At 43.7% G+C, this 72,089-nt stretch overlaps 1 protein-coding gene across 1 annotated transcript; it reads left to right on the top strand.

Annotated features, from left to right (window-relative positions):
• Window positions 1–37,728: 37,728 nt before the first annotated feature.
• wnt4 (wingless-type MMTV integration site family, member 4) lies at window positions 37,729–61,695 on the top strand. The gene is made up of 6 exons (XM_076097000.1): window positions 37,729–38,366; window positions 58,533–58,614; window positions 58,835–58,988; window positions 59,608–59,739; window positions 60,027–60,169; window positions 61,225–61,695. The coding sequence occupies exons 1-6, from the start codon at window positions 38,134–38,136 to the stop codon at window positions 61,693–61,695; spliced, it is 1,215 nt and encodes a 404-aa protein (XP_075953115.1). The 5' UTR covers window positions 37,729–38,133.
• Window positions 61,696–72,089: the final 10,394 nt, after the last annotated feature.

Raw genomic sequence — 72,089 nt, 5'->3', positions numbered from 1 at the left:
GACACACTTCCAACCCACTAAGATTTTTTAGTTCAAGAAAATTAGTATTAGGGCTACCGGTGGTTCAAACACGCGCACACACACACTTTCTCGGAATAGAAATGTTTTTTAATCACGGTTTTGGAGCATCGTCAGGTCTGTTATTAAAGTAAATTACCTCCTGGATTGGTTGGAAAGGAAGCACTCACACACTCAGATGCACACACTTTCACACAGATACTGTAGCCTACTACTTACCGGCACTTGCACACACACTTTTCACACACACACACAAGTAAATCTGCTGGATCAGTGCGGGGACATGGCCACCTGTGAGTGGGTTCTCTGCAGCCTGTTTACTCTGTAATGGAAGCCGAACAGCCACAGATGATGGATTACAAGCGTGTGTTCATACTCTCCCCTTTGTCTTACTTTCTCTTTCTCCTACTGTATGTCTTATGCAATTTAATGATGACTCAAGAATCACAATTATGGATGCTGATGATAGTCCCAAAAATATGTCAAACTGCTGCGTATCGTAATGGAAGATTACGGTTCGAGATGTAGCATTTAAGTGCTGTAATTTGAATATGTGCCAAAAAAGTATTTGTTATATACAGTTTGTTATGTTATAAGACTGCCATAATAGAACAACCCCATAGCTTCTTAATACACGCAGCTTATTAAGACCCATATTTACATTCATTGTATATTAAAAAAACAACTAGTGGCCGTAGTTATTATTACGGTATCAAAGGAGGAGGTTGGTTGACGCATAAAGGGTGTCCGCGTAGTGAGGAGGTTGGAGAGGATGGAACCAAAAGTCATGGTTGGGTTATTGAACTTTAAGTATGTTATGTACGCTAACATAAGTTACTTTACAAATGTTACAATTTTGTAACCCATACCTTGATATCGAGCCGTTTTCTTAAACTTAACCAAACCGTGGTGAACGTTTCACTACGTAAACCACATGTAGAAAACTGCGACTGCTACGTTGAGGTATGAGGATGCCTTGATCTCCTGCCAGTGGTATTGGCGGTAATTTAGGAAATGTCCAGTGGGTTGTATTAAGAGGATTGGACCAAACAACCTGCAGTTTGTGGTAGTATAGATTGGAGGACTTGTTGTATATTATCGGATTGGAGTTTTATCCATTCAACTTAATCCAACTTTAAAATGGATTTCATGGAGATTTTACTCAGCATGCCTAAAGACTGCTTTGACTTTTAACAGAAGCGGGTGAGCATTTCTACCTACTAGACGATTCCCATGCAGATTAACCCCACGTTTCTGCTCCGGGCAGCGCCATCAACAAGCCGCCGGAGGTCCATTCATAGCAGAGCTGAAAGTCAGACAGCCAGGCCAGTCAACAAGCCTGTCGGATGAGGAAGGTTTTCCCTAATCAACAGCCGACAAAGACCAATTGGATTTCTGCGCGGTCCTGATTTCCTACAGATGTGATTTTGTTTACTGAACGGCGACACAAGAAGTTGATTACAGCCTCCCAAAGCCTCCCTGTTCTCTGTGACTTCCATATGAAACACCACAGAAACAAATGCCTCAAGAACAATTGATGGTTGCAGAGCAGCCGCTCTTGATTGTTGAGCTCTCAAGGGTTACAAGTCGCTTGTGTTTATTGTTGATTAATGCTACCTAGTTAGCGCGTCCTAGCAGATTGACTAATTAGCAATATGTCATGTTAAAAATAGAGATTCAAAGACAAACATTGCAGACCGACCTACAAAAGAAAAGATCATGATCAAGTCCAGATTGAGTCATATTAATGTAAAAGCAAGAGGGAGATTAATGTGTGCATGTAATCAAAACGGAGCCACAATCCCATTACAGACACAGCAAAGTGCATTAATCCACATAATTGCTCCTGAAGGAAATAGCCCAATCTGAAAGCAACAGTATCACACGCCAAGCCTATTTTAATCTTGACTAAACAAAGCAGAGGCTGACCCTTACTCAGTCGGCCACAACATCCTTCACCAGGACAGACGGTTTGCAGCTCTAAATCATTTCCGTAATGAGTTCCTTGAAAAGAGAGCAGACACAAGGGCATATTTTCCTACTTCAGCTCTGACAGGAAACAATCCTTTCCATTACGGTTTGAGGAGAGATAAGCCAGAAATACCGTAATTGAATCAACCGTTAACTTTACGAGTTGACAGGTCAGGAAAGTAATCACTACCCTCCCCTTAAAAACAGGTGTATCAATGGCAACTCAAACATCCTAAAAGGTACACTTAACTGGTTTCTAGGCTGGTCTTTTTTTAACACATTAGTTAATTTTAAGAACCTCAAGAAGAGGTCTAGCCAACACAATCTCACTCCCAATTCATCATATACCGATGCTTGATCAGTGGCTCTACGCTTCAAACTATAGCGTCAGTTTTGGACGTGTCAGGGCTGGCGGGTCTTCTCAAAAAAAATGATTTCCAACTAATTTAATTTAGTTCAAAAAAATACAGTTTAATTTCAATTTGACTTTAACAGATACAACTATACAAATGCTAAAATAAATGATTCGATAAAAAACAAAAGGCATAGCGAGTCAGTTTCAGTGCATTACATGCATGCACTCTTTTAGAGGTTTACCTGGTTAGGTTGAGGCAACTTAGTTAGGCTAAGGAAAAGATTGTGGTTTGGTTTAAAATAAGTGTGTTTTGTTACATTTTCATTGAAATACACGGCAGTAGTTTAGTACGTAAGTTACATAACAAAAGTAAGGTAAAATAAGTCAATGTTGACTCGTATGACGAGGGACACCAACAGCGCTCTCCTCTGTAAAAGCTCTGTGTTTGTTTGATGCAATCTTCCCGACCTCCACCGTAAGCAGACTTTCTCGCTTTTCATACTTCAGCAGTTGCTTTTGCTGTCTCATAATGATGTCGAAGTGCTTACATTGGAGTTAGTTGAGAGCCCTGTGCATCTCATACAGACTAAAGCGTGAGGTTTCCCCTTCGTCTGGTCTCTTTTCAGACAGAAAAAATGGAAGCGAACCAAATTGGTCACACGGTAACTATACTCCCACCTTGCAACTTTGCTCCCACGAGTGAGTCCAATGATTGTGAGCTCCGTTGAAATGAATTGATTTAATTCTAAAAGCAATACATGTTGTGTGACCAAGCCCTAACCATCACTGATATTCATCCATCAAATGTCATGACAAAGTGCACGCACACCGGACAAAGCTCTTATATAAATAGTCAATGTCCCAAAAAAAAAGCAAAGTGCTTGGTAATGTTTGAACCAAGGCTGCTTGAGCTCCGTCACTCTCTGTCAACCTAGAAACACTCCCATCATTGAACAAGCTCCACTAATCCCTAACCACTGCATGAGGGTGAGAGACACTCAATCTGTGTGTGTGTGTGTGTGTGTGTGTGTGTGTGTGTGTGTGTGTGAGACAGAAAGAGAGAGTGTGTGTCTCTGCCTGAGGACCATTGGGATTTCCCTTTTTTAATTAATTCAGGATTTGTTTGGGGCACGGGGTCAGAAATGGAGAGAGAGACCTTTTCTCATGTAAAACCACGAAGCTGATGAGTGTGTGTCTGTTAGCACGGGGAGAGGAAAGCTAGAGTGAAGAAAAGTAAGGTAAAAAAAAGAGGCAAAGAACACAGAGAAAGAGAGAAAAAATAAATATGTTTGTACGGGTGGGATTATAAAATGCTTTTCAACGGGACGATTGAGCATTCGCTAAACTCCTTAGTTACCGTTGCCACGCCTGCCCTTGATAAGTAGACTTTTTGGTAACAATTTTGACATTTCATCTGCTGTAGCTGGCAGCTACAGGCTAACATTATAATTAAAATGAGAATCTTGTGAATCTTGTCATTTTCTCATTGACTTCCATACAATCGTACTTCTTAGAGGTAGAGCGGGTCATCCTTCAATCAGAAAATTGACAGTTCGATCCACCGGCTCCTCAAGTCCATGTCGATGTGTCTTTGGGAAAGACACTTAACCCCAACCCCATATTTTACGAATGGGTGTGAATGGTTAGTTAGAGTCCTGATGGACAGGTGTCACCTTGCATGGTAGTCCCTGCCCTCTGGGGTGTGAATGGGTGAATGACATGTAGTGTTAAAGCGCTTTGAGTGGTTCGAAGAAAGTCATTTACCATTTTTTGTTCCCAAAGGAGTGGCAGAGGAGTCGCCCCATGATGGCCATTTGAGAGAATGAAGGTTTAAGGCACTTAAGCATTGGCTTCACTTTTCAGAACTGGAGGATTGCCGCCTGGTTGGGGGTCAGTTTGTAGATTCATGTCACCAGCTTTCATTGAAAATGACTTGTAGACTGTTGCTTTCTCACTTCTAGCAAGAGCACGAGGCTAAAGCTACATGCTCCTTGCAAAAAGTCAGCATCCTCACCATTTGATGACTCAAAGACATGATTTGATAAACAGCCTTGTTAATGTGAGCTAGTTAGTCCCAGCATTTTAAATATGATAAGTGTAAGAAGCTTGTATTTGTTAACGTTAAATAATTTTAAAGTTATAAGAGAAAAGGCTCTTATTATGTGGATTAACGGTTGTGTTTGGCAAACTGTGCATGTGTGTCTCTTACACAAGCAAAGACTGTGTGTACAAAGTGTTCATTTCTGTCACGATATATATGTGTACCGACTGTATATGTTTTTTTATGCATTACTGTGAGAGTGTGTGGGCTCCCTGTCCAGTTATATTCCCTGTGTTTGTGTGTGTGTGTGTGTGTGTGTGTGTGTGTGTGTGTGTGTGTGTGTGTGTGTGTGCGCTCACAGATGTGAGGGGATCACCTATTAAGGGATACTCAGGCCGGGAGGAAGTGCAATAAAATACAGCAATGCAAATATAGATGGCAAGAAGGGAGCAGGACATGTGCTGATATTTCTCCTGTTCTGAAACAACAGCTGAGGATCTGAGCTTGCATCCTTCAATGGGGATGAGCAGGTATTAATCCCATCAGTGTTTATTACATGCTTCACTATATCAGAGGAATTAGCCTTTGCTTTTTCTTCTTCGTGTCTTCACCTGTAACTAATTAAAGCATTTTAAAGCAAATAAAAGACTTCACACACAACTTATATCTTACACTCGTAACTGTAAGAAGTTTTCAGAACAGTACATGTGCGAACAAATTTTGTTATTTGGGAAAAATAGAAATTTGTTTTCATAATATGTGTGTTCCTCTGTCCATACTGCGGCCAGTATGGATAGTGGGACACACACACACACACACAAACACACTGCAACTCATCAACCAGCTCTGATCATGTCAGATCAGTTTCATGTCTGTGAATCTGTCTTCTTATTGATATCTGTTCGTTCGTTTTCCGTCAGCAAAAGGTGTCCACCCTGCTTTTGCAATTCCCACAAAATCCTTGTCAGCTCCTGTTATGATTGATACACACTGTGTGGCATGCTCAGGCCTCACGGCACACACTGCAGGCACGCAAACACACACGTACACACACTGTCTGTTTCTGGATACTCTTAATGATTCATAGGGAGTAGCTGAGTGTTATTACAGTTTGGAGGGCTCTCACTCGTCAAAATGGCCCCTGGGTGCGCACATGTGTTTTCGAGTTCTGTGTGTGTGTGTGTTTCTGTGTGTGTGTGTGTGTGTGTGTGTGTGTGGACCTCATGCTCTGTGACATTTCATAGACCAACATGAGTCAGCCAGTAAGAATTTCAAAACTCTTTTATGAGTGCTCGAGATTCATTTGTTACTTGAGAGCTCGGCGAATGAGCGCGCAGCGATTTTTCGGCGAGTGTGAGAAACAAGTGTGTGAATGTGACGTGGTGTGTGTGTCGTATGAAATATGGAACACGGCAAAACGCCTATTCCTCATCATCTGACAAAGCTCTTCAGGCCGCAAAGTGTTTCGGCACTGTGATTTTCGTAAGTAAAATAAAAATGTTATTTATGTTATTTCAGCATGAAAAATGTGACCCATTAAGTCGTGAGTTATGGAAGAGCGGTTCTGAGACCCGGCTCGCAGCCCTTCGTATTGAGATGTTTTGCATTTGAAACGCGCAGGTGCGTGTGTGCATGCATGCATGCATGTGTGTGGTTCACAGGAATGTGCTGGGTGCAGCGATTGAGAGATAAGATCGCAGCAGAAGGCTCGGGTGCTGACAGACGCACGGGGAGGTGATGAGACCGAGAGAGACAATCCTCATATTCCTCCGTTTCCAGTAGCTGCATCTGTCAGGTGTGCTCCCACATACTCACTTCCAGTTCCCTGACAGCTTTCGGAGTTGTTCAATTTCCGTACCGTTTCCCGCTGTGGCTTTACTTCGTCGTGAAATCGGACGTATACAACTTCATGTAACTCAAAGGATAAGGATATAGGTAATATTCTATATCCATCACCAGCCATAGTCCGTTTGGTTAGTCCAAGTCGGAGTGAAATTAATACTTTTGGTGAATTTTATATCAAGTTTGGTTCACAGTATACAAATGAAATCAGACCAAATAAAATGAGCTGCATTTACTCTGCATGGAATCACAGACTTTGAAATATTGAAGTTGAAATTTAAATCTCTTGATCTCCAGTTTATCTCGAATTGCTTTATAAATGTCACAATTTTTGTGGACTTTATTCAGCACGTTCTCTATAGTCTCTTTGACCCAGATGTCAATCAAACATAGGATTTGCTAGTCCAAGTCAGTTCTCTCACACTCATGTTACGACCATAAACTATATATAAGAAGTAGTCATCATGACGTCACCCATTGGTTTGTGGACTGCCGTTTTGAAGCCTCAAATTCGGAGATTTCTCCGTCGCCTTCGTGGATTACGGCCGTCGCCATGTTGGTTTTTTTGCAACCGATAAACAGAAGTTACCATATCTGGAGTGGATGGAGAGATGCCGTATACGGCTCTGGTAGCGGCAGCGACCTGTCAATCACAGTAAGCCCGCCCTTAACTATACTCTACTCTATAGTCTATTTGACTCTAAATGGACCATAATTTACTAAATGAACATCATGCTGTATTGAAGAAGACTTGAAACTTGAGATTGAGACCATAAACTCATGTTTACAATGTTTACTGAGGTAATAAATCAAGTGAGAAGTAGTCATTTTCTCATAGACTTCTATACAATCTGACTTCTTTTTGCAACCAGAGGAGTCGCCCCCTGCTGGTCAGTAGAGTGAATGCACTTCCGCACTGGCTTCACTCGGCAGAACCGGAGGTTGCCGTCTGGTTACGACCCTCCGACTGTCTTGAAGTCTGCTCCTGTACAACCTCAGCAGGCACTTGGCTGACAAGAGAGGGTCGTCAGTTTGATTAAGCTCACCTGGGCCTTCCAGGCTATAAAAGCTGGTCCACATGCTCGTTGTCTCTCTCTCCCTTCCTGCTGCTGACATCCACCCTGCATTACCTCCTTTTGGTTTTGCACGTTCAACACCTCCACAGCATACATGCCACCCGTACGTGCACTGCTTCCATCACTGACACACTCCATCGTTTGTTTATTTTAACCTGAGTTTAATAATTTAGGTTTGGTTTGGTATAACCTTGCGTGGTCTCCCTCCTTATCACATTTCGTGAGCCATTTTGTGTCATCCAGCTCAACAAATGCCTATGCAGGCAATCCTGCTATGGCGAAGCCATGACCCGTCCTACTCTGCCTCTGATTGGCTAGTACTGGTTGCCTTTCTTTGGTTGGATTGGTTAGGTTAAGGCACGAGGAGTGATATTGGAAAGGGCAAGAATATCAGGGCAGCCAAATCCTTTTGTGTGTTGGTTCACTTCCTGCAATTTGGTCGGATTATGTTTGTACTGCAATCGCGCTCAGGTGAAAGTGGTCTCGGACCGGTTGTTTTGATTCGCGCCAATGCCAAATTTCTTAATGTTAAGGCTTCATTTTTTTCTGCTGTGTGCTGAAATGAAAGTAGACGAGAAGCTGAGGGAAGAATTATATTTTTGTTCACACACTCGTTTCACTCAAACAATCCCAGCCAAGACTTTTGTGTGCAGATGGGAAAAGCAGATATGTGAATTGGTGTAATGATTTTCCGAACGGCCAGAGATATACCTTGTTATATGACACACAGGGGGAGGCTTAAGGTGGGTTTGCTGTTGAGCTGCATCCAAGCACACTTCCCTCTCTTATTGGACCCGCAAGAGTGTAAGTGCATGCTTGCATGTGTGTGTGTGTGTGCGTGTGTTCAAAATGTCCAGCGGGGCTGTTGCAGTTAATAGGACCAGGGTCAGGGATATGGTGGGTTATGAAACTTAACTCTCCTCGTAAACCGACTCATTTCCATCATAACATGTAGAGCACACAAGGAGAATGGTGGGAGCGAGTGAATAGCGAAGGAGGGAAACAAGGTAAGGGAATAAGGTAGGAAAGGAGGGAGGGAGGTTGCAGGAAATAAAGCTAGCAGAATATTTTGAAAAGGAAGGGAAGAAGATAGGGGAGTAAGGGTTAAGAAAGGAGGTGATGGAGGAAAGGGGGGGTTAGGAATGAAAGGGAGGGGAAGAGAGGAAGTGAATATGGAAGGAAAAGGAAGTAAACAACTGATCAAGGAAAGAAAGGGCAGAATAAAGTGAAAGATGAAGGGATAAACTGTTTATTTTTAAATGATCCCATATTACCATCCTGGAGGAGCAACTGTGTATTCATCCACAGCTGAAAATAGTCCCCAACAAATGAACTCTTTCCTCCAGTTTGGTTAACATTTGCAAAACATTACAGTCTGCCCAGATGTTTTAACGTAACCTTTTTGGGGGGAAATATGAAATTATGAATTATGTAACAATGGGCCAGGGGCAGAGTGCCACAGACAGGGTAAGGGAGTTGGGAAGTAGAGGGAAACTAAGAAAGCGGTAGGAAAAGAGAGCAGGACTAGTATTGATATTTCATCATTTATGTCAATTTTTATTTAATTATAACAATTTTATTTAAAAATACACTTAGTATGTTCTTTCTTGTTGAGCTAGCCAGCCCAAAAACTGCTACTGTATGAATTTAGCCGGTTAGCTCATGTTAGCAAGAGCAACAACAATGCCAAGGTTATTCTCAATGGACCAACTGCAGGCTGCTGCTGTAAACAAACAGCACACTGACAGTAACTAACCCTCTTTAGCTTTTAAGCCGTAGCTTAACAAGGCTGCAAATGCTATCTAACTAGCCGGCTAGCTAACTTAGAAAAACATGATATAGGCCCATCATTATTCCTTGAAGTTAACATTCACACGTTGCTTGTTTTGCTGACCAGCGGTCGATTTTGGGTTTACCATCGTAAAAAACTGGAAAAACTAGCAAAAAATAAACATTCGAGCCAGTACACGCATTTTTGCTTAAAACAAATGACGTACAGGTTAATAGTAGAGCCATGGGGGAAAAAAACAAGGAATTGAGGAAGCGAATAATGTGAAGTACAAGAAGTAGGGAAACAGAAAAAGAGAGGACGAAAGAAGGACATTTGGCAAGAAAGAGGAAGGTAGAAAAGGTGGGAAACAAGGTGAAGGAGGAGGGAGGAATCGTATGTGAAGGGATGGATGGAGGAATGCCAGTGTTAATCCGTGTGTGAGAGCAGCGGCTCAGTGTCAGATGTCTGCCTGTGAATGGGCCTGTGTCACCACGGTATCGCCGCAGGACCGGGCCGGGGACACGGGGGAACCGGGAAAGAAAGAACCACGTCCAAAACCCACGGCAGCAGGAACATGATTATGAATGTGACGAATGCCAGCAAGAAACAGGTAAAAAAAACGAGGAGAAGAGCCAGGTGTGGAGAAAGCAGCATTAAAAAGATGTCGGCCTCTCTACCTGTTGGCCCCCCGAGAGGCTGAAACGTCTGTCATCAGCGGGCTTCTGTGTCCTGAACGGGAGCCAATTTGTAGAGAATTTGTAACCCTCCATCCTCCTGTTTTCCCCGCTCTGATTCCGTCTGTCTTGACATTTTTATGCCTGGGGACTGTTGTCGCAATACCACAGTGCAACATACCCCCCCCCACACACACACACACACACACACACACACACACACACACACACACACACACACTGCACACAAACTGTCAGGAGTAAACGGTGGTGGACGGAGTATTCAGACGCATTACTTAAAGTTGTAATACTTTAAACTTTACAAATCAAGTTCTTTGGAATACAATTGTTCTAATGATTACGTAGTGAAAAGGAGGTACTTGTGCTGATGAGCCACACAGACAATTGTCAGCGACTTATATGTCAATTTGGGTTCACCGCCTTTATATTAATCCAGGTTTTACTTTTTTTTAGGGGATGGCTACTTTGGTCTAGACAGAAACATCCACGCAACTACTGGATGTATTCCCATGTCATTTTGTGCAAGACGATCATGGTCCCCGGTGGATGAATTGTAGTAACCTTGGTGATCTGTCTGACTTTTCATTTAGCACCAACCATCAAGTCACAAAAAAAGTTTGTCCACTATAGATTGTCACAACCCCAAGGCTGTAACAAAAGGGAGACAAGACGAGTGGAAAAAGTAATAAATATATGTTTATTTAAGAACAAATAGCTAAACAAACAGACAAATAAGCAGCCGTGTCATCCAAACAAGAGTCAGAGAGGAGAGGGGCCGATCCTTGTTCAGCTGTGAATTTATATAGCCATCACCACATCAGGCTCAAGTGTGGCTCATTGGCTGCTGATCAACATCCTGAAAGACAGAGAAGACAGCAACCAAGACACAGACCCCTAGTGGGAGGGAGGGGTCCTCGCAAGATCATCTAAATACCAGCAAACCTCTAATGCCATTCCCGTCAGCCTCAGCTCTACTTTATGTTTTGTGCTAATTAGGGAATGTTCGCGTGCTAACATATTTAATGTTGGCATTTGTAATTGCAAGCATGTTAGCATGTCGATGTTAGCGGTCAGCTCAAAGCAGGTGCAGCTTCACAGCTAGCATGGCTGTAGGCTTGACGCATCCATGAGGCATAACCTGAGGATTTAGTCTTGTTATTTTATCATTACTGATACTCAACTACAAATACCTCAAACTTGAACAAGATGCAAAAACGTCATCTTAATTGATTGGCAAGTTGGTGTGTTCCTGCGTTTGAGTGCTAAGCATGCACAGCCCTCTCGGAAGGTGTGTGTGTGTGTGTGTGTGTGTGTGGTACTAATTACATTCGCTCTGTCTACAAAACAGCTTCCTCATTTTTCACCTGCCCAACACACACATTCCGACTTGACACACTCATCCAACCCTCTCAACCCAACAATTACTGTGCACCGATAGACATTTTTTAGCTCCCTGACGCAAACCCCAAAACTGTTTCCATTTTGTTCAAATAATTTATCTCGAGATTATGGCTTGGCAAAATACATGCCATCTATTTCAGGGATATCCAGGTCTCTCTCTCTCTCTCTCGCTCTCTCTCTCTCTCTCTCTCGCTCACTGCCTCGTCTCATCTCATTGCTTCCTGTGCTTCTCCCTGATAGGTGTGTGTGTGTGTGTGAGACTCACTGACACTTCACTGATGGAGTGATGTCCATCCGATCCGCCTGCTGTCTCAGGTGTCCCTCAGCACTGCGCACAACCCATCAGTCATTCTAAAGCTGCCCCGCAGCCTCAAAACACACACACACACATACACACACATACACACCAACCATCAGTCATACACAACTGCACAGATAAAATCGCACATCTTAACACCGTAGAAACATCACAACACTGACCTACCCACACACACACACACACACACACACTTCCACCAGTGCAACTCCACATCTGTATAGTGGGGGATGAGGGGGCGGTTAACAAAGAGAGATAGGATGCTGGGACCAGGACCCTAAACATACACACACACACAGTTGGCCTGAGGCAGATTCTTTAGACTAAAGTCTCCATCCTGGGTGGCAAGATTCACACACACACATACACACACACACAGTGCTGGGCAGGTGATGGAAGTGCAGTGTCAGTGATAGATCAATAACACTGAATAACACTGAACTGAAACCAGTCAAAAAAGATCACGTCCATTGTTGTATATGTATGTTCATATATGTGTGTGTGTGGGGGGGTGTGTGTGTGTGTATGTGTGTGTGTGTGTGTGTGCGTGTGTGTGTGTGTGTGTGTGTGTGTTGCAGAGGGGTAGTAATTCCATCCGAGACCCTCAGACTGACCCCAAAACACATACTACCCCCCCCCCCCCCCCCCCCCGCCGGCCTTAGGCCACACACAAGCCAAAACACACACTCAGCCAAGCCACACACAGTCATAGACATGCTCACCTGCCCAACACACACACATACACAAACCGACATAACTCGAAGAAGGTGCGCTTCATGATGGGAGTCGCTGATTGGAGAGAACCTGGCCCGTTAGCATTAGCATCCAAAGCTAATTTACCCAGGGTTGAAAATCCAGGAAAGTAGTGGAGACTTATAATCATATTTTCCTGCAGTTGTATTGATTGTTAAGCTCTCATACACACCTGTAGATGTGTCTGATATGTGTTGTTTGTTGTGCCAACCATTAAGCTGTGCAGAGGCGTGCGTCTGCTTCCCTCAGCTCCGTTTGGTGATGATCGTGCACATTTCAACAAAAAAAATACTGACTGGTTTTCCACACTAAATATACACAACGCTATTAAAGATGAACTATTGCTGTCTTTATTGTTTATTTTTTTTATTTATCAATATTCAGTGAAAAAAGACGAGACATGTAGGACAAAAAGACACGACAAAACATAGCACATTGGGTAACATGACAGGATTAAGACCAAAGGGCAAAACATGTATTGGGTACAGTGTAAAAGTAAAAGCAGAGGTTCGATCCTAGAGTGTGTGTGCTTCTTCATGTAAGTGTACGGGGGCAAATAATTAAAATAAATATATTTTAAAAAATTGGGGAAAGAATAAGTAGATCAGTTTTTAATATAGAAATATATATATATATATATATAGAAATAATATAGTCCAATGGCTCCTAATTAGGGGTGTAACAATACACGTATTCGTATTGAACCGTTCGGTACAAGGATCACGGTTCAGTACGCATTACGAACCGAACAATACGTTTCAATAATACTATTGCATTTGGAAAGTGCAGAAGCTTAAATTGTGGGAAATATAATGCGCTCAACAAGGCAAACCACCCGACATAACAGACAACGTGCTGTCTGACACTCCACCACGGAAGAACAACATTCTACTCACGTTGGTTCTTGGAGAGGCACGCTAGGCTAAACTAGCTTAGCAGGAAAACCAACAGCAGCACATATGCTACAAACTCTCCCCGCAGCGTTTGGGTAGCTATTCCCTACCGATTCAAACAGGGCTAAAGCAATTGCCACGGCGATTGTTATATTTATAGCCGCTGATATGAGACCCTACTCTGGAGTGATAAACGCAGGCTGTACGAACATGCTTAATGCTATTGAGCCCCGTGACACTACTTCTTCACGAGCCCATTTCTCCAGAGCATAATTCCTGCTTTGTAAAAGAATACAAAAGCCCAAACAGAGAATCAAATGTCCGAAGCACACGCTGTTGCTCTGACAACAGACGGCCGGATGCCACGGGCTACACAAAGCTAGCTGACTGTACGACACAAATAGGCCGATGTCATTAATCCAGCGTCTCAGAAAGCAACGGCAGTGCAGCGGATCTCTCACCTCCTCCAGAGATCAGAGAGAGTGACCTTCTTTCACAGAAGCACAACAGCAGCCCACGTGTTAAAGACAAAACAGGAGTTGCTGCAGCTTCCTGTACACAAATTAATCCACCATTGTTCAAAGTAACAAAATAACATACTTTATGATGATGTTTCTGCTGTTTTGCTGTATTACCACCGAACTGTGGCACCACTGTATCGTATTGAACCAAACCGAGAATTTTGTGAACCGTTACACCCCTACTCCTAATAATTAGTAACCATTTGAATGATTTATTTAGGCCTCAATTTAATCCATTTAAATATTGTATTTATTTAATTATGAATTTATAGCATTAAAATATTTGACTTTAAAATCTTCCATGTTGTTTGAATTTCCCTCTTTGAAATTTCCTTTTTTAAAACCTTGATTTTGAGCATTTTCTTTTCAGAAATCCCAGATTCATGTGGATAATAATAATATAATATAATAATAATTTAAGTTGCTCGAACACAATTGCTTAAATTCTAATCTTGAAATACAATTAAAAGAAAAATCAGTGAAAAGCAAAGAAAGGCTCCAATCTGTTGAATTTGACAAGCAACTGAATACCTCACCTTGTGTGATGCAGCGGCTTGGAGCCCAAGACAAAGTATATATTATCTTATGTTATGTACATAAACCATAGAGTGTCTATGGTACAAACAGTAACGTCACTGCCGCATTTATGCCTAAATGAAGTTATTTTGAGTATCAATGGAGCAGCCACAATGTTAGCATAGCCTAGCACTGATCGATCCGAACTCTTTTTAGAAAAAAAGCATTCTAAAAGTTGTTTGCTTGTTGTCTCACGCACAGGCTTTACAGAGTCGTCATTAGGAAGTTATTCAAAATCCCTTTTATCCGTTTATTGCAATTAAATCCCAGCAAAATCGATTTATTTTGAAATTCACAGAGCGCATCATTGTTATGAACACAGACACGACGGCGTTTGTTTTCCCGGCGTATCTGGAACTTCCACAACATGCACAAAGCAGCAGTAGGGGTTATTTCGGCCGTGGTTGATGAAACGTTGTTGGTATCTAAGTGGAGGTAAGCTCCGCCCTCCTCTCCGTCGCATCTAGTGAGGCAAAAATGAACACCGCGTAAGAGTTTGTTGAACCTGCTTTCTGAAACAGGCTACTGGCAAGCATACATCTGCAACAACATGATTTATTTTTTGACCTTATGGGACCGCCACTGTATTTTTGCAAAAGTCATAGACTTTTCAGTCATAGACTGCAGCTGTTCTACTGTTAGGAAAAGGCCGCTTAATAATAAAGACAGTAAGTAGCCTCTTATTAGAGATAGGGTTAGGGTTAGGGTTAGACAGACCTCGGTGGTGAGCTCACCTCGGGGAGTGTCTGTGGTTACCGTGTTAAACCTCTACGCAGGGCTGCCTCTCTCACGGCGAGATATTTATCGCTCCTTGTTGATTCAAGCTATTGTATTTTTAATCCCTGACACTCAGGATGATACCTTCGGTAAACTGTGAGTGCATGCGTCTGTGTGAACTGTTGTTCTTGGCAACGTGGCCGACTTAGTGAAGGAGAGACGAAACAAACGAGTCGAGATGTTAACGCCATCTGGACTCCTGTACATGTAACAAAAAAAAAGACATGATATAATTAATGACTCAATAATGGAAAAAAATTGTTTATTTTATTGTTAATATAATTTTATAATTTAATAAAGAGAGTTACAGCACTTTGATGGTGGGAATAATAACATAAGAAATGATACACTATATGAAAATGTACCAAAAAAAAATGTAATCAGGGAACAAAAGAAAGATCCTTTGAAGTGGGTGACACCATTGTTTTATTCTGCAGAAGTAAACGTTTTACATTTCGGAGCAGCTATCAGACTAGATGTATATCTCCAATCTCTCTGATGCATTATCCACAACATGCTGCTCATTACAGCACATGTTTCCCACATGTGTGTGTGTGTGCGCAGAATGTTTAAAAAACAGCAGTTGCGAAACGAATTGGACAGATTCATTGCAAATGGAAACAAAGGCTCGGAGTCAGCTGCGATCAGATCTGATCTGATTCTGCGGCGTATCATCTGATAGAGCACACGGAGCCACCCAGAGATTCCACACAAGCCACATCTGCTCAGCACATGACCCTGCAGCCGTTTCCGAAGAAAAGATGAGCCAGGATGAGGGCGATGCACAAGACATGAGGGATGAGACCGAAGCGCTGGCCGTGTGGAGAAGAAGACGAGAACCGACGGCACTGAAGCGGCTATCGGTTATTGATTTCCGGCGAATTTGTCTTGTGAGTGGGTTTTTCTTTTCTTTCTTTTTTTCAAGCTTGAACATGTGCTTCGGTGATCTTTCCAGATGATTCTTTACATGACTGCCTGCCGATCATGTGACAACCAGAACTACGCAGCATACCCACCCTGCATCCTCCGTGCGAATCGTTCTTATGTCCTGGCCACGTCCGATCTCTAACACGACCTCCAGGAACCCATCACTCTGACAGCGGAGCACATGTGTGGGGTTCGCCCGCACGTGTGCACTAATGAATTCATGCATTAACAACTCAGTGTGTGCATGTGCTTGTACGTATTTTTCTGTATCTGTGTCAGAGCGGAAACAGGTCCCCCTCACTGCCAGCCAGTAAAGTCCCATTAATCACCCCTGCAGCCACGAGGCACGCCAGGCCGGCGGATGGGACCGTATGTCTGTAACCATACACCACAATGCCTTGCCGCTTGTGAACATCGTCCGTCCTCCCATCGATCAGGCATCTGGATCCCATTGTCGTATGACAGTCATCTGGAGCGCATGGAAGAGGGAGAGAACGGAGGGGGGAAGAAGGGCACTCCGATTACTGGTAGAGTGATTAATCATAACCATACTGGAAGCAGGATGAAGCAACGGCAGAGTTGGACCACAGGGCAGTATGGTAATGGCCGCCCCTCTGGGGGCGGGGTGTCGATGATACTGTAGGATCGAGGGGCCGAGGCCAAGAGGCGAATGCGAAGCCTGTATAAAATGTTAAAGGGTTGGACCTGAACTGTAACCCAAGAAGTTAAGGCAAATTAGCGCTTTGCATTAGCAGTCACAGCTCTGTTTTACATTAGCATAAGAAAGTTGCTGCCGTGTTAGAGTGATGCAGATCACCTGAGCCCCGAAGGTCCCATTCCTGATTGTGGGTCTGTTTCTGGATGATATGATATTTATCGGCAAAAAAAAATGTATCGGCTGACTAAGCCTACAACAATTCAAAGCTCTCATCTTTTCGTTGACAGACTACATTCATCTTAAAAATGATCACTCGGAGCATATGATCGGGTTCCCTGATACGCTTTGTTGTAATTTTGATATTTTGTATGTCTGGTTTTTAAAGAACTTTATCTAATTATAATTTTTCTAGCTAACTAGTGGTCCCATCAAATCAGGTGAACAACATGTTGATTAGGTTAATTAACCACAGTAGAGATGAAAGTTGTCTGTGTGAATGCGAAATTATGATGCTTTATTATTTAAATAATCATCAAAACAATGATGTCTTGCATTCAGATGCAATACAACAAACACTACTGTGAAGTGGGAGTTTGACCAAGAAACCTAGCACCGAGCTAGCATTAGCTATGTGGGGAAACAACGTTCCATTAAAAAGTGAAATCTTTTACGTTCATTACAAACCTTATATGCCGCTTCACAAGGGAGGGGCCAGTACAGGCGACTTCTCTACATCCACCTACACACTGGATTCTTCTATACCAAGCAGTCAGAAATTACATGATGTAAATAGACTATGTAATAATGTGTTTTTCTGGTTCTCTTTTCCAATAAATATGGAACTGCCACCCTGATATTATTGCACTTAGGTACCCACTTATACCATCAATGTACCTTTGTAAGTTTTAGGATTTTGGAGTGTTTAAAGACATATTCGGGGGGATTATCGGGGACGGTATTCAGGCACCTTTGATCAATAAGTAAATCAATCTAATTGACAGTTTGACATAATAATGTCAAACAAGCTGCAGCCTGGATCCTACTGGAATCCCCACTGGGAGCGAGAGGTAAGCGAGACATGCACAGAGCGCACTGACACAATCAAGGAATCAACAGTAACGTGAAGTGTTCTGACTCACTTATTTTATTACCCTGCCCACCATAGTCGGTGAGGGGAATCTGCCTGCTGTCAGAGAGGCAAGCTCACAGACAGACTGGGAGCCAGCTTGGTTAGGTTTGGGCTACAAAATGTATTAGTTAGGGTGCCAAGCCATTGTTCCAACAGACAATTATTCCAAAACCCCAATATCCTGAAAAATCTCCCATTGGACCAAAAGCCCATTTTGGTCCAATGACGGGCCGTCGTACAAATGGGTTTTCGGTCAAAAAGAATATTTTGGGACTTTTGGGGGTTCCTTTGCTTATGGGCAGTCGGAACAATGGGCAGTCCCCCGTTAGGTAACGTAGCACAGTACGTACGTGCACAACTTAAAATAAGTCAATGTAAACTTTTGATTTTAACACCGGACACATACACCCGTCTTCTTTGGGAAAGTCTTTTTGTTTTTGGCCCTTCCACCCACACTTACTTTCTCACCATAGTTGGAAGCGTAGGGCCACTGACCAAGCTGCCGTATTTGACGACTTGGGTGTCAGAATGGGCTGATAAGACGTATAAAATAATTGCAGGTGAATGATGCAAGGGCTTGAGAGAGAATGTTCTCTTTACATTAAGCCAAGAAGAAGAAGATATGGGGAACAGGCATGTTGGTGTGACAGAACGTGAAGATAAGAGAGAAGGGGAACTATTCAAAAGAGACGGGGTGGTTAAGTATTTCTTAATGGGATACGTTTGTAGTTTTTGACAGAAGATGTAAAGGGAGGTGAGACCATACGGATGGTTGACCAAACTGAAGGAGTAGTATTCCCTGTACACTCTATTGTGGAGCCATATTCTCTTGTCCCTATGCCAAAGACTACATGGAGTACTTTAAACTCCTCTTCAAAATCCTGAATTTGCTGACGCAAGACGGAGACACAAGAATGACAACTTGATTTTTCACCCAAGGGCGCATCAGGAAACACCTGTACCTGCATTGTGCTCTCTATTCCCTGACTGATTCCATCACAATGAGCTAAAAGTGCAGCTCCATCCGGGTTCACCTCTCTTAACTCGAGACAACTCTGACCAAAACAACTCCTCTCACCCTCACCAAAATGTCCTCTGGGCTTCAATCTCTAAATTCCTCTCAAGTTCACTCCGTGACAATCCTCTCGTAACGTGGCAGAGAAGGAGAGGAGCTGTTGAAAGGCAAAATGTTTAAAGAAGAAAGTCAATAAAAGTCTCTTGTGATTTCAGTGAGGCTCTCCAGATGCTGGACACCGGACAAAACTCCATCTAGTTCTTCTTCACCTCTGCTCACAACAACACCAGCAAACGTTCAGAAGGATTCACTCAACGGATGGAGTGCGAGTTGAGGTTTCGCTTCCAAAACATCTCACCCTCTCTCCCTTGTGGGACCTTCAGCAACAAGCCATTGCATATTTTCACTTTATTTCAAATCAAAGAGAACTACCTATAAAAATACAGAAGTATTAGCATCGAAATGTACTTAAAGTATAAAAAAACTCCTATTGCAAAATGACCCCATTTAAAGTGTTAAATATACAAGGAGGAGCTCATTTAAACTGTGGTTTATTTTAATTTTTTTTAACTCGTATGTTTTACAACTTCAGCTGTCAGATAAAATCCTCCTACAGGTTTCCCCTCAACTCGAGTGCCGATTTTGCGAGCATCGATCCAACACCGATCAGCCTCAGATCTGGGGGCTTTTGGTCAGTGGGAGCTCCAACAAACAGTTTTGGGACTTTCAGAGGTCAGAGAAGACTTTTCAGGGGTCGATCACTGTCTCGTTGGTTGATTCAAATCCACCGGATTTGACATACTGAGAGAAAAGCGGAGGTGCCAGTGGAAGCCTGTCTTCCAGAGAGTATCAGCAGATGAACAGAACAGATGAACTTCAATCATTTTGTGCTATCTTTGATCTGCGGATTAAAGTAATTGATGCAGAGTTTTATGGGATGGACTGTGTTCTCTGTGTATGGAATATGTTCTCCGGCTGTGCGAAGGCTTTGCCCGTAAGAATCTGGATGACTCATTACATCCACCCACCCAACCCCCCACCCCCATTAAACTCCAGCTCCGGTCAGACGCCCCCCCCCCCCCTCCTCCCAATCCCGCTCTGGCACCTCTCCTTCTGCCCCGTTCAGGGCGATAAGCCCCAATTATGACTGCCCTCGTCCGCAGTTTACACACACACACACATGCAGAACTACATGTAAGTAAGCGAGCATGCACAAACACACAGAGTGAGAGGTCTGATGGTCAGGTGCCCCAGACAGCATTCCCCTGTGTGATTAGGCTTAGTGAGCCATCTCCTCTCTCCAACCTGTCGCCAGTAGCTCTGCCTGGCCTTAACACCCGGCCAGCCGGCTACGCGACACCCTGCTGTCTGTGTCCGTGTGTGTGTGCGCGCGAGAGAGCCAGTGTGTGTGAACATGCGTCCACAAATCCAGGCGGTGTGTGTGTCAAATTTCTCTCTCACGTTGATCTACGCGGAGTGTGTGTCTGCTGTCTGCAAACCCTAAAGCTGTGTGGATTAGTGACAGGACCCCACCAGAGCATGACAAGGCTTTTGTCTCTGGAGCCCAGTGGTTTTATGGCTGAGCACGCTCTTGTGTGTGTTATGCATGTACGTGTGTGTGTGTGTGTGTGTAGCCATGCAGCTATGTGTGAGCGTATTTGAAGGCATGTTACCAGAAAAGTTATTTGTTGTCTTTATTTGACGGCCTTTATTTCTTAATCACAGTGTGGAGGTTTATTGAAGTCAGGCTTGTCACGGTGTGTATGAATGTGTGTTTGTGTGTGTGTTTATAGAGAGATGTAGCTCGACAGGCTGGAGGAAGCTGCGGTGTCACCAGCTGTCACTCAGGCGACCTCAGGCAACAGCTAAGACCTGAATGAAAGCGATGGATTCTGCTAATAAACTCAATTGATTACAGTTCATCCTTAACTTTATAAGCAGATTAAGCTACAGCTTTGAGGTAAAGCAGTTTTTTTCCATTTATCAAGCTGCCAATCTCTACTTTAGGTTTTTAAGGCCATCAATATTGTATTTATCAAGCCAAAGGAAACTTTGTCTTCAAGCCCTATCTAACTTTTTACTGGACAAAGGTGCCTGCTAACAGCAATTGCTACGAAAATCTAGACCCTCCTTCTTTACCACAAGATATCTCTGCTCATCAACCTCACTTAAGGTTAACAGTCAAGTTAGCAAGAAGAAGAAGGTGCACAACCACTCTTCAGTACTTACACCACCAATTTAGCATTGCTCACGTAACCTTTTATGACTCACAAAGGATAGTTTTCTTTTTAAAAAGTATACCAAAGTCTTTTTCTTAGTAATGCAACGGGACCGTGGACAGTTTGGTCAGGGGTTCAGAAGGGCTGGACCATCGACTGTACGTAGTGGACGTAGTCGTCGTGACGTCACCCATTGGTTTGTGGACTGCCGATTTGAAGCCTCAAGTTCGGCATATTGTCCGTGGCCACTTTTGTTTTTTTTGCAACCAGTGAACTGAAGTTACCATATTTGGACTGCGGTGTAGTGATGTAGAGAGGCCGTGGCGGTAGGGACCTGTCAATCACAAGGTAGTCCTTCGTAAAGCATACCCTGCTTTATAGTCTATTTGACTTTAAATGGACAATAATTTACTAAATGAACATCATGCTGTATTGAAGAAGACTTGAAACTAGAGATTAAGACCATGAACTCTTCTGTCCCCCTTCGCTGCTTTCTCTCAGCCAGCAGAAAAGAGCTTTTGGCCGATCTTGCCCTCTGTGCTTGTGTAAACATAGTGGCGGCGTATTAGAGATTGCAGACCGAGCCGAAATAAGTTTCACTTTCGTTTGTATGTCCTTGCTTTTATTGCACGTACAGTAACAAGCGTAGTTGCCATCAAATCGAGTATCCTTCACCTGGTTCACTTCAAGACCGCGGCATATCTACTCGAGCGTCGTGTGTGTGTTTGCATCTATGTGTGTGTGGTTGAAGGATTTCAGCCCGACAGAGCAGAGCAAATGCGAGCTGCAGCGTGATAATAAATGACACCAAAACATTACACGTCGGGGGCTTATCAATACTCCGATCTTTAATAATTTAGCATGGGGCACGTTTTTTTACCGGGTTTCAGAACGCATCCCCCCCCTTCCCCTTCAGATAACGTAAAAGCGCAAAAGGCTCTGGCCAGAGCCAGTGTCCGTTCTGAGCTGCTGTAGAAACATGGCGGTGAAAGTTGGCGGTCTCCGTGGAAGACGACCTGCTCCCGGAAGATATAAATGTCTTTTTCTAAGCAAACGGGAACACAAAGATTCTTGGTTTCAGGAGATTGTTCACGGATTAAAACAGAGTTATGCATATTATATTCAATTGCTGCCAATAAATCCCCCTAAATGTTACACACCATTCCTTTAACCCTGCTGTCCCTTAGCGGCAATGCATTGTGTTCGCGTGTCCACGTGAGTGTGCTGGTAATTGGGGATCGTGGGGTTGACGCTGTGGTTTTTTCGTGGAATTGTGATTCCAACTGGAAATACCAGAGCTCTGACCTCACGCAGCAAAGAGCCCCAACACTAAATCCCTGTCTGCCATCTGATAGTCCAGCACAGACACACTCACACACACACACACACACACACACAGAGGTGTACTGAGGAAAACCACAAAGACCAGCGCGGTAAGTTGGGGCTGTAGGGGCACAGCTGATGATTAGTGCCAGTATTGAATAAATATTCACGATATATTGTTTAAAATACTATAATATTTTTTTGTTGGAACACCTTGCATCTGACATTTAAAGTTATTTTTGTTCAGTGAAAGAGTACAATTTGCAGACGATACTGCATGGTTTTGAAAAACATTTTATATTACTTTCTATTGTTTATTTATTATTATTTTTAAATACATAAAGCAAAGGCAGCAAAAGACAGTGTTCCTGAGACAATAATAGATTTTTGCTAACTAAAATTTGATATCAATTTTTTTTAAAAGAAGAAAAGACAGTGTGACAGGCTCAGCTGTGTCAGAGCACTGACACCATGTGACGGGCTGAGTGTATCCTCTAATCTATTTTCCATTACAGCCAGCCCTGCACCTACATGAACCAAAATACCAGGTGTGCAATTCCAAGACACAGCTGTGCGGCGGTTGTTGCACGATTAAAATAGAGCCCGTAATGTCGTATTTGCAGGTTATTATAAATGTGTGTAAATAAATACAATTCACTACGACTAGTTTTTCATCATTTTTTGCCTGGTTGAAGCATCCCAGACTTCAGTGAGTCCTCCCCACTTCTGAAAACATGTACCCAAAAAAATGAACATTAGCGTCAGAATGTGAAGAGGTTACAGTCTTGACATTATGTCAAAGACATCTATGAATTGTGTTGCAGAGATATCTGCTTTAACCCATAAGAACCCAAACCCATTTTTCCTTAAATAAAAATTATAGGGCATATAAAACAGACTAAATGGACCCCATGGAACACATTTCTAAATACTACCCCTTAGTGCCAAAGATCTGAAATGTTACATATATGTCACAATAGGCGTTTACGTATAAATATTTTCCCCATTTGAAAACCAATCAACTTGGCCTATTTTTTGCTTGGTAACAAAGATATAACTTACCATTTGCATTTCCACAGCACATATCAAAATGATAACTTTTATGGTTAGATTTAACCAAAAAATATTTTTCAGATTTGTTTTACGAGAAAAAAATGTCTTTTCCTTGGATGATCTTCAGTGCATCCTGAACACTGTATCGTTTATTCTAGACCATACTGCAAAAACAAATTATGAAATTACTTTGAAATAGGACCAAAATAGGATAGTTAAATCTAGTTTGTTTGTGTGTTATATTTACTGATATGTAAAGTTTTCTTTCATAATTTCATAATTCATTTGACTAATAATTTAATCAATTTGACATTTGTTCGTTTAAATGTCTTTTGAATTTAACAAAAGAACATATTAAATTAAAAATAATTGAATCAGCTAAATCAATCGAGCAGCTCTTTCCTATTTTTCTCATTGTGACAAATATGTCACATTGGTTTTTCTGAGACAATTATAAGTTTAAAAGCCCGAACAATATTTTCATACATTTTGAGACATAAATATGTTTGTGAAATATGGTTAGAACAGTTTAGATGTAATGTAGGACCTGTTATCAAAGCATTAGAATTGTTAAATGTTGAAACTTACCTTTAGCAACAAAAACAAGCTTTTTCAAATTAGCTTGTTCTGCCAAATGTGCTGACCAGCCAGGCAGCCATTTTGGAAGTGATGTCATTGGTACATAAAGTAACTCACTGTCACATGACCTCACCAGGATGTTCAGTATGTGTCACTTGGGGACTTCAAGAGTTAAAATTAAGGATAAAACTGTAGAAGGAACTCTCGAGGATATTTAAAGTGTCAACTGTGTCATTGTGGGTCCTTATGGGTTATAAAAGAGCATGCTAACTAGCTAGCTCCGGCCCGACCTGTCTCGTAATACTACTTGTACCTCTAGAGACGATAGTGAGTCACTATAGCATCCAGTCTGTCCTTGGTCCAACGTGAGAAAACAAAAAAGTAGAGCTGTCAGTCACGATCAGTAAGCAAACTCCGGTTCTGTCGAGTGAAATCAATGCAGAAGTCACTTGAAACGTGCATTCTCTCTACTGACCAGCAGAGGCGACTCCTGTGGTTGCAAAAACAAGTCTGATTGTACAGACTATGAGAAAATTACCCTATTACTAACTTGATTTATTCCTTCAGTAAACATTGTAAACATGAGTTTATGAGTTTCAACTCTTCCTCAATACAGCATGATGTTCATTTAGTAAATTATGGTCCATTTAGAGTCTAACAGACCATAAAGCAGAGTATGCTTCAGGGCGGGCTTACTGGGATTGACAGGCCAATGAATGGTAACTTCCATTCATTGGTTGCAAAAAGAACAACATGGCAACGGTCGTATTCCAAGATGGCGATGGTGATATTGCTAAACTCAAGGCTTCGTAACGGCAGTCCACAAACCAATGGGCGACGTCAATATGACGACGTCCACTTCTTATATACAGTCTATGGTCGATAAAAGTACAGTGTTGCAGAACTTTGTTTATCGTATTAAATCCAAAGTTGCAGAAACAATAAAAACGACTCCGTATTTATTTTATTTATTTTTCGTAAATTCTGATAAATCAAACCATTTATTTCCCTGTATGTACTGCTCTTAAGTGTCCCTTCTAAATTTTGTAGTTCTTGACTATGTCTAAAGATCTCTGCATTGTTAAGATAGAAGAGTTTGGAGCAGTTTGGAGAAGCAGTAACTGACTGTGTATGTGCCTGCATGTTGTAGCCTGGGCAGCAAAAGAGGAGCAAATCCAGAGGTAAATCCCTGACCGAGCCGTCAGCGAGACAGCGAGAGGTGACGCGGTTCAGCACCCTCAGAAAACAGAGGAATGAACCAAATTAAACTCTGCTGTGAGCGTGTGTGTGTGGGCGAAGCCCGGCAGACTGGAGCTGTCAGCTGTTGTTGTTTTCACTCCAGTGCTGTGGTGATGCCTGGAATACCTAAGCAAAGCTCTGTGGCTGAAGGCAACCATCTGATTTCCTGTCCACGGCAGGAATGGCTCTGATAAAGCATATGAACACACACCCCGAGGACCTGGACCCTCTCAACACGTTGACACGCACACACTCACTATGCAATACGCTCCTTATCGGCCCTCTATGACAGCGTAGGGCACTCCTGTCGACAGGCACGTGGTAAAATTGGAGCTTTCAGTGCCGACAAACAGCACTTCTCTCACTTTGTTTTTTTTCCTGTTGGGAGGAAACTGTTTTTGCTGAGTAATGCCGAGGAATAAACACATACATAGCTGTGGCTGCTGTCGCTAGAAACAGAGGAAGTCGCAGCCAGTAAATGTGGGGAAAGTGTGGGCCAACCAACACTCGAGCCAGCACCTATGTAGTCAACGCCTCCGAGGCCCACCCGCCTCTACCTTGACCTTCCCTCTCACTCTTTTTCCCCTCATTGTTGAATAACCAGTGTGTGTGTGTTTGAGACCCAGATCGGATTTGTGTTTGCAGACATCACTAACCTGTCTGCATGGGTTGCTGTGGAAAAGGCTGTAATACCCTTCATGATAAATGCCGAAGCATGATTAATGAAGGGTCCATAACTTTGCCCTCCAAAAAATTCGCATCACATCCGACAAACTCAGCGACTGAGTAGGCCGGTACACAAGGGGATGTTCCGTGCCTCCATGTTTCCCTCCATAGTGCACTGCTAGTTGGAGTACTTCCGTCACTCTGGATTTGGCGTCATCGTTGCGTGTCACGTTGCGAGTGATGCAAAGAGACACATTGAGATCCGTCTGAGACTGAGACGCATCTGTGGGAATACCATTAGAATCGCAATTCGAAACACCTCCAAGTGTGGTTTGACACACATTTACAAAAATCGTATGTAACGTGGAGTTTTTTTGTGCTGTGCAGACTTTCTAAAATCAATCCGGACGCAATCTCGATGTGCCAAAAAACTGATTTGGATTGTCAGTCTGAGCAAGACCCAAGAGGTCGGCCCATAAGTCTGTGAGAGGGGCCAGGCAGTATGAATTGCATGGAGACTAATGGTGCACATATTCTGACTGTCTCCTTTCTCGCATTCATAATGTTACATTTGGTTTTACGGGGGGGTAAAGGGATGGAAGTATTGTGTGAAAAATGTAGAAAAGAACACTTGATCTGTTGAGTTTGTCCATCGTACAACTACTCTCATGTTTTAGCCAACAGCTTGGCTTTAGGGATGGCAGTGTCGATAAGTTGGTCGGTTGGTTGATCCACCACTTTGGTCCAGACTGAGACAACTTTGATATGGATTGCTGTGGCATTTTGACATTCATGGTCCCCAGAGAAAGACTGACTTTGGTGATCCATGACCACCATGAGGTTGACATTTTTGCCTTGATTGGCTAGAGATTCATAGTTTTTACACGAAGAAAGGCCTTGTTCAATGGGATACTGTATATATTGGAGCCTTTATTTTATTGTAGTCTAGCTAATGTTAGAAAGCTAAGAGGGCGCGTGGGAGAGCATGGTTTCACTCCTCAGAGCCAGTAAAAAAAAAGGCCTCATTATATCACATTTTCTGAATAGATTGTCTCCAGACCTCCTTGTTAATCTCGCAGAGTCGTTTTTGAGGTCTAATTATAATTTGATCAGATTCCAACCAGCTATGCAGGGCTGTGTTTTGATTATTTCTGTATTGGATGTCTGAGCAGAGACATCATTCCACTGTGGTGTGGGAGAAATCTTTCTCTCGAGTCTATAAAACCTGCAGTGAAACTTGCCTCGCCCTGTCTGCAATCATAACTTTTAAAAAAATGTCACTAGTGTGACTTTTCAGGAGGAGAGTTTTTAAGTGTCCCTTCATGGTCAAAACCTTGTTCCGGGTGGCATTTCCACACTCTGTGGCGGATGATTTTTTTTCCAGCCTTTGCGCCAGCTTGAGTGTGTGCACATCGGTGGAAGTGTGTGGTCAGTGTTGGCTTTTTTGCTGAAAGCCAAAGCTCTTCCAAAGCCACAGACAAAGCCACAGCAGGTGGATGGGTAGCAGGGTGGAGGGGTTGCAGAGGGCTTAATGCCTCTCCTCATCACGCTCCTTGACTCCGAAGAAAAGGCTGATTAATCGGAGCCTAATAGGATGGAGGGGCAACACTCATCCTTTTACTGCTGCTGGACAGGCCTGCAGGACACCGGCTCATAGAACGACAAAGTGAGGAGAAAACAATGATGATGAACTGCCGCAATGGAACAATGACTATCCTCAGTCCTGTCCAATACCGAATGAATATTAAGCTTTATTTTGATGAGAAAGTTATTACTATTCCTGGCTGGAGGTATTCCTGCTACATTGATTAGATCAAGGTAAAGAACATCAGACACTTTTCGGTTTGCATAGAAAGAAAAGAAGAAGCGACTGACTCATCGAACAAATCCTCACAGCTAAATGGCAAACATAGTTGGCTTATCACACATCCAGCAACCTAAGCAGTCATTTAAAGATTTGTTTCTGTCTCAGGACTCGGCACACCCAGCTTGAAACCTGGGCAATACCGCGAATCCCGTCACGTCTGGAGCTAGAAGCTCGGGGCTACATCAGTCGCTACTAGTGAAGCACACCCAAATCTCCAACCAAACTGTCGGCGGTGGAGTTGCATTGTGGATAAAGTTTTGACAAGGAAGAAGAATCTGAGGAATAAAAAAGGATGAGATCTCTGGTTCTGCTGCATCGGTTTTGGACCATTTTTGCTTTAAACTGTCCATCATGTCCGACACCATTATGTGCTGTCGGATATATGCTAACTTGGCGGCGTACTCTTTGAATCGACACTTGGCAACTGGCTGCTGGTAACAGTTACTGTTGGTAACTGACATAAGTATAAAAAACAGTCCCATACACACCACGGTACTTGCAGCGAAACTTTGTAGATTTTCAACTGGCCTTTGTTTCATTGCAATGTGGGTGGTATGTGCAAACGAACGGCATCCGGCTTCCCCCCCCCCATAATACTGGCAATATTCCACCGGACAGGAAATGCGCTTTGCGTCATTCGGCGGATCCTCGCTGACAATTGAGCAGCGGGGGAGCTGCAGGCGACGGTAACACAGAGGGAAGTCGAACGCCGTTCATTTGCTCATACCACCCACATCGCAAGGGCACAAAGGCGCATTCAAGTTTCCCTTTAATATCGCTACACTGCATTAGATGAGAATACATTTCACGTTAGTTATTTGCCGATGAAGCATCGTCCTCTGAGGCTGAGTGAAGGTGCCAGTGAAGGGGGGCCCAGGGGGTGACTGCTGTGCTGTCCTGTGACGCCTGCCTGGCTTTGTAATGGACGCCTCTTGAGTCCTTTCAACCGAGCTAAGTCCGGTCTCCTGGACCTTCGCAAGGCCTCTGGGAGCCCGATGTTGACTCCCCATTGTCTGTGTAGGCTAAGTGTGTGTGTGTGTTGTGTATGTGTGTGTGTGTGTCCAAAGGGGTCTTTGGAGGCCTCCTGGGGGACGGTGACTCCTCTTTGTCTCCGGTTGGCCTGCTGTCAGAGTGTCTTTGTTATGACAGTTGGGCTGCTTTTATACAGACTAAATCACCACTCTCAGCTGTTCATTTACTGGCCTAACCCCAGACAGCCCTCGTGACACCTAAAACACACACACACACACACACACACACATCTCCAGCATCATCCCCGTTTACTTCATTGCATCCACTTCTTTTACCAGACAATATGTCCACAGCCACACTGTGGAAATCTCTACGGTTTCTTCTGAGTAGAATGAGGACAAAAAAGATTGAAATGAAAAGGTGGATGAGGAGGAAGGGTGACAAATCAAGAGAGGGGGGGGGGGGCAAAGGGCGTTTGACCCCTGACCTTTGTGTTGTGGCTGGGGCACAGGGGGGGGTCAAAGGATGCAACAACCCGTGGTAATCAGTAACTACACGCTAGATACGACACACAAAACAGACAGTGCAACTAAATCCAGGCCAACTTAAATCCACTTTCTCTGTGTAACGGGAAGCAGCAAACACAAACATAGCATAAGAGTCCCTCTGAGTCAAAGTACAGTAATAATTGAGTTCATCTGGGAGAAAGAAATCACATTTAGAAAATAGAATCATTAGTGATTGTATCCCTGCCTCTGCTCAGCTTGCAAAACTAAAATTGCAATTTGGCCAGATTATCAAGGTGTTGTTGCGCTGGAAATGACCTAAAAGTGATCATCCCACTGGCAGATTACTGTCACTCGTTTGGAACATTTATCCAAAAATGGCTCATAGAGTTCGAGTGCAGAGAGAAAGAGAGATGGCATCATCCTGGATATCTACAGTCAATATTGAACAGCATCGATCTAGTTTGTGTTTGAAGAGGGAAGGCAGGAACATACATTTTTTTTACTTGGTGTGTGTGTGTACCTCTGAATGCTGAGTGTGTTTACATACACACGAGTATCCTGGTTTTGAGAATCCACCGTTTAAATTTGTAATCATTTTTAGGATAAACCGTTACATGGAACATTCATAAACCTGGTCATTTATCTCCTACTGGCCCAGTCTCAGGTAAAAAGAGGTTGGTATTGCACATTTCTGCAAACCTAAGGATGATTAGAATGTGGCAGGTTTACTTTGCTTTTCTTTTTTTGAATGTGGAGGTTTTTGCATCGGGGCAGAGCAGGTGAGGCGTATAGTATAAAGAGTGATAGAGGACACACACCAGTGTGCTGAGAAATCTGTGTACGGCCGTCGTTTTAATGCCACTGAATCGAGGTTTCTAACAGAGAACTAGAATTTCTCCAAACCTTAATACATAATGTGGGTTTGTGAAATCTTGAAAGGGCGTTTTCACAAAACCAAACTGCAAATCTGCAAAATCCTACCCGAGATAACTCTGGACACTACTCCTATACTCAACTCTAATCCATCACCAACATCAGTAAATTCCTCATCCTCTTCTTCGAACGTGTCAGAGAGAGAGAGAGAGAGAGAGAGAGAGAGAGAGACGGGGAGAGAGAGAGAGAGACGGGGAGAGATTAAGAAACAGTGGGAAAGAGGAAGAGACGTGTCAGAGTTGTCATAACTCTTTCAGGGGTCACACACTGCCTGTGTTAGTGTGTGTGTGTGTGTGTGTGTGTGTGTGTGTGTGTGTGTGTCTGTGCAACAGCTCATTTGTGTGTGTGTCGCCCGTGAGTAAATGTTAGAGGGCCGAGCAGCATTAGTGTTACCGTGGTGATGGCACAGGAGTGTAAAGCCAGGGGGGCAATATAAAACCTGTGCTTTTCCCAGAATGCCTTTGTGCCGTGGCGTCTGTGCCAGCTCCCGTTGCCATGGGGATGGGGGGTGAGGGGGGTCGTCAGGGTAACACGTCCTGACTCAGACCTTTTCTACCATGACCCCCCCTGTCACCTTTCACTGTGTTTCCTGCATCCAGCGAGAACACACACCGTCCACGCCTGTCCGTCTCTCTCCCGCTCACCGCCACACACAGTTGTGCGCAGATGTGTGTGTGTGTATGTATGGGCTGCCTGGTTGCTATGTGTCGCGAGCCCAGATGTCTGAGGGCTCCATGGGGAATAATGGTTTCTTTCACAGTGTGTGTGCATGTGTGTGTATGTGTGAGAGAGAGAGAGAGAGAGAGACTTAGAACGTGTGTGTCTGTGTGTGTGTGTGTGTGTGTGAGAGAGAGACTTAGAACGTGTGTGTCTGTGTGTGTGTGTGAGAGAGACACTTAGATGTGTGTGTCTGTGTGTGTTTGTATGTGTGTGTGTGAGAGAGAGAGAGACTTAGAACGTGTGTATCTGCGTGTGTGTGTGAGAGAGAGAGAGAGACTTAGATGTGTGTGTGTGTGTGTAAGAGAGAGAGAGAGAGAGACTTAGAATGTGTGTGTGTGTGTGTGTATGTGTGTGTGTGAGAGAGACTTAGAACGTGTGTGTGTGTGAGAGAGAGACTTAGGATGTGTGTGTGTGTGTGTGTGTGTGTGTGTGTGTGTGTGAGAGAGAGAGAGAGAGACTTAGAACATGTATGTGTGTGTGTATGTGTGAGAGAGAGAGAGAGAGAGAGAGACTTAGAACGTGTGTGTCTGTGTGTGTGTGTGTGAGAGAGACACTTAGATGTGTGTGTCTGTGTGTGTTTGTATGTGTGTGTGTGAGAGAGAGAGAGACTTAGATGTGTGTGTGTGTAAGAGAGAGAGAGAGAGACTTAGAATGTGTGTGTGTGTGTGTGTGAGAGAGACTTAGAACGTGTGTGTGTGTGTGAGAGAGAGAGACTTAGGATGTGTGTGTGTGTGAGAGAGAGAGAGAGAGACTTAGAATGTGTGTGTGTGTGTGTGTGTGTGTGTGTGTGTGTGTGTGTGAGAGAGAGAGACTTAGAACATGTATGTGTGTGTGTATGTGTGAGAGAGAGAGAGAGAGAGAGAGAGACTTAGAACGTGTGTGTCTGTGTGTGTGTGTGTGAGAGAGACACTTAGATGTGTGTGTCTGTGTGTGTTTGTATGTGTGTGTGTGAGAGAGAGAGAGACTTAGATGTGTGTGTGTGTAAGAGAGAGAGAGAGAGACTTAGAATGTGTGTGTGTGTGTGTGAGAGAGACTTAGAACGTGTGTGTGTGTGTGAGAGAGACTTAGAACGTGTGTGTGTGTGAGAGAGAGACTTAGAACGTGTGTGTGTGTGTGAGAGAGACTTAGAACGTGTGTGTGTGTGAGAGAGAGACTTAGAACGTGTGTGTGTGTGAGAGAGAGACTTAGAACGTGTGTGTGTGTGTGAGAGAGACTTAGAACGTGTGTGTGTGTGAGAGAGAGACTTAGAACGTGTGTGTGTGTGTGAAAGAGAGACTTAGAACGTGTGTGTGTGAGAGAGAGAGAGAGAGAGAGAGACTTAGAATGTGTGTGTGTGTGTGTGTGTGTGTGAGAGAGAGAGAGAGACTTAGAACGTGTGTGTGTGTGTGTGAGAGAGAGACTTAGGATGTGTGTGTGAGAGAGAGAGAGAGAGAGAGAGACTTAGAACAAGTGTGTGTGTGTGAGAGAGAGAGAGAGACTTAGAACATGTGTGTGTGTGTGTGTGTGTGAGAGAGAGAGACTTAGAATGTGTCTGTGTGTGTGTGTGTGTGTGTGTGTGTGTGTGTGTGTGTGTGTGTGTGTGTGTGTGTGTGTGTATGAGCTTGTGTCTCCTTCAGCAGCTCGCAGCGATCTCACCTCAGCAGACTGAATGGGAGTTAGCAACAACACACACACACACACACACAGCATCAGAGAGGGAAGCGGTGGGTCCAATCTGCTGAGTGCTGGCTCAGATTTGATCCTGATTGTGAGCAGCGAGGACACTTCAGGACACAGCGGGGAGTTCAGTTCACAGCTGACAGTGAGGATTCAGTCAAAAGGCTGACGGCTGTGTGACTGCTCAGCACACAGTCTCTATAATGCATTCAAAATACAGGAAGTTAATCGTGAAAGAGAAGAAAAACATCAGTCAAGTATTTCAAGTTGGTATGAATGGGCTGACAGAGTCAATAGCGTTTCAATTCGCTGTTGTTTTTTCCCGTCCATCCAAAGATGCACTTTATAGTTCCCTCTATAGATCAGCCTCAGCTAAACATCTTGTAAACAAGCAGAGTAATAGTGTTTGATGTCACTTCAAACCAGGTTTCCTTGTTAGTTGAGAGGGTATGATTTCAATTTTCTTTCATATTTATTCTCACTATCTACCCCACTGACTCGTTGCCAGTGTTTTGGTACATTTTGTGAAAAGTAAAATAAGAAGTTTAATGAAATCTTAAGTAAAGAGGTAAAAATGAAACACCAAAGTATGGTTTAAGTGCTTTCATCCTTTCACACTTTTTGTTTAATACATATATAACTGTCTGTGTTGGTGATAAATGCGTGTACCTGACCTGTAACGCTGGAAACACACAATAGTTTCTTCTTTTTTTCCATCGGGGAGGTGTGTGTGGCTGTGTTTCAGGCGGAGGGATTCTGTTTCTTTGTCATGTCACAGGACTGTTCATCAGTATTAAATAGAGACTGTTTCATGACCAGATTAAAGTTCCTCACAGTAACTTTATAGGTGAGGTATCTGAATATCTCTTGATAATCAGCTGGAGGCTAAACTCTCCTCCCATACAAGCAGCCGTACTATTTGAAAACACTTCACACGGTGGACACACTCTCTCTGTCGCACACGCTGCATCCATTAACAAGCCGGTTAGTTTGGTTTTGACGTTGCAGGTCTCAGACAGTTTGTGCCTCTGTCACAACTCAATTTATTGAAGGGATGTTCTTGTTTTTTACTCCATTTGAATATAAATGGCCAAAATATATTTGGGGTTCAGTGCAGTTTCTTAGAATCAGACCTTTTTGCAAAAAATAAAATCACTGATAGCACGAGTCCTGTTTGTGGTGAAGTTTTCATAACTAATTGTAATTTTGTTTTTTGAGGAAATGTCCATTCATGGTAAGGTGGTATTGTGTATATATATATATATAGTATTATATACAAAGTGATAATAACATGTTATTTCATTGTGTATTTGATTCACTAACCAGATATATTCAGCGTAATGCTGATAACCTCTTATCACTGGGGTGGTGTGACCCCTGTCAAGATGTCAAGATTGCTGTCTTATGTTACAATTGGATCATTTTTAATTGTATTTGCGTTTCTAAAAAATGTTTTGAGTTTTGAGTCAAATGTTTAATTTATCAAGTTTTACAAAAAAAAAATGATTTCACTTTAATGGAGAAAATGTATGCAGATTATTCAAAGTCTACTTTTACCAAAGTCAGTTTTAAAATCCATCCTTGTTTTTTCATTGGTGGGACCATAAAGGGGTTGAATATATGCGTTACAATTTTCCAAAAATGAACCTTGAACTATGCTCACTGTAATGTTTACAGCAGTCTCCACACTTTCTTACACCTCTTCCTCATGAACAAGGATCTGTCAACCTCGGCTGTGTGGGATGGTGGGATGATAACGGGGCACATCTCAGTCATATCAGAGCACATTATGAACTGTTGATTTCCTGCTGATTCCGTCAACAAGCTCCTCTACTCACTTCCCCCCTCTGTTGGTCGACCGGCAGCAGAGCTGAAGCAGGTGGCCTCTGGGAAACCCCGGACCGCGCTCGGGGACGTTGTCCATTTCACTTCACCGCCAAAAGGCCCTCGCGGCGAGGTGGCTCTCGAGCTCACTCTGAGTGGTAACCTGCGGTGAGTTTCACACACTCCCCCCCCCCCCCCCTGAGCCCGGCGCAGGTGCCATCCGTCTCGTTGCGAAGCAGGAACAGGGGGTTCTGTGGGAGCAGAAGCTTGGAGGAGACTGTCGAGCCCCAGAATGTAGGTCAGCGGGTTCCCACACCAGCCCTGCTCTGCCGGCCAGAACGCTTGGGCTCTGTGGCTTTTTTTTTCTTTTTCTGAAGAACCTGCAGACTTTTCCGCTCAGATCAGGAGAAAAACGTTTACAGCCCCTTGTCAGTTACTGTTTTCTGTGTTTAGTTGATACCCTGTTTTTTGGGCTCAATTCAACCTTCTTTTTTGTCCCATTGCTGAATTCATTTAGTTTGGCTGTTGCAGCAAAATCTCCCCGCAGGGAAAAAAATGCACATTTATCTTATCTTTAAGTATCAGATAAAGAAAATCAGACAGATGACTTGACCCTCTGCGTGTGTGTGCGTGTGTGTGAGTGAGTGTGTGTGCGTGTCCGGGGCAGCCAGGAGCCACACTGCACACAGCTGGTGGCGCGGCTGCAGCGTCTCGTCCCAGCAGGGTGTATTCTTAGCTCCCTAAAACCCAATAAGTGAAATGAGATTAGACGACACACACACACACACACACACACAAACCTCAACCACCACCGCCACCACCACCTCTACACATGAACACACTCACACAAGCTTAAGACTGAGCCTGTGTGTGAAGAGCGGCTGGAGCCGAAGTCTCCTCTCTGTCCATGTTTTTCTGGCTTTTCCACATCTGCAGGCTGTGACTGAAGCAGCGCCGATGCCACACATTGTCTCTGACCACTTAACATCCGATGTTCCTTTTTATTTATTTCCCCCCGCTACAGTTGGAAAACTTCCTGTGTGGCTTCACCATTTACATTTCATTTTGATGTCTTGTTTTACTGGAATTTTCTCCAAAATTCAGCCCAGAGTTGGTATTTCTAGTAAGTGCTCTCAAATCAAGTTTTAGTGGGTTCGAACAAAGCATGAGTTTTTGTTTGTTTCTCTGCATTCATGACATTTTGTGTGCACCATTTGTTACTTTTTCCTCTATGTATCTGCAATGCTCTGTCTTTGTTAGTTGTGTTCCTATAACACCCACATTTCCCCTCTGGAGATCAATAAAGGATAATCTTATCTTATAATGTACTGTATGTATTATATCCATTGGATAAATACTGATATATGTAGAGAACACATATGAATATACATATTTGACTCATCTGTCTCCTCTTCTTGTCTTTCTCTCATCTTCTTATTTATGTCATGTTAAATTTCCCTCCTGGGATGAAAACAGTTTGATCTTGTCTTATATGTATGTATGTATCTATGTATATATGTATGTATCTATGTATATATATATGTATATATGTATGTATATATGTATGTATCTATGTATATATGTATGTATCTATGTATATATGTATGTATATATGTATGTATATATGTATGTATCTATGTATATATGTATGTATCTATGTATATATGTATGTATATATGTATGTATATATGTATGTATATATGTATGTATCTATGTATATATGTATGTATCTATGTATATATTGTTGCATGTATGTATTTATATATGTATACATTTCTGCATGTATGTATGTATGTATGTATGTATTTATAGATGTATGTATGTATATAATAGACATTCTGCACTAACACCTCAATTCCATTGTAATTGTTCTCTATGTTCATATATATACATATATATATACTTTTGGATATATATTTATAATGTACATAGTCGTTAAATCTGTTACTACTTTGTTGTCCTTGTTTTTATTTGTAATTTCTGTGTATGTACATTGAGAGCAACGTAAAAAACGTAGACAACTTCCTTGTATGCGTACGCATTCATGGCCAATAAAGCTGTGTGTCTGTGTCTATGTATGTTATTATGTATGTTTGTATGTATGTATGTATTTATATATGCATGTATGTGTGTATGTTTGTAGGAATGTGTGTGTTTGTGTATGTGTGTGTGTATGTATGTATGTAATTACGTATTTATATGGATGTATGTTTGTAAAAATGTATATGTGTTTTTTGTATTTATTTATGCATGTACTGTAGTGTCTCTGTATATATAGGTACAATATTTCTTTCACTCTGAATGTTAAGCATCTTTGGCAAAATAAATAAATCCTGCAGCTTGAATAGTTATTTTTGTCTAAGATGAACCTCTGTGACTCGGTTTTCCCTTGAATAACTTTAAAGGTATCTCAAACTGCACAATATAGCACCTCTACTCTGTTTCATCATGTCATTCAAAGTACTGCAGCTCATACTGAATGAGCATTCAGACCGAACCCAATGCCATGCTTCTCATGGCTGCAACATGTTCAACAGAGGTACATATTTGTCCATCTTTTTATACACCTTTACCCATAATTCAGTCTGACATGTTTGGAAACTTTGGGATTCTCACTGGTGTTAAAAATAAAAGCCCTGTGAGTTAAAACAAGTCATTTGTAGTGATGGACCCAGGCTGCGTTAATCCCTGCACAATACATAAGGTACATGGGGGGGTTCTCATTCAATTCTGGTTTTTTGTCTGTCATCTCGCAGTCCTCAGTCCTCCTCGCTCCTCTTCGCCAGGATCAGGTGAGTCATATAGAGTCCTCGGTGGTATTAATTACACGATTCCAGCATGGCTGCCTCACCTTATTATCTCCCTACAACGCTTTCATCAATCAATAGCGAGTGGCTGACATTTGTCGTGTTATTGGGATTTGCTGTTTCATTTTTAAAAAAGCAAACTTTTTGCAGCCAAGCTTTAAATAGCCCATTGACCGCAGAATATTTGGTGGAGTGTGTGACAGGGAGAGCGAGGCGCTGCCAAGGAGTGTGTGCGGTTTTGAGGAGCGCGAGTGAAAGAGAGCGTGTTTATGTGTGTGTTGGAGAGGAGCGCGGGGGGGCTGCAGAGGGGCATTAGTGAATAGCTATGCTATTGCATCCTCCCAAGAGACCTCTAAAAAAACACACACATTGTCCCGTCCACACACACACACACACACTCACACACACAGAGTACCTTAGTAGCGCGCTATGAACCCGCCTCCTTCCCCCCCCCCCCCCCCCCCCCAAAAAACCTCCCATCTCGCTGCCATACCTCTATATCCTCGCGCCGCCCCTACACTAAAGTCAGCACACATCTCTCCTTCGCCAGACGCACCGAGAGACGGTGGTGTGCGAGCAAGGGAGCCCGTGCGTATTTACGCTCTTCAGAGTGTGTGCATGTGTCCGGGCGCGGGGAGGAGGGGCGGAGAGTCCTGCGGCGCGCTGACAGGAGAGTCCCGCTTGTCTGAGTGAGAAGCACCGGACCCGGCAGCGGGTCATAAAGCCGTCAGAGAGAAGGAAGAACCGCACGCGATTGCTCGCTCATATTTGTCTTTTTTTATTGACTGCTCATCCGCGCGCGCTGTCCCGGCTGGCATTAACGCGCGGCTGAGGAAGAAAGCAAACAAAAGTTGTCTATTAGAAGAAGGGTCCAAATTCAGCCCGAGCGGCTCCAGAGTTTATTTTTTGTTTTTTTTAGCATCCCTCTTTTCTTCCCTCCTTCTCCCCGTCCCTTCTGAGTGCGGAGCGGCAGAGGGAGGGACGGGAGAACCCGGGCGGGCGGACCGTGAAGCTGCGCGCCTCCCCTGCGGATGATCCACTGGATGCGGGGCGATGGATTAACAGCCTCCTACGGACCCCTGCCGCTGCTTCTTTTTTGTTGTTGTTTTTTTGTTACCACCGCCGACCCCCTGTCCACCTCGGGATTATTTCAGCTCTCACCGACCTCCCCGACAATCCCTCTCGAGATGACCGAGGAATATGTTTTGCGGTGCGTCCTGATGCTCTGCTGTGCGCTCCTCTCGGCCAACGCGAGTAACTGGCTGTAAGTTGGACTCCACACTTATTTTACTCCTTGACTGTGGACCACATCTCTCTCACCTCGTTCACTTGACCTCCCCCTGTTCCTCCTCATCTTCACATGTCTACTCATCTTCCTCTGTCTTCTTTCACTCCAGCTCAGTTGCCGTTCAGGTTAATCGTTAACCATCACGTACACACACACTCTCTCCCCCTCTCGCCCTGACTTAATAACTTACCAACACGGCTACATCCCCCCAGCAAAGACCTTTACAAAATAATAATAATAATAAAACGCTCACAGAAGCTTGTCTTCTTTTTTGGAAAAGGTGCAGGTTTCCCATAAAGGTGAAATTCCATATTCTTGATTGAAAAAAATAAGTTTTAAAATCCTCTATTTAAGGTCAGGTGGAAATGTGACAATAATGTGCATGTGCAGCCTGAAGAAAAAAAGTTGGCGTCAGGTGTTCTCTGCCAGCCTTTTTGCCATGACAACCCCATCTGTTCATAATAATTTGGAAATGATGTGAGCAAGAAGAACAACTTAATGTGCTCATTCCCTTGTAAATGAGGAGAACAAATTGTGGAGCAGAATTTTTTTTTTGACGTTCAGAAACTCTTCGAGGAGCCATTTGGGGTCCTGACCTGTGTTCTAATAAAAATCTTTTTTTTCATAGTCCTAACTTCATATTTAGTCATCACCAACAGCTTTTAAGAGAAAGAATGACGCTGATACTGTTAATACCAGGCGTGGGGCCATGTTCAGCTGCATTTGAGCTAAAGAATGAAGAAACTATTGAAAAAAATAGTAATTTATCAAATTCAAATATGTTAATATTATCAAATTATCAGTGCCTGAACACCACATGGATATTAGTACAATGATACTAAAATACTTCAAATTCCCCAAATAAATAAAGAAGTAGTAAGACCACTATCAGCTTACTACAGGGTATATCTCAGGAGACAAGGACAAATGCAAAGCTCAACCAGGTCATTATAAGATCAATGTCAGCCCGTGTAGGAATATTTGATATGTATCTGAAGCGGTCGGACTACGGTGGCTCTAAAGCTCTAAACTCACAGTGTGGCTCCCTGTGCCACCTCTTCCTGGGGGCCGGGCCGGTCGGGTCGCATGTGTGTGCCTGCTCTCCCCGCAGCCTGTGTGGGAGGTGGTTAGGTGGGTTCCTGCATTCCTCCTCATGCACTGCTCCGCTCCATTTTTCTGCCGTCATTTATTCCCCCGCGCACCTTGTCAATCTCTCCCATTAAAATCGAGGCTCGGGTTGGTTTGAATTAATCCCAGCATTATTATTATTTCATTATCATATGACACAATTCGCCATTCTAAGAATCCTCTTATGTGGGGCGCTTAGGTTGTGGCCGCCGTGCCAACAAGTCAACAAGGCTTAATTTGACTCAACACGGGAAACCTCACCCGGCCCGGACACGGAAAGGATTGACAGATTGATAGCTCTTTCTTGTATTTGTATTTTTCATTTTGATTAATTTCTCTGTGTTAACAGATTGTGAGGTTTACAATATGATCACTACAGCCTTGCGTGTTGACATCTGCGGAGCGCGGCAGACGGGTTAACTGGTATCACTGACAGATTCGTCAGAATAAATCACATTGAGAGCCTTGCCAAACAGCACCGTCCGCCTTGAACTCTGTCACTGAGTGCAGGGTAATTGTGCTGTTTGGGGCTGAAGGTGTGGTGACAGCAGCAGCTCAGGGCAGGCATGTACAGGCAGGCCCGCCGAGCTGCCAGTCTGCTCGGCGGGAATCACACTGTGGAGGAAAAAGTGTGTGGCGGGGCTGTATGTCAGTCCTCGATGCCTCAACAAACCCCTCGAGCTTCAGCTGGTACGCTCGGGGGGTCAAAGGGATGGGAAGCAATTTGGAGAGAGATTGTTGCTGTTAGCTAGGACCAAAAGAAACATGCCTCAGCTAACCTACTGTACACACCGAGCAGTTTGCAATGACTCTTTATCAGTGCTCTTGGTTTGCCTCGATCCCTCTCACGTCACTTATTTAAAAGTCAAGAGACAACCGTGCACCGCTACTCACCAATTCAATCCACCAAGTCATTTTGCATGCAATAAGAACGCCTTTTGTACCATACTGTGTATAAGAAGTAGACGTCATGGTGACGTCACCCCATTGGTTTGTGGACTGCCGTTATGAAGCCTCGACTTGGCTTTTTTACAACTGATGAACAGAAGTGACCATATTTGGAATGAGGAGGAGTGACGTAGAGACGCCGTATATGTCTCTGGTAGAGGCAGCAATCTGTCAATCACAGTAAGCCCGCCCTAAACATCCCCTGCTTTATGGTCTATTTGACTCTAAATGGACCATCATTTACTAAATGAACATCAGGCTGTATTGAAGAAGACTTGAAACTAGAGATTGAGACCATAAACTCATGTTTACAATGTTTACTGAGGTAATAAATCAAGAGAGAAGTAGAGTCATTTTCTCATAGACTTCTATACAATCCGACTTATTTTTGCAGCCAGAGGAGTCGCCCCCTGCTGGTCAGTAGAGTGAATGCAAGTTTAAGATACTTCTGCATCGGCTTCACATGAAAAGCAGATTCAAATATCACGTGACAAGCCAAAAAATACGTGTTTCTAACTCTATGATGTCACACTGGCCATTCAGAAAAAAAGAGTGTTGATATAATATTCCTTCATCTGAAAAACGGAGTCATAGTGGAGAATCATCAGTTACACTGTTACTCACAGTGCTTATTATTGTGTAATAAGGATACTGTAATTATAAATTATATTATTATTACATAGTTGGGTGAAGAAATTAATTCATGTTGATAGATCAGATCCAGAACGACAAAGCAAAATCTGCTTTAATGATCATTTGTGAAGATGCATCATTATATTAGCATCAGAGTAGGTTTGGGAAATACATTGAAATCATATCAATATTGTGATATGACACTCAATAATAATAATATGGCATATGTGTTGTCTTCCCCTAGTTTTAAAGGCTTCATTACAGTAAAGTGATGGGATTTTCTGAATTTACAATATTGTCGCATTATCGACAACGAGGTATTTGGTCAAAAATATTTTTATCTGAATAGGTGGTTGATTTGTAGTGTTGTGACCTCCCCAGAAGACTGATTATGTTCCCAACTTTGAGAAATGTATAGAAAGCTGTGTGAACCAATCAGGACCAATACGTTTGACTTTTATTTACTGTTGCCAGCAATGGCAACTGGATGTTAAGAGACAAAAGTAGAAATGGAACAAAACAATAAATCACTGCAGTGTTATTTAATGTTGTACTTTCATCTCTCAAAAGACAGATTCAAAAATTTCAAAATGAAATCCAAGCAGCCGATGGACAGATATCCTGATTTATACGGCTGAGTAGGGGTCAAGCTACAAAAACACAGGATCCTACATTTCCCATAATGCAACTTGAAAGCATCTTTTCATTAGTTAATTCCTGCCTGTTAAATAGCCATGTCCTTTAATCTACAAACCTCCAGTCTGTAATAGGGGCTCTCTGTTATAAATTTGTGGTCTCCCGACCCAAACAGAGATGATGACATCACTGTGACATCATCGGGGTTATTTCTCCACAGAAGGCATTACGCAGCTGTTTCCTAAGAGTCTACCAGTTCGATCAGGTTGTTTGATTGATTTGTGCGTCCTGCAACTTCTTTGCGATAGTGATAACTTTTCTATAAAGTGGATTGCATTTTGTTTGCACAAGCTGGATAAATACCCAGTACTTAAGAGATTGTAAAAATTACCCCAAAAATTGTGGTTTAAAAAAGTGTTAAATTTGCAGTCATCAGTTATGTTTGCTTAGCAATTTTCACTGCCAAACATCCGTTTCCTTCTTCTATAAATGAAATACCTTCAGGGTTTTAGACTTTTGGTCTGATAAAGTCAGCCATATGTTGCCTTTGGCTGTCAGAAATTGTGACAGCCATTTTCCTTATTCTATGTTTAGTAATTAATTCATTAACTAATTAATCATGAAACATTATTGTTAGTTGCAGCCCTGTGTCGAGAAATATGAACAACTTTATTCTTTAGACTAAACAATAAAGTGGGCATTAATGTAGTTGTGACCTCTACAGGCCTTTTCCCTTCTCCATGCACCGTGGAAAGTTGTGCACGCACACACACACACACACTCTGCTCCCAGGTTATTATTGTTTCACACATCAAACGTGTCTTAAAATGACCATGATTCAGAGCAGCTCTACTGTTTCTAACACCTCTCAGCTGCTCTGACGTCACACGAAACCACAGCCTGTTTGTTTACCTGCAGCTCTGCCTTCAGCCCGTCAGCCAGGATGCGATCACTTTGCCAAATCTCCGCAGCTGCTGAGTCATGTGTAGCGTCCCGCTGCCCGAATGGGGATTTGAATGCTACATTTCATTAGTGTGTCCGTCGTCGCCCTCCTCCTCCTCTTTCTCCTCTTCCTCCTCTTGCCCTGCTCCGACTGGTTCTGCTGCACCTGTGCGCTGCTCCAGGGCTGCAGACTGTGTGCGTGTGTGTGTGTGTGTGTGTGTGTGTGTGTGTGTTGAGCTTGTAAACTGGCATCTTCCCCAACAGTGGCACATACTCAGTAATTACCACACTGGCTGCGGAAGAATGGTGGCCACACAACGCACGCTCCAACTCCCACACGGATGCATGCACAGCTGAACCCGATGTTGGAGAAGAAGAAGGAAAGTTGTGTGCGTGCGTGAGTGTGCGTGTGTGTGTGTGTATGTGTGTGTGTATGTGTGTGTGTGTTCACTCTCATCTTTAGAGGAAGAAATTCAGTTGTCTTAATCTTTTCAGTTACTTATTTCAGTTAAGAAGTTTAACAGTAGAGGTGTAAATGTAAGAGATTCTGTTCTGAAGGGATGGCCGGCAACCCAGATACGCCTATAAGGTTAAGAAAAATGAAATTGATATTTTAGTTCTTAATTCATAAAAAAACAAAAAAACACCCATAGCTCTGTGAGGCTGTATTTAGTCACGGCACGTACTTTCAGCCAAATGTCAATTGCAGCGGGCAAACAATTCTAACACGTTAGGCAGGTACAATTTTACCATTGTTGCCTTCTTAGTTTGGCGCATTAGCGTGCTTACATTTGCTTATTAGCACTCAGGCAACCTCGGGGTCTGAAAAGTGAAGCCAATGCAGAAGTGTCTTAAACCTGAATTCTCTCTTATGGCCAACAGGTCTGATTATTTACTGTAGAAGTCTATGAGAAAATGACTCTACTTCTCTCTTGATTTATTACCTCAGTAAACATTGTAAACATGAGTTTATGGTCTCAATCTCCAGTTTCAAGTCTTCTTCAATACAGCATGATGTTCATTTAGTAAGTTATGGTCCATTTAGAGTCAAATAGACCATAAGGCAGGGGATGCTTTAGGGTGTGGCTACCTTGTGATTGACAGGTCGCTACCATGGCAATGTCCGGTCTCTGTGTTTACATGGTCGCCCAAAAATGTCTTATTCAGCGCTTGTACCTACTACTTAGTTCCCGCCTCTCGTGTCACTTCTGGTCGCTAAAAACCGAGATGGCATCGGTCAAAATGTCGAACCTTGAGACTTCAGTAGATGATTGATTGAAGTTTTAATTGAATAATGACGACATCACTCACCCACTTAGAGTATGCAGATGGAGCCGACACCTGCTGCCTTCAGATGGCTGTAAACACAGTCACCAGAGTAAAGGAAAGGCCTTCAGAATAGGCTGCCTACTCACTGCTGTTAGCTGGTAAGAATCTGTATTCTGCCATGAGACGGATAAAACTGGTTGGAAAATGCAAAATAAATGTGGCAACAAGCAAAACATAAATAAAAATGTCCTTCACCAAATGAAGTGACCAAATATTACTGTTTGAGACACACTCGTTCTTGGCACCAAGACTGCAGTGTGCCGCTGTGTTGACATCGCCACACCGAGTTAGCAAGATACCAAACGGGTGCAGTATAAAAAGAAATCAGTGCGCCCTGACAGACAAAATGTTTCCACGGTTACAAGGTGACACTGACTTAAAGCTACCACGGGGAACTTTCACTGCGTTTTGATCATTTTAACTGCAGCAAGGTTGGTTCTGGTTCTCCCGGGCCTCTCTTCCCTCCAGTGGGCCATGCAATATAGCCTTTGCATCCAGCAGTGTGGTTGTTGTCGGTGTTGGCTCCCGGCAGGGACAGCAGCGATACTCCACTCCTGGCTGGAGGAGGAGCTTGCCATAAATCGTTTAGTCTGACTTCGCAGGGCCATCCGACCAGATATCAGACATTAAGAACAACTCGACTGTAGAAATAAGCCCATATTGGTCCTGTTTGCTTATAAAGGTCATATAAAGGCATCAGTTTTAGATTCTTGCTGTTTCATGTTTCAATTTTAAGAAAAGAGCAACCATAGCGGTTGTGAATAATCCATCTCACCACTGTTGTGGCAGAAGAAGGATTACATCTGGCATCTGTCTGAAGACGAGACAAAAACCGAGAGCGGCCTCGCACGGCTTCATTTATTTGTTCAGTTAAACTGTCACGAATCTGCTCTGGAGAAAGGATTAGAATCCTCGTTTATTTGCTCAGGAAAGGACATCCCCTTTAAAGCCTCCAATGGGTTGAGTGTTTGCTTTTCAAACACTTCACTTTCAGCAGGGAACAGTGGGTTCAAGTTTGGACGCCGTTTGCTGCTGTCAACATGAAGCAGAGGATACGGCAGAGAGCAACCAGCGTATGGAAAACAAAAAATGTAGTTGGAAGATGGTTTTGGTGAATACTCTGTGGTAGCATCACGGTGTTACTCATAACTCACTAACAGCACCTAAACTATATCTTTTTATACACTGTAGGGTAATGAGCGCACACCCTGGTGTCTCTCTCTGTGTCTCCGCCTCTTTGTCTCTCTGTGTGGAAGTGTGTGAACATGCATGCACGTGTCCTGGACAACCATGGTGAGGTGCTAAAGAGATGGCAGCTGATGGGTAACCAGAGAAAGCAGAGACCTTGGCATTGCGGTACTCACTGGCGCCTCACACTTCTTTACACACACGCACACACACACACACACATGAATGTGGTGAAGCTGTGGCATGTTATTTCGAGCACTCTTGTCACCAGAGTGTGTACAATTATCGTAACACACTCTGAGCCGTGGGGGGGGGGGGGGAGCCGCTCACGGCGAGCAGATTACCGCCAGGACGGCTCCGGCTGACGAGGAAACACCCGGGTCGCTGAAAGACAAGAGAGGGTTCTGGCGGATCCGCTCTGGCGGCCATGTTTGAAGGGCTCGTGCTCTGGGGGCAACAATGGCGAACAGCTGATCGCATTTCTGAATGTATGCTGCAGCTTCTCTTTGATGCATTGGCTAGTGAAGAAATGAAACAAGACAGGAAGCGTGTTTTTTCATGAAAAACTTTTGAAGATCGATTATATGCAGAGACCCGTCACTGTGAACCAGAGGGACAGACGTGAGGCACGGATACTGCTGAGGTGAACGGGACAGGTGCATGCTGGATGTTCTAAACACAACTGGCAGGTAGTTATTGTAGTTTGGCCCGCTCAGCAGCAGCAGCTGTGACTCTAAAAACACGTCAAGCCTGATTGCTGTAATTTACTTCAAAATTGAACTTCCCCTAGAGGTGACTTAGACTTTCCGAGGATATTTCCATCTCTGACGGGCCGAACGTGAATCAACTTCCATAAAGTTCCTTAGAAATCATAGAAAAAGACACTCCTTGTAACTCCAGAACGTGCCTGGGAATCATTGAGTTTTCCTGAGTATCAAAGTAGTGCGGTGATATTTGTCTGTACATCCGCAGGCTGCATTGCAAAAGAAGGGCACTCTGAGAGCACAGAGCTTCGCCACGGCCATTTCCATTAGGTGAAAAATTGTGCGCGCGTTTACCTCGTGATTTAATTGAACTTAATGGGTTCCTCCTTGGCTTTGCCTTTCACAAAGTTTCATGAAAATCTGGCAAGCAGTTTTTCCATAATCCTGCTCACAAACAGACAAACGAAACAATCCGAAAACATGACCTTCTTCAGCAGAGGTGACAAGAACTGGCAATAGCTAATTTGGCATCATTTTAAACCTGCCAATTCGCCAAAATGTACAAATATAGGCTTAAAAAAATGGGGCACCAGCTGGGGGTCCCTCACATCAAGATCCTGTCCAGGGGTAAAACCCCTTAATGATTACTGCAAGAGTATAAGCAACATTTCAGGATATTTAGGGTAACATTTATGGTTTGACTTTGTTCTATTTTTTTTAAAAGAATGTATTTTTCCCCCTTTAAGTGTCTAACTCCAGACACATTTCCTCTTCATTTTAAAATGTAAAGCTTAAGGAGTGTATAGTCAGGTATTCTGCTCAGTAGAGATGGCTAAGTACCAGATAGGTGAGAACCAAGCTGAATATTCTAACAGAGGGTTCTTTATACACACAAACTTGTGTACAACACACAGTTTATACACGTGTGTTAACTGTGTAAATAGTTAGCAGGAATGGTGCATGTCCAAACCTGCCCGCCCGCACATGAATGATTCCACTTTCACCGGCAAGCTTATCTCCTTATCTATCCGAACTGAATGTGGAAATAAAAAAACAACCACAAACACAACAATTATGCGATCGCATTTCTTCTCAGTTTATGATTTCATGACCTTTTTTTAATCCGACAAGTTGTCAATATGGGAGAGCCAAGCATTCGTCTTCAATATCGTGAAGCCGTGCTGTTCACTCGCTCAGTCTGCTCCTCTTTCATTTGAAACTTCAAATTGTCAACTAATCCAAATCACATCTCTCTGAATGTCTTACCTTTACTGAAAAATGTCATATTGTCCTTTTGACGTTAAATAGGCCATAATTAAAACAAATTGTCCAAAATATATTTTGCCATAGATTATCAAGATACATTTCCAATCTCCAATTCTTGTCCAACAAACTGACAAAGGTGGGTCCAAGAGGTCGCGGGACACTGGCCCCCTAATCTGATCGGCCACCCCAATGCTTCATCACCACATTTTCAAGAGACTCGTGTAAGGTGGTTTTATTCAAACTACTATTTTTATTTGGAGGCATGCCAGTGGCATTGCTCTATGGATGGCAATGCCGTCACTTTATCCAGATTGAAATATCTCATCGATCGCTGGATGGAATGCAGTTTTGTGCAAAAAGTCATGGTCCCCAGAGGACGAATCCAAATCACTTTTGGTCATGCTCTAACTTTTCATTTTGCATCATCATCAGGTCAAAATTTATATTTGTCCAATACCTTGTTTTAGCAGCAAATATCTGGAGAACATACCAATCATACGCAGTTGCACTTTGTGTTTTGTAGAAATCAGCAAATGTTAGCGTTGTCATTGTGAGCACGTTGGCAAGTCGATGTCGTCATTCAGCTCAAAGCATTGGCTAGCAAGTCTTGTGTAAATATTGGTCAAAATGACAAAATGCATTTTTACTGATGAGATGACTTTACCGAAACACAATAATGGTCACAGGTGCACAGCACAGGAATCCCCCAACATGGCCGCCAGAGTCTTACATCACCTGAAAGACCTTTATAGGCAGAAACAAGACAATACAAAGCATGACAAAGACTCTGAGGACAGTCACAGTCAAACCGGCTGATGCCTGTTGGATGACGCTGGTATGCATGAACATTACACTGACACACACACTAATTGATTCCTGGCCTTTAGGGGCTGCGGCACTAACACCAGGCAGGAGGTCAATTTCATGGCTTTTATTGCCTCTTTTCCCCTGTATGAAAGTGTGTTGTTGTGTACACGTGTGAGTGCGTGTGTGTGTGTGTGTGAGTGGTTGTGGTGTTGGCAGAGCATGTTATTTTTAGGGGGAAATGAGCTCGAGTGGAGCCAGCAGCATATAAATACACCCAGACACGCGTGGACACAGACACACACTAACATTCAAACACACACATGCAAGCCTCTAGCTGCTCAGAAACTACGTTAACTGGACTCATCAGATGCATTTCACCTTCACCTCTCTGCCCTCTTATCCCGTCTCCACGCTTTGCTTCCATCTTCTGTCTTTTGTACTTTAAATGATTCCCTTTGACCTTTGTTCCATTGTCTCATCCCCCCTTCCTTCTAATCTTTCATTCCTTTCGTTGAAGCTTTCCCTCCTGCAGTTATATCATTTGTCACTGAATACATAAGAGCAAAGGCTATTTTAAACATTGTGACTCAAAATTAGATCCACGTAGTCCTTCATACAAAAACCCACCTACTGTTACCGCCACCACCGGCCCACCTACTGTTACCGCCACCACCGACCCACCTACTGTTACCGCCACCACCGGCCCACCTACTGTTACCGCCACCACCGACCCACCTACTGTTACCGCCACCACCGGCCCACCTACTGTTACCGCCACCACCGACCCACCTACTGTTACCGCCACCACCGACCCACCTACTGTTACCGCCACCACCGGCCCACCTACTGTTACCGCCACCACCGACCCACCTACTGTTACCGCCACCACCGGCCCACCTACTGTTACCGCCACCACCGGCCCACCTACTGCTACCGCCACCACCGGCCCACCTACTGTTACCGCCACCACCGGCCCACCTACTGTTACCGCCACCACCGGCCCATCTACTGTTACCGCCACCACCGGCCCACCTACTGTTACCGCCACCACCGACCCACCTACTGTTACCGCCACCACCGGCCCACCTACTGTTACCGCCACCACCGGCCCACCTACTGTTACCGCCACCACCGGCCCAAGGCTCCTGAACCCACTGCTGGATGGCAGCAGTGTTTTTTTCATTTTGATGTTTTGTTCAATAGACATCTTATGAGTTTCATTCCTCAATGACACATCCATGATTTTTTTTTTAATTGACTCATGAGAAAGATTTCATATTATTTATGCAAAATCATATGTCAATATTTTAAAGCTCAGTTTATGTCAAACGTTAATATTTTTTTAATTTTCACTATATTTTACTAAATATGTTCTGTTTAATATTTCAAATCACCAACTAGCTTTCAGTATTCAGTATTCATTCACATGAAAACTTTGTTCTGCATACTTCAAGCGGACCTTATGAAGTTGCACGATTCTGTGATACCTGAATATTTTTGATAATCGCATGTCGATCCATTAGTTTTTGGACATTTTATTATTCCAAGATTAAGCCTGCCTGACATCTACGCTGTAGTCAGGGATGGTTAGACAAAATAAAACAATTGTGTCAATGTTGCTGAACAGTGTGTGTGGAAAAGTGAATCCTGATGCAGCTGAAACCTCGACGGACTTCTTCTGTAAATGGAAAAACAAAAAAAAGCAAGTTGAGTTGTTATACTTGTATCATGGACACTTATCAAAGAAAGGAAACTTAACTACCAGGCAGGTTAGTTTCACCAAAGATGGGAGGGGAATGTAACAAGGAGCAGATGTTGTTAAGGTAAACTTACAGTTTAATGTAAATGATTTGAGGATTAACAGTGATTCAAGTGTTTACTGTGGTTAAGTTTGAGATAAATTTATTCAAACTGTGTTGAAAATAGGTGTTTTATTCGGTGTGGATTAAACATAGTGGACTGTGCAGGTGAAGTTGTATCTGTTTCACTTTGGTGTCTGAGAGCCCCATATCATCCAAATGTTGAAGGGATCCAACCTGGATCCTATGCTGCTATGTTTTTGTGGCTAAGTGACTAATAAGGACAATAACATTAGAGATTGGTCCGGTATTGAGTGAGAGTTGACTTGTTGCCGGAGGACAACGCTGGAAAGGTGAATGAGAGTTGGAGAGAGAAGTTTGTTGTGTCGGAGTGGAGAAATTGTAGCTCAGTGTTGTCTCAAAGGTTTTGATCGTCATAGATATTTGGCTGATTTGGACGATGTGGAGGAGGCCTTTGAATTTGATGTCACCTCTCATGAGATTTCGGGACGAGACTTCTCCTCGATCAAGTAAGACGCAATAATAGAAAAAGGCTTTATTCCTCTTACACTTACAATAACATTCTGAGCCTGTCATTCGAAAAATATGCTTTTTTTAGTGGATGTTCAAATTTCAAGAATTGTCGCCCCCAATATTTATTGATTGATTGATTGATTGATTTATTCACCAGGGACAGTGCACATTAATCAACATTTCAGTTTCCACCTCAATGTGAATGTGCCAGAGAGCTAGTTTTCGTCTGCAGTCACTCGGCAGGTTATTACAATTTTGCGGCCTAATATTATCAGAACAATACAACAGCAAACCCTATAGTACAACACTGTACAACACAATACAATAAAATACATAACAAAACTATTAGACTTGTAAAAACCATGAGAGTATGTAATGGCAGTGCCAGAGATGAGTGAGGATGATTACTTGTGATTCCAGGTTTGGTTTGCTTTAAGCAATCGGGTCCAGGATGAAAGATACCAAACTGTCCCTTCAAGGAAATGTAGATCTTTATTGTGAAGCTCCATATTCCAGATTCACACTTAGATGTCTTAGAGTAGAAAATATCTGTCACTATGGAACATTCCATCAGAAGCTGGTCTAACGAGGAAAGTGGAGACTGCATTCATAGGTTTAAAGGCTTTTCTTTCTGTATTTTGGGCACATAACACGAGCATCATGCGATCAACAGACGGGGTTTTTTTTCTCAGAAACCATTTGGTTCATCAGGAGCACCACAAAAGTGTTCAGCGAGCTCGGCGCTGTCATGTAGTTGAGTGCGGTAAAGTGTCTGAAGGTAAACTGAGAGGATAGTGCCCTCTACAGCTGACTCTCTGTTTTACATCCTGGAGGTGTCCACTGCAGAGGGGGGGACAGGGAGGGTTGGCTCAGGTCACACTCGTCTTTACACGAGCAGTTTAAATCTCTGCTGAACCGAAGGCTTTTCTTTCGCACAACTAACGCACAAAAAACACAGCCCGTGCGTCGAGTCGAGGACTGTAACCTCTCGCAGCACCGCTCGCAGGTCTGTGCACAGCGCCTCGGTGGAGGAGACGTTTCTGAGGCTCTTTCCTTGCAGCTCTCCTCCTTGCCTTTCCCATCCGTGCTATATTTACCTGTCGCTGTGTACCTCTGCTGTGTGCTCAGTGCTGGAAAGGCAAACACGCGGGTATTTTCATATAAATACACATTAGAAGGGATGGACGCACAGAGAGAGCGCTACAGTAGTGTGCTGAAGCACATTACTGTCATGCAGATGTGTCCAGCCTCCACATCCCCCTTGCCTTTCTCTCTTCTCTACGGTCCCTCCTTTCTCTCCTTTAGGCCTTCATTTAGTGAAGGTGGGGGGGGGGGGGGACAGGAAAACTGCTGCACTGTATGAGGAGGACAACTCAAGACCTCTCTGAAGTCATCGTAGACTTCTCCTCAGTTTGCCATTAACAATAAAGTAAAGCTGCAACTAAGGCTTAATCTGTTTATTTTTGTTGTTTACTCTATGGAATGTCCAAAAATAGTAGAATAGGGTTTATGCTGTTCACAAGTTGCCAGAACCCTGGGGGATGATTACAAATGGCTTCTTAAGTCTGACAGCCCAAATGTAGTCAATTTAAACTCTTACAAAACAGTAAAGAAATTCACCTTTAGAAGGTGAAACCAGCAAATATCTGGTATGTTTGCTTGAGAAATGGGACCAGATTGACATTTTGGGAAAATCCGCTTCTTGTCTTCCTGCTGAGAGTCGGATGAGGAGATCCGTACCTCTGAGATCACTGCTCATGGTCAAGAAATAGTCCGACACGTAACATTCAACTTGTTTTTAAAATCCAACTTGTTCTTTTTTCACTAGTCTTTGAATTGATTAAACAATGAATTATTATTAATAGATTAATCGGTGAGCTTCAGGGGTACCCATAGATTATTATTGTTTAGCTTTGGACAGAGCCAGGCATGAAAAACTTCACTACTTTAACCACTGGAGGAAAAACAAGTTCTGCACCTGGACCTGTGGTAACACTTCATGTAACAACAAAAGGTCCACTCTCCAGCTCCCAGAGCTTTCAATCGCATCCCAAGGTTTTCATTCAGAGTGCAGCTCTGACAGCTAGTGGACCTTTAGCTGAGTTTCTTTTGTTTCATAGGACATAACTATTGTTGTTGATTCATTTTATGTTAATCAACTAATACATGTTGAATCATCTTTTCCGCACTACAATGATGTTCTTCTTATTTGTTCTTTCTTATTTCTTTTGTTTAATAGCATTTTAAACGAAATGATACTCATAATAATAGAATGTGCAAGAAAGACCAACAGCCTGAAAGGCTTATCACGAGTCTCCCCCCAGTTTTGATTTTTTTTTTTTTATATAATTTCAAAGCAAGAAATCATTTTCCTATAGAATAAAACAAAAAAATAAATACAACACACAATTAGTAGGAAAGTTATATGAAACTAATTAATCAGAAAATAACAAATAAAACAACAACAAAGAACTCTGAGACAATAACTAAGACTAAGGCCCTGTCCACATTACTCCGTTTCTCTTTGGATGCAGATTTGTCAAATAGAAACGATCTCCGTCCACACGGGAGTTTCAGCATCATTCTCGAGTTGATCTGCGTCCACACGGCAGCCTTCGAAGGCAGACAGCACGTGACCATTTACGTACACTGGGCATGCGCGTGACGGTGTAAACAGGAAGTGGATTGCTTGCTTAGTTTAAAAAAAAAAATAATACGACAGAGTAATAAAGTAGTTTTTAATAATGAAAGGTTGTATTTGATACTTAAGATCTTCCTCTAAAATCTCCCTCTATAAACTCAAACAGACACAGTTCGTGGAAAGTTTTAGAAGTTTTATTTTTCAGACGTAGTTACAGCGCTGCGGGTCTCTCGCTCTCTCTCTCTCCAAATTTACTTTAACATCAACACTTACACATAAACGTTTACTAGATTATGGGTCCATCAATGTGGTCTCTCACTCGTTTCCTACATGTTGTTGATGTCTGTTCTCACTAGTAGCTCTGAACGTCATGTCCGCCTAGCTAGCTTCTAAGCTAATTTTAACATTACCGCCAATGGAGAAATGCTAACCGCGATTAGCATTTAATACAACACAAATGTTATACTAAACACGCGAATAGAATATATCTACGTACATCTTTTCATGCTTCATAAAGACACACTTACAGACTAAGGTCTCTCAAGGCTACCAAACGGAAGAAGTAAAACGTTAGTGCAGCGTGTCTTCTCATTAGAATCTAAAAACAACGAGCTGCTCCATAGGGCTGATGCTGGTCACGCCGCTCGCTAATCACTCCAATAACAGCTGCTTCCTCCACAGAAATGCAGACTTTTACTGCACAACAGCTGCTAGCTGCTGCTAGCTGTTGTGCTAGCAGCAACATCATGTAGCTGTTGTGCTAGCAGCAACGCTTGCAATTAGCTATCCATGTTGAAATGAATCGCTGGTAGCCCAGTTTGTTTTCTTCCGGGTACGGGTCACGTGATAGTGAGTGTGACGAATCAGGGACGGAGACGTCATGGTTGCCAATAACCAATCCAGTAGCGAACACGGGTGTGGGCGTAATTTTTTCTAAGCACATCCGTATCCGACCGTCCACACGCAAACGCAACCCCGGAGTTCTCAAATACCTCCAACCTCGGCGGAGTTTTCAGATTCCTCCGTTTAGGGTGCTCCAAAACTCCGGCGTAGTGTGGCCGCTCAGTGTAAACGTAGCAAATAAGGAGTAAAAACGGAGTAATGTGGACAGGGCCTAAGCCTTGAAGTGGCGATCTCTATGATCTCCAACCATACACATGTCTGTCGAGCCATCCAACACCGCATGAGGCAACACAGTGGCGACCGAGCCCATCGATGAAAGCGCCGCACATTTATATGCAAGCAACTGGGCCTCTGTGGTGACGCCCGGAAAAGAACTATGCACACAATACCGAAAAACCTAAAGCTCATGACTAACGATGCCACGACTGTGGCGACTGTGGCTGAGTGGACGGCAGGGCCGTCCTTCAAACAGAGGATCGGCGGTTCGTTCCCCGGATCCGGCTCAGCTAGTTGCATGTCGATGTGTCCTTGAGCAATACACTTAACCCCAAAAGTGCTCCCGTAGCTGTGCCTACAGTGTATGAATGTGATAGAATCTGAATTGTAAGTCGCTTTGGATAAACACATCTGCTAAATGACTGTAATGTAACACCTCAGACGAACAAACTCCAGGCACAAATTCCGTTGTCCTCCAAATTATCCAAGACCTGAATCCCAAGGAGTGCCACCCTGACTGAATGCAAGATTTAGCGTTATGTTCTTTAGGTGTTTTAACTTCAATAACAGCAACTTTTTTTTAAATGCAGTAATTCATATTTATAATGCACAAAAGTGGTTCAAGCGGGAGTTTTGTGTGGTATTCACCATTTTCTATGTTAGCCTTTATTTCCTGTCTCCAGATAACAACCTGCGTCATGAACGGCTCCTCTGTTTAGAATTATCTCTTATTTCCAGTGTGAGCCTCCCATGAGCCCGTGGGGGGCTCTGGGTGGGAGGTATGGAGCATTCCACCTGGACCGTGGTGCGTTCGCGTGTTTGTGTTGCATTACACATCGCAGCCTTCACAACACCACTGGCTCCACTGGGCTTAGGCCCCCTGGGATTTAAGCACGCAACCACCAGAGGCCAGAGAGGAAAGAGGGAGTGGAATGAGGATGAGATGTGGGGATGATGGTGTGTGTGTGTGTGTGTGTAGGTGTGTGTGTAGGTGTATGTGTTTGTGTGTGTGTGTGTGTGCGCGATGCTCTGTCCTTCTACGGTTTGACTCCTCTGTCTCCTTGTTGAGGCGTTTCGTTAACCTCGTCTCTGGGAAGCGAAGGGCATACACATGCAGAGGGAGCAGATAAAAGTGAGACGGGGATGAAAACGCTCACACACTGGCCCAAGGCCTCTGCTGAACTTTTCCCACGCGTGTACAGACACACACACACACACAAACACGTATCCAGAAAATGGCCCGCATAAGTGCTTATCGGATGTTTATTAAATGTTTCCAGGGTGAATGTCAGGCCAGCGGGATGGCATCCAGCTGTTTGTGTCTTGGCGAGTGGGATGCTGCCCGTCCGACGGGCAGGGCTCTGTTGTCGTCTTGTGTTTTTCCGTCCGTGAGTTGTTCCCATCGCCGTCTGATGGTCTCCCAGCTGGATGCCTCCACCCGAACGCAGCGCTCTGCCCAAGGCTACGCTAAACAACAAAGAGGGATCAAACGGCACACATGGCTTTGATCAAAACCCCCTCGCTACTGCAATAGAGCAAATCAGAGCTGGGCAGAGCCGAGTTGGACTCCATCCGAACCAGGGGGAGGGGGGGAGGGGGGGGCAGGACCTGTAGATTTTGGGAAAAGATATAACCTGGCAGAGGGCTCGAGGACAGACAGTAGGCTTTAGGGTTCCCCCAAGAGTTTAGATTTACCACAACTCAATCGATATATATTTTTAAAGTATTAATACACTTATTAATATTTCCTGCCACTGCCTTTTTTTGGTTTGGTATGACCAGTATAGCTTATGGTGGCTAACGTTAGCCAAAGTTAGCATAACAAATATTTAATCACAGAGGTAAAAGACGTTGGGAGACCAGCCATGAAGCCAAATAATGATGTCTTCAAAACGTTGTGATCACAACATTGACATATGATCACCTTTTAAGGTTTTTGATATGGCGAATATTTTTGGAAATTTCGACAAAGTTACAATGTTATAGTGCTTCTCTGTTTGACAGTGACTGTTTCTTAATTGATAGAGCCTCATGCTGCTGTGGTGTATTTCGCTATTAAGAGTCTATTAGGGTCGATCGCATTTTGAGTCGGTTTCTAATTATACTCTATTGTCTATTTAGATTGGTCTAAATGTGAGTTCTGGCAACGTGAATATATTCCTACTCGTCCAATTTTGCCGCTTGGGCAGAAGCCTTTTGCGTATAGTATCTTGACGCAGCGCGTGGCCAACGTTGTGAAGCCGTCGCGGTCAGGTTTAGGCAACAAAACAGTTTAGTAAAAGTTAGAAAAGACATGTGGTTTGGTTTAAAATAAGTATGCTTTTAACTAAATGCTGGTACAGTCGTGTCATGTCACGTGACTTATTGTCTTCAGTAAAAATAACTCCAATTTTGTTTTCACACTAAATGTTGGGGGCTCGTGGCATGAAGACATTAGAAGGATGGGGGGGAGGGGGGGGGGGGGTCCTCTGTGGTCCTCTGTGGTCCTCTTGAGGAAACTGAGTCAACCTCACGAGAGAGTGAGGTCACCCCTGAGGGTGGATGTGAGCGGATGTGGTGGAGTGTTGGAGAGCGGGGTTATCGCAGCGATGAGTGCTAAATGCTGACACTGTCTGAAGGGGAACAGAAACAGAAGGCCATCAAAGAGACGGAGAGAGAGAGAGATGTTATCTGAACTGTTGAGAGGAGGAGATGAGAGGGTGGATGGAGAGGAGGAGCTGTTTGACCTCAAGGATGATGTACTCATTTTACTACCACATTTACAAATAGCACTGACAATAATGTACTAACGCAACACTCGGGACATTACCACCCAAACTCAGCAGGGTTTAAAAGAGCTGAGATGTAGCTAAAAGATGATCCATACATAATAAAATTGATAATTTGGATGTCAAAATAATTATTTGTACAGTCAGCTGGTGTGCAACATTGGTGGGCACGACTTTGTGTTGTGCGTTACAGCTTTGTCAAGGATCTGACAGCCGAATTCTCTGCAATCTGGATGTGTGCCACAGCTTGATTGAGACGGACTAGCTGGGCTTTACAGAGGTATGTGTGGTCTTGGGAACTCATAACCCAGGACTCATAAAACAAGCTTGAGAAACCCTCAGGAAAAACATATCTGCCCGTACAGAATGATAGCCTGAAAGTTAATTCTGTTGGAATTTGCCTTTATTAAGGGCCATTCTGATATTCAAACTCTGTTCACCGTACAGAGGAGCCTGCAAATACAGAAACATTAATATTGTTTTTACTATTATAATAATACTTTTCATTAGTTAAGGGATTGTTTTTTGCTCCTTAAAGACTCAGCTGTGGTGCTATATTTCACATAGGATGTCAGCTATGGACAAAGAAATGGAATATAATATAAGTATATGTTTTCTTTCGTGTATAATCACTTGAAAATAAGAACTGGTGTGTTTTCTTTACCTTAGAATGAGCCGTTTTTATCTACACATGGACGGTGTCCTCTTTACGGAGTCTGCCATGTTGAACGTTGCCTTTATGCGTCGGCCACCGTAGTTCTCCTGCACGCTCGGCACACAGGAGAAGTTTCAGCCGGTTGCGATCAGCAAACTCACTGCGTGGATAGCCTAGCTTAGCATAAAGATGACACCATTAAAAAAGTTTCTGGAATGCGAAAAGAGACAACTGCCAACAGCAATGTGTTGACACTACGTAAAGGAATCAATCTCAACAATCCGTCTACTTAATCTAGTGTTAAGTCGTAAATATTAAGTTAAAAACGTACGTGGATCCGCACTAGAAATGAGTTCACTCATGTCATCTGCAAAACTTTCCATTGTTTGAGGAAAGCACGCTTTTTAGACTCAACATGCGTGACATGAGTGCGCTTTGAGTAGCGTAGACGGTACACGACCAGGGCTGCTCCCGCGCTGGGAGACTCACCGCCAGCTTACGAGAAAGCCTATTTCTGTAAGGTGCAGCTGGGACTGGAGATATGAGACTGAAGTGAGGTGAGGTGGATGTGTGAGGGTCAGGGCATCCAGACTGATGCCATTTTCTCACACATCTTAGATTGTGTGTGCGTGTGTCTGTGTGTGTATGCGGTATATCTCCCCGACCTGTCTGGCCTGGAGGTGGTGTGTATGATAAGCCGCTTTCCCTCCTCTCAGTGTCCTCACAACCTGACATTTATTATCCAAAACATTCCCACAACATCATGGGAACCAAACCCTCTGTACGCAAGATGTGCTTCATCTGAATGGTGTGGTCCAATTCAATAATTGCCGGTTTGAAGGTCTAATTTTCTTTGACAATAACTGTATCAAAGTGAGGGGAGACCCTTTGTAGCCTCTGTCTCGCCTGTCTCTCACCTTATACCGCTTTAAACAACGACATCAAACGCGGCACTTTCCCCTGTATGTTCCTCCGTGACCTCCGTGTTCTTTCAGGCCATCTGCTGCTCACTAACCTGTTGTTGGTCTTTTTGTTTTTCTGTCAGATACCTGGCCAAGCTGTCGTCAGTGGGAAGCATCCGGGACGAGGAGACGTGCGAGAGGTTACGAGGCCTCATCCAGAGACAGGTACAGACCTCTACCTCTGCGCACCTTGCTTACTGTAACGTGTGTCCAACAGTGTTTTCTTTCAGCATAGGGTATTAACATCTGGTATCTGGTATTGATTTGATAATGACATATCAGTACCTTTTTTCTCCAGGACACTTCTAATGAGAAAGTGAAGTATTTTGTCAGTATGTGTGCTTGTGTTCGTGGCTGACGCAGCTCCTGTGTGTCTCCGCTCCAGGTCCAGATCTGTAAGCGCAGTGTGGAGGTGATGGATGCAGTGCGTCGTGGAGCCCAGCTGGCTATAGACGAGTGTCAGTTCCAGTTTCGCAACCGTCGATGGAACTGCTCCACTCTGGAGACCATGCCCGTGTTCGGCAAAGTGGTCACCCAGGGTAAGATTATGTACTGCATCTTGGCACAAAGGAGACACTGACTTGACAGACAACGTTAGGTTTGGTTTACAATTACATAACTTCATTAACTACGTAGGTTATGTTCAGCAACGTGATGTAAATTCTGAATGTTACTTACGCTACTTAGTCAATGTTTACTTGTGGTTTCACTGGGAACACAAACAGTGGTCTCCTGGGTGAAAGTCCTGTGTTTGCTCGAACCATCCATCGCCCCCGACCACTACCCCTCTCAGCCTTGTCGCTCGTTACTCGACAGCCCTGTTGGTCTTTGTAAGCACACCCGCCCTGGGAATGAGACCGGGCTGGCCCTACAGCTGATTGACACAAAAACAACTTCATCAGTCAACTATCCAACCTGCATGCATTTACAAAAATGGGGATTATTCCATTCCATTTTCAAACATTGTGACATTTCAGCGCTGGTTTCCATTTGTATTGGCTCAACCAGCTCCTGTATGTCAATGTCTGAGCTCCCTCCCACAAACTTTAATACAGTCTTCATCTGTAGAAATTTTCTTGCCATTCAAAATGAGAAGCTCTTTTCAGTTACATAATGAAACAATACGACTGTGTGTGCCCGTGTTTGTGTATGTGTTAGGCACCCGTGAGGCAGCCTTTGTGTATGCCATCTCAGCAGCCAGTGTGGCGTTTGCGGTCACGAGGGCCTGCAGCAGCGGAGAGCTGGAAAAATGTGGCTGCGACCACAATGTACATGGAGTCAGTCCAGACGGTAGGTCTCTCTTTCCCTTTCACACAAACACACACACACACACACCCAAAGGAAACAGAAGGACCAACTGATGCAGTACATTTGAATGCAATGATTTTAAAAGCTAAATAATGCGACGTTTTAAATATTTGTTTCATTTTGAAAAGGCCAGAAGGATGTCATTGGTAGCATATTATTCATGCCATGTTATCTCCATGTGTATAGAGCCAGATCTTTTACAATATATCCATATCACACATTACTACAATGAACCATCAAAAAAGAATTATCTGAATGTATTTTCATAGGGTTCCAGTGGTCGGGCTGCAGTGATAACATTGCATATGGCGTGGCCTTTTCCCAGTCCTTTGTGGATGTGAGGGAGAGGAGTAAAGGCCAGTCCTCCAGTCGGGCTCTCATGAACTTGCACAACAACGAGGCTGGCAGGAAGGTAACTTAAAGGCCCTTGACATATATGCCCTTTTGTAAAACACTCAACTTCTTTTAGTACAGCGCACCTAAAGAGTCATGTTGGATTTTTTTTTTTTCTGAACTGATACAAGTCTAAGTCTTAAGTCATTCAAGATAAGTCCAGGTTAAGTCTTACATTTTCTAGATAAGTCCAAATCTCAAGTTTCAAGTAAATCCAATCAAGTGCAAGTCCATTTTTAAGTCATTCTACTCCGAGTCAAGTTATTTCAGACAAGTCCAAGTTAAGTCTCAAGTCTAGATTGAGTATTTAATCCTTCTAGAGAAGTGCAAATCAAGTTTCAAGTAAGTCTAGACAAGCTGAATTCAAGTCCCAAGACAAATGAGACAAGTCCAAATCAAGTCTTACATTATTCCAGTCAATTCAAAGCTATGTCTCAGGTCATTCAAATAAGTCCAGGTCAAGTTATGTGAGACAAGTCCAAGTCAAGTTTTAAATCTTTCTAGATACATCCAAGTCAAGTTTCAAGTCATTAAAGGCAAGCTGGAGTCAAGTCCCTAGTCATATGAGACAAGTCCAGGCCAAGTCACATGCCATTAAAATAAGTCCAAGCCAAGTCTCAAGTAATTCAAATAAGTCCAAGTCAAGTAAAGTCTCAAGTTATTCGAGACAATTTTAAGTCATGTTTGGAGTCATATGAGACAAGTCTAAGGCAGGTCTCAAGTCAGTCAATAACAGTCCAGGTCAATCTTTCAAGACAAGTTGAAGTCAAGTTTATCATTCAAGACTAGCCTGAGTCTAGTTCAAAGTCCGAGTCAAGTCGTACGTTACCAGATAAGTCCTAAGTCAAGTTTCAAGTCATTCAAATAAGTCATATGAGACAATTCAATTTCAAAATACATTACAAAATACAATATGCTTACTCAAGTCTGACTTGAGTCTCAAGTCTCAAGTCTACAGCTCTGGTAGCTGTAGAACAGTCAGCATTTGAAGCTATCTTTTAGGGATATTATGCATTGTCATCACATTATTTCAAGGTCTTTCTGCTAACCAAAGGTTCTTTGGCTTCTCTGCAGGCCATCCTGTCCCACATGCGTGTGGAGTGCAAATGTCACGGCGTGTCAGGCTCCTGTGAGGTGAAGACCTGCTGGAAAGCCATGCCGCCCTTCCGCAAAGTGGGCAACGTCATCAAGGAGAAGTTTGACGGCGCCACTGAGGTGGAGCAGCGCAAGGTGGGCACCACCAAAGTCCTGATGCCTCGGAACTCCCAGTTCAAACCTCACACGGACGAAGATCTGGTCTACCTGGAACCCAGTCCAGACTTCTGCGACTATGACCCGCGCACGCCGGGTATGCTGGGCACCGTGGGCCGCCAGTGCAACCGAACGTCGAAGGCCATCGACGGCTGCGAGCTGATGTGCTGCGGCCGCGGCTTCCAGACGCAGGAGGTGGAGGTGGTGGACAGGTGCAGCTGTAAGTTCCACTGGTGCTGTTATGTCAAGTGCAAACAGTGTCGCAAAATGGTGGAGATGCACACTTGCCGGTGATGGGAGTGGCGGGGCACAGAGGGCACTGCTGATGAACAAAACAAACGCCCCACACTCCCGCTCGATTACAAAGGCCAGAGGGAGCGAGGAGGACTTGTTAAGCTCCCTCTTCTCCTGCTTGAAACCCCTCCCCTCCCCCACCCTCCTACGACTGGTCAACGGAAACAAAGTGAATGGCTTAGAAGTCAAATGTCATCCTATTCATTTTATGACACCTTAATGGACATCAGTAGATTATGCATGGGATTTCTTACAAAGCTACAGAGGCAGTTTCTTCTCGAGTAGAGAGCGTCTTTCACTTTCTGTCCCCCCCCCCCCCCCTCACTCTCATGTTTGCTTTGTCATTGATGCTTCTTATTTTTGTAATGTTTAACTTATTTTGTTGAGATTGAGGAGACTGATGAGGGGTGGACCTAGAAGGAGGGGACAGACCAATGGAGACAATAAGGGACTAACTGGACCCATGGGTGGGTGGGGTTAAAGGGTTGGGGTGGGGTCAAGAGGAGGGTTGTTTGCCCTCTGTCCTTGCTGCTGCTGCTGCTTTTGGAGGACTCAGTTGGAGCGCTGGATGTCAAAAAAGGGAGACGCCGAGTCTGTCGGAGGATGGACTTGAACAACGAGGAGGAACATGTTGCACTTTCTGTGATTTGCTTCCTGAGTGTACATGGCTGTGCTGCGCTGAGGTTCAGATGCTGCTCCACTCTCTCACTCACACACACACACACACACACACACACACTCACTGTCTTTCTGTCAGAGGGAGGATGATGATGGACAGGTGAAAGCCACTGTCAGGTCCTTCCTGTCTTTTCTGTACAGTACTGGCAGGTGATGGTCATGAGACACGTACCCAGCAAACATTGATCCAGATCGACACCTGTATTCATCCACAGCTTCCGGGTCCGATTTGGCGTGAACTTGGCCTCCACCTGCACGTCGCCATCTGCCAAAAATGCTAGTCGGCTTAATGCAAACACGAGTAAACACGCAGAGACGCGCATGTACCGGCAAACACATACATAATGCAAACACACACACAATGTAAACACACGCGTACACAAAGGGGTCTGCCAGAGGGTTGCCGAGCATGCTCACCATGCATGATGACTGAAGCACTTTCTCTCCAAGCGCACATAGAGCCCTCGCCCCCACAGCAACGAGCGATCCGACCACACACTCAGTTTTCCCGTTCCTCTCACACACACACACACACACACACACACAGTTTCCCATGCCACTGTCAGGACTCTATTGTTGTCTTGTACCACCACCATAAAGCCAAGCTTTCCTATAATAACGTGCTATCATTATAGAGACATACTGTAGATCTGTAAAGACTTATACACTGAAGAAGACTATACTGCCTATGAATGTATGTTAATACGGAATATATGCTGTGTCCAAAATGACTGTTGTCCCTTCTTTCAAAAGAGACTACGTGTGTGTGTGTGTGTGTGTGTGTGTGTGTGTGTGTGTGTGTGTGTGTGTGTGTGTGTGTGTGTGTGTGTGTGTGTGTGAGAGAGCGAGAAAGAGAATGCCAACAAAACAATGTTGCTAATAAGGAAAGAGAGAACATGAGAGGGATAGTAAGAGGGAAAGTGAGAGAGAGTACATCCCCATTCCACCACCATGTCTTGTGACACATACACACACACACACACACACACACAGCCCTGCTGACAGACAGACACATATTTCAATAAAATCATCCATTTCCCGTGTCTTTCAGCTGCGTTATTATGTGGCCACAGTGTGCACTCTGCAGCATTTTGTCAGTGTGTGTGTGTGTGTGCTGTTTGTGTGAGGTACATTACACCCCGAGGTCCTACCCATGCACCCCTGACACCTACAGACACAATTTAAATGCGCCATATATCACTGAATACAGCATATCAATCAGACGTAAATGGATGTGTTTCCCGCGGCGCTGGGAACCTGGTAGTCTGGTTTTGGGAAGAACCGGAGCGGCCGCTCGGGTTTCAGCGACCGCCTGATTGGGTTCGGGCTGAAGAGGGAACACAGGCAAGGAACACCGAGCGAGAGCAGGGATTACAGCGAAATGCAGACCACATGGCACAAGCTTTTTCCCTCCTTCTGTCTCTATCAATATCATCCTGCCCCCCAGCCCCCACCCCCCACTCAAGCTTTCTCGCTCTTTCTCCTGCAATATCTTTGACTTGCGCCGGTTCCAGTCCGCTCTCCCTCTGCGTAAAAGCGTAACCCTAACCCCTGTTGGTCTGCGACGGTGAGGATCTGTCCTTCATTAAGCCACCATGATGGCCAGGATGAGGTGGGTGGTGGGGGCCACACTGATTGGGAAATGTCTGTGGGCTCGTGTGTGTGTGTGTGTGTGTGTGTGTGTGTGTGTGTGTGTGTGTGTGTGTGTGTGTGTGTGCGCGCAGGCTGTCAGACAGCCAGATGTACAGTCAGACAGTCAGTTATTCAGTCAGTCAGAGAAGTCTAATGCCTTTTGTGGTTTGCTGCGGTTGTGGCGGAGACAAGAGGCTGACAGTGGGGTTTTACCACTTAGTGTGTGTGTGTGTGTGTGTGTTTGGTGTCGAAGTTAAGATGCAACAAATATGGGGTAATAAAAGCCGGTTCAAATATTTGTGGAATAAAAACTACTCATATCTTACATCAATATGTACAATTTTTAGGCCAGAAAATAACCCAAAAATGTATACTCCATATATACACACCTTTGATAGACATATTCTACACAGAAACAGTGTGTAGTCTACTAAAACCAACTGCTTCATCATCAGGTCCTTCTCATCTTAGGACTCATTTTAAAAGTGTTTAACAGTGAGTTTAGCCTATAGCGTAACTCATTTAGCCTACTGGATCAGGTTGCAGTTATGGCCAAATGTAGTAAAACCATAGACTGTATATCAGAAGTGGACGTAGTCATCGTGATGTCACCCACTGGTTTGTGGACTGACGTTTTGAAGCCTCCGCTGTCGTCCTCTTTTTTGCAGCCAATGAACAGAAGTTACCATATTTGGAATACAGAGGAGCAACGTATAGATGCCGTATAAGGCTCTGGTAGTGGCAGCTACCTGTCAATCTGCCAGGTAGATAGTAGGCCCGCCCCTAAAGCATACCCTGCTTTATGGTCTATTTGACTCTAAAATAACCATAATTTACTAAATGAACATCATGCTGTATTGAAGAAGACTTGAAACTAGAGACTGAGACCATAAACTCATGTTTACAATGTTTACTGAGGTAATAAATCAGGAGACTTCCATACAATCAGATATCGTTTTGCAACTGGAGGAGTCGCCCCCTGCTGGTCAGCAGAGAGAATGCATGTTTTAAGACACATTGGCTTCACTCGGCAGAACCGGAGGTTGCCGCCTAGCTAAACATTAAGAAGTTTTTCTTTGACAAATGTTTTCACAAGAAAAGGGTGAAGGTAGTACTAGGAATTACCCTTTTTATGACTTGTAGGCTATATATTATCCCTGTACACAGATAAGTGTTGAATTAATTAGCAATAAAATATAATCAGGTGTTTTGCTGCTGCAGCTGTACATAATCTGGTAAAACCAGCAGCTCATGGTGGCTAATGTTAGCTAACGTTAGCTAACTTTAGGTAGATTTTGCTGTGTAATTAACATCCCTCTGCCAGTTCATTGACTTTCCTCTATACTTGTGCTGCTATTATTATGACTATTATTCTGTAATCATGAAATTAGCGGCTTCATAAATGATATGTATTATTTATGAGGAGATTATAAAGAGATTACACATCATTACAAGATCATTAACTGCAACCCCTCGACTCTGTCATGGACTTAACGCTACTCCCGAGCCGAGACGTTTAACCTGCGATGGTCTCAAGCATTACGCAAATGGGTTTCATCAAAGACTGCTGAAAATGCAAATGTTGAATAAACAACGATATCAGATTAATTTTTTTAAATAATGATTTTACCTCAACATAAGAAGCGAGAAGTAGTAGTGAATAGTACACGTCCTGCATCTTTTACACATTACGATCCAGAAGGACAGTATCCAGGGGACGCTCACCATTATTCCCTTACAATGCAACATTGTGAACAACAACTCCGTGTTGAAATTATAGAAATAAAGAAAAAGAAGCCTTGCTTTCGAGATCCTGTGTCAATACTTTGAATCAGCGCGGGAGAGACCGAGGCTACAAACTCGGTATTGGTAAATAAATGAATGTGGCCACTGATCAATGCTGTATTCGCTAATATATCTTGCAGAAGTCTCAATTAGTGAAAGCAAGGGTGTAATTAACAGGGGGTGGGGAACATGGAACATGTCTGGAACATGTCTCCCCCACTTTTTCAGAAGGCAGTATTGGACCAATCCACTTTTAACAGTCCGAAAACAAAAATTAAGGTAAAAAAAACTAGAATCACGTGGAAACGTCGCCCGCTCAAGCTCCCAGTCACCTTTCAACTCCCCTCCCCCCGAAAGTGAAAGACTGTAGGGCAAGGTGGAAGATCTGGGAAAGGAGTGGAGCATCAAAGGGCTAGAGACATTGGAAGAACAAGTACAGGTTCAGGTTTCATATTCAGAATATAACTTCTTTATAGGTAATGATGTTCTTTATTTATTCATCTTTCTTTTAGTAACATATTGTCTTTAAATGACAAAATTGTCATGAAGCCTTGAAGTTCCACTCTCTTGAAGATTTCTTTGCACAAATGATAGATAGATAGATGGATAGTTACTTTATTAATCCCGCAAGGGGACATTTTTTATGTTGGCAAACAACATAATAGTGAATACAATGTGATGTTTTGCCTAATTAGCATGTGTTATTCACAACCCACAGAAGCCATGTACTTCTCTAACATACTTCCTGAAGGTATGAGAGGTAATGAGATAACGATGATGTGATTTCACCCTTTCACATAAATCTTCCAGCCAATTCTTCTCAGACAGGCAGCTAATAGTTCCAGTTACATCTCAGGTCCCTCTGAATACCCCAGGTTAAAGGTTTTCTGATGCCGTCTCTCTCTCTCTCTCTCTCTCTCTCTCTCTCTCTCTCTCTCTCTCTCTCTCTCTCTCCGTCTGTCTGTCTGTCAGCGTGTGTCGTGAGTGTGAAGGGTTAACAGTGCAGGTTGGCTGGATATTAATGCCACTCGCTCAGAGAACCAGAAGGCTGGCTTTAGCCCAGGGTCCGGCCCTCCCAGGCCTCTCTCAAACTCCCAGATCTCTTCAGCATACTTCTCATATTAAAAGAAAACAAGTTACACAAATGAGACAGATGGTTCTTGTTTGTGATGACAGTTGCAATTCTTTCTCCCCCCCCCCATCTCCCCCTCTCCCTCCCCCTCATCTCCCCCTCTCCCTCCTCCTTCGCTCTCGGCTTTTCCTCTGGTGTCTCCGCCGCTCTCTGCCCCCAGACGGCCACGTTGCGCAACACGAGCGAAGCGGCCGTGAGAGTCGGGACTGACGGGGCCACACTCTCCACATCGGACATGGCTAGGTTGGTAGTGCAGGGAACCGTCTATTTACTGACTGCTCTTTACCTTTACACTGCTTTGAAGTTTCGCATCCTTTCTACCCACAAGTGCACATTGAGTCAATCAAACGGTGGGCAAACTGGGACCTCCAGTGTTTTCGTTTTCATTCATTCTTTTTGAGGAAGGACATGAACCATTGACCTCCACCGCACCACCATAGCTTGTGTTACACAAAGGTAACTCGCTAACACTGTTTAGCTATATATGAACATAATTTATGAGGGAAACTAAACTACTGTAAGATATTTTCTTTTTAGCAAAATTCTCAAGTAAATTTGGAGCTCCGTCAGGTAAACAGTTACGCAGTGTACACGTTTAGGGCTTTTATTGTGAAAAGGTCTGAGCAGAAGGAAGGGATCTGGCATGTGCCGCCTTTGTCAAGGTCGAGAGGAGTAATAAAGTTTGCCGTCTTGGTTCGAACTACGGAGCCTCCATGTTGTTGCACAACGTAGTGAACGCACAACGTCATTGGTTGATGCCTTCATTCTCGGCGCCAAAGTCCAGACAAATTAAACCTAAAAAAACAAATTTCATTTGTAATAGTTCTGTGCAAGCAAAAACAACAGTTCGGAAAAAATATATTGATGTGCAAATTAATCACACACACACACACACACCAGTGTGTAAAGGCCTTTATGTGGCCTTTATTTAGCAGAGGAGGCAAAGACGGTGATGGTCAAATCAGGTCACTGGCCAGTTTGGAGAAGCAGACAGGACCAGCCTTAGACTGTATATAAGAAGTGGACATAGTCCGCGATTTTGTCACTATCTTGAACTACACCCGTCGCAGTGTTGTTGTTGTTTTGCAACCAATAAACGGAAGTTACCATATTTGGAATGCGGAGGAGTGACGTAGAGATGGAGTCGACCCCTGCTGGTCAGTAGAGAGAATGCAGGTTTTAAGACACTTCCGCATCGACTTCAGTCTTCAGAACCGGAGATTGCCACCTGGTACCAGCACGGCAGCAAAGCAATGTACTGCTGTGGACGGAAGGGGATGGGGGGGGGGGCAAAACTGATTTTAGACATCATTTACAGTGAAATCTAACCAGGTCTGTCATTCACTTCTATCCAAACAAACTCACTGAGCTTGATCACAGCGGATTCCAAGCAGTCATCTTGAGGCAACATTGTATCCCAGCGCGGGCAGATCAGATAAGAACGGATCAGTCGGGAAGAGTGAAAGTGACAACACACACACACACACACACACACACACACACACACACACACACACACACACACAGTGGATCAGGCTGATGATGAGGGCTTTAGCTGCCACAGCTTCATCTCTGGATGCAGGTATGGAGGATCACTGTGAGCTTACGTCTCCCCCCACACATACACACATACACACATACACACACACTCTCCATCGATGGTTATAGCCGTGTGTCTGTCATCGGGGAGATTTTGTCTGAACTGCAAAGAACTTTCCCTTAACACCTGGACACTAAACACCTGACAGTGTGTGTGTATGCGGGCCAAATGGGGTCGGAGCGTGTGTGTTCCGTGTATCTATTAGCCGACAGCAACCTGCCGTGTCAAAATAACCCTTGCAGTGACCAGCGGTGGCGTCGCTTGACGGTCGCCCGGTCGTCAGACATGTACTCGAAAAAGACGTCGCGATGAGTGCAATGCTTGTGCTTCTTTTAACAGCAGCAACACAATGCAACCACAACTACCGCACCAGAATGTGTTACATAAAAAAAGAAAAAGGAATTAGGAATGAAAAGTATGAAATAGAAGAATTACAGCATTAATAAACCAGATGCAAAATACCACTAGTTAAACATGAGAAAATAAATGAATATAAATAGTGCACTTGGATTGTAATTGGCCTCCTCATCAGATTGGCATGTCCTGTCAGAAAGGGCCGTGGACCATTACCCCGAACTATCCCTTTGAAGCTCGGCGCATAAAAACCCAAAACGATCTGAACGGACTAAAACTAACTAAAAGCTGTACTTTCTGTGCTGCTTTTATCAGGAATAGTTCCAAACACATGGACCTTTTATACAACTTGAATACACATTGTGAGGTAAGAAGTAAGACAGCTAACCTTTCGGTTCATACTACAGCTGGGAGATAACTTCCCCCCACACGATTGGCAATTCTCTCTTACTCGCGCGCCCCCTCCTACCTGCTGGAGAGCGTTTAGACCAGGTAGACCGGCGCCAAGCCCCTCCAGCGCGGCCAACATCTACATGAGAACCACATTGTGCTCCGTGCGTTGGCAGGAGCTTTGGACACTGGAACGGGCAGAGACTGTCAAAGGTTCAGCTCAGACTCGAGATTTACTCTCCTGCGCACACATGGCGGCCCCGAGCCCTCGCACAGTGCACCGCTGAGACGTCTGAACACCGATTTACCGCTGGGCTCTGATAAACTGCTTAAATCCTCAGCGTGTTTTTCATCAGTCCAGTATCTGTGCAGATCATCATCAAATCATCTCATAAAAGTGGGTGCACACAGTGTCTGTGTGTGTGTGTGTGTGCGTGTGTGTGTGTGTGTGTGTGTGTGTGTGTGTGTGTGTGTGTGTGTGTGTGTGTGTGTGTGCTTCAGGTAGTCAAAGTGTCCCCGGTGGGTTGCCTGATCATCACATTCCCACCTCCCTCTGCTCGTCCCACCGGAGGAGACGCTCGGTCCAGGCTGCACGGTGATTGGACGACCTCAGAGGACAAAAAGCGTTTTTGCCTCATTTATCAAATATGATGAAGACCGATGACGGCCAGGTGGTGTCTCTCTGCATTTGTGTGTGGATGTAGAGGGCTGAGGATAATGTGTGTGTGTGTGTGTGTGTGTGCGCGCGCACACCGATATTTCAGCAGAGAGGAATGCCCTTCGTTCAGCCCGCGTGATAATTAATAGCTGTCAGCGTCTGTTTAGCGGAAGGAGGCGCTGACAGACAGCACTCCAGAAACGCGGAGAATGCGCGAACGCCTCACAGGGGTGGAGGAGGGAGCCGAGGGTTGGCGTGGAGAGGTACGATGCGGTGCAACAGCCCTCTGAGCCGTCCCGTTTCAGATGATCCGGGTCACCAAACCTGGGACGTGTCACCCTCATTTGCTGCCATCTGAGGAATTCCCGGATATCTGTGAAAGCTGTGTGAGAGCGATAGTGATCTCTCAACACCAACACTACAGCGATACACTGAGTGTGTGTGTGTGTGTGTGTGTGTGTGTGTGTGTGTGTGTGTGTGTGTGTGTGCATGGAAGACAAGGATAAGTATAGCTGTGAGGCAAAACTAATTTAATTTGATCAACATACTAATAGAACAGCCTACTTTCAGTGCTGTATTTTAAATGTGCTTCTGACATAAATTTCATATACAGTGATGATGACAGATTCAGAGCATTTTTACCGTCTTTCACGAAGAGATGGAAAATGTGTTTTTGACACGACCCAAAAACACATTGAGTTAAAACAATGTATGTATGGTCTCTCTGAATATACCTGCATTCACCCTCCGTCTGAAACGCTCCGTTTTAGCGCGTCTCTCTTTCAGCCCTCCTTTCGAAAAAGCCCCCCTGTGGCATTACGGGTAGAGCAGCTGACGTAGTATAACGTGCAAGACACACACAGGACTTTTGTCCAGGAGACTGCACTGGACACCAACGTCCAGTGCAAAACTAAAATGAAAGTTGTGGGTCGTTAGTAACATGAGTTGTTAGCGTAGTTAATCACAGGACTTGTTTGAGTTGTTAGTCCCCTGTTGGTCGTGTTTGTCAGTAAAGTTCACCTCCACCACGCTCATTTCCTAAACCTAAGGGATGTTGTTGCCTAAACCTTATTTCCTGTGAAGGAAAAAGCACCATGCATGTAACTTGCATGCTTATATTGACAGCCCAAAGAAGTCCAAAACTGCATTATTTGATGCGTTGGTGTGAGAATGTGTTGTCTAATGAGTCTGCACGTGACATAGGACGGGTGAGCTGAATCTGAATGGCTTGTTGAATCACACAAAAAACTGACTGGATGTCGTCTTTCATAGTTTATGGGTTGGTAGGCACTCCAGATACCCAAATGTATGTATGTGCACACGCACTGAAAAAGGGGAGTTTTTCATGATATGTCCCCTTTAAGAAACGCTTGTGTCTATTTTTTTTATCTCTCCATTTTATTTTGAAGGGTGGTTCACAATAAGTAAATTAACCTTGACATGGGATATCGGTGGACTTTCCATATAGTGGTTCTTTATTTCTATCAATAAAGCTATTACTTATCTATTAAGAGTTGTCTAGAACAGATGTGTGGCTTAATTCATTCAGGCTAAAAATAGTTCTGTCATCCAGCTAATTTTGGATCTTTGAACACAAGTTTAAAATGGGATTCATTAATCCAGGATGAAATAATCTTGAATAACGGTGCACTTTTATTTTGAAATATAGGCTAAATGAGAAGAGTTGAAACCACGATGAGCATTCATGTTCTTGGTATATATTAGTGTTGAGCTCAAGTGATTGTTAGGACATAGGTGTTGTGGGAATCCTCCCAGCATGCAACTTGGCTAACAGATTCATGGACATAGAGTAAGTCTAATTTGCTGTGTTCATGCATCGTTACTGCTGAAACAATTAGATAACCATGAGCCTGCTAAAAAAATGATGAAATCTGCTTTTATCTACTTTTAAAATGCTCTTCATGAGTTTCATCTTACCTCATAACTGTGGGCCATACTCACACCCAATCCACTCTATGCATACACTGCTATTGTCAATACCTAAAATCAGTTTATACAGCAGGAATAAATGGAGTTCAGTGGATCGTGAATAGCATCAGTTTCTTCCAACTTTTGGAACCAACACCTGGGATGCTCACGTGTGGGCGGACGGCACCTCCTGCTGGCTGAACATGCCACGACCGGCTCATCCAGTCAAACGGCAG

This window comes from Anarhichas minor, unplaced genomic scaffold (genome assembly GCF_050575085.1).
Source record: "Anarhichas minor isolate MPS153535 unplaced genomic scaffold, ASM5057508v1 ptg000023l, whole genome shotgun sequence".
NCBI lineage: Eukaryota > Metazoa > Chordata > Actinopteri > Perciformes > Anarhichadidae > Anarhichas > Anarhichas minor.
The sequence above is the reverse complement of the archived record's forward strand: the minus strand, read 5'-3'. Positions and strand labels throughout refer to the sequence as shown.

Excerpts from the sequence above, each read along its gene's own strand:
- wnt4 (XM_076097000.1), top strand. The coding sequence starts at position 38,134 with ATGATCCACTGGATGCGGGGCGATGGATTAACAGCCTCCTACGGACCC. Across the intron at positions 38,367-58,532 it reads GCCAACGCGAGTAACTGGCT|ATACCTGGCCAAGCTGTCGT; the intron begins GTAAGTTGGACT and ends TTTTTCTGTCAG. Across the intron at positions 60,170-61,224 it reads ACAACGAGGCTGGCAGGAAG|GCCATCCTGTCCCACATGCG; the intron begins GTAACTTAAAGG and ends GCTTCTCTGCAG.